Source organism: Oncorhynchus keta, chromosome 35 (genome assembly GCF_023373465.1).
Source record: "Oncorhynchus keta strain PuntledgeMale-10-30-2019 chromosome 35, Oket_V2, whole genome shotgun sequence".
In the NCBI taxonomy this organism is placed as follows: domain Eukaryota; kingdom Metazoa; phylum Chordata; class Actinopteri; order Salmoniformes; family Salmonidae; genus Oncorhynchus; species Oncorhynchus keta.
Genome location: NC_068455.1, coordinates 77,694,921 through 77,761,077, shown reverse-complemented (window position 1 = coordinate 77,761,077; position 66,157 = coordinate 77,694,921). Strand labels below are relative to the sequence as shown.

The window sequence follows — 66,157 nt, the reverse complement described above, 5'->3', positions numbered from 1 at the left end:
AAACCCAGACGACGCTGTGCCAATTGTGCGCCACCCTATGGGACTCCCAACCACGGCCGAATGTGATTCAGCCTGGATTTGAACCAGGTACTGCAGTGACGCCTCTTGCACTATGATGAAGTGTCTTAGACGACTACGCCACTCGGGTGCCCATCTCTGCAGCACTCCACCAATTATGGACGAGTGGCCAGATGGAAGCCACTCCTCAGTAAAAGGCACATGACATGACGGCCCACTTGGAGTTTTCCAAAAGGCACCTAAAGGACTCTCAGACCATGAGAAATAAGATTACCTGGTCTGATAAAACCAAGATTGATCTCTATGGCCTGAATGCCAAGGGTCACGCCTGGAGGAAACCTGGCACCATCCCTACAGTGAAGCATGGTGGTGGCAGCATCATGCTGTGGGGATGTTTTTCAGCAGCAGGGACAAGGAGATTTGATCGAGGGAAAGATGAACGGAGCAAAGTACAGAGATCCTTGATAAAAACCTGCTGCAGAGCGTTCAGGACCTCAGACTGAGGCGAAGGTTCACCTTCCGACAGGACAACGACCCTAAGCACACAGTCAAGACAGGAGTGGCTTCGGGAATGGCTCTGAATGTCCTTGAGTGGCCCAGCTAGAGCCTGGACTTGAACCCGATCGAACATCTCTGGAGAGACCTGAAAATAGCTGTGCAGCGACACTCCCCATCCAACCTGACAGAGCTCGAGATGATCTGCAGCAAAGAATGGGAGAAACTCCCCAAATACAGGTGTGCCAAGCTTGTAGCTTCATACCCAAGAAGACTCAAGGCTGTAATCGCTGTCAAAGGTGCTTCCACAAAGTACTGAGTAAAGGGTCTGAATACGGATGTAAATGTGATATAATTTTTACATTTTTTATAAATGAACCAAAACTACAAAAAAAAAAATATTTTTTTGCTTTGTCATTATGGGGTATTGTGTATAGGTTGTTGAGTTAAAACAACTATTTAATCAGTTTTAGAATAAATGTCTAATGCAACTAAATGTGTAAAAAGCTCTGAATACTTTCTGAATTGTAAGACACTTCTTGTGGAAACTCGGACACAACATTTTGGCTCGAAGTTAAACAAACAGCAAGTGTACATTCTGTATTTGTAAAGTCATTAAGGTTAGTGTTCAAGGTTTCCAAAATCTGTGGTAAAACAGCAAGTGTACATTCTGTATTTGTAAAGTCATTAAGGTTAGTGTTCAAGGTTTCCAAAATCTGTATAGCAATCAAGGACTAATTGTTTCTAAACTGACCAAAAATATAAACACAACATGTAAAGTGTTGGTCCCATGTTTCATGAGCTGAAACAAAAGATCCCAGAAATTGTCCATTACGCACAAAAAGGTGTTTTCTCTGAAAGTTTTCACACATTTGTTTACACCCCTGTTAGTGAGCATTTCTCCTTTGCCAAGATAATCCATCCATCTGACAGGTGTGGCATATCAAGAAGTTGATTACACAGCATGATCATTACACAGGTGCACCTTGTGCTGGGGACAATAAACGGCCACTATAAAAGGTGCAGTTTTGTCACACGAACCCAATGCCACAGATGTCTCAAGTTGAGGGAGCGTGCAAATGGCATGCTGACTGCAGGAATGTCCACCAGAGCTGTTGCCAGAGAATTAAATGTTTATTTCTCTGCCATAAGCCACATCCAACATCATTTTAGAGAATTTGACAGTATGTCCAACTGGCCTCACAACCGCAGACCACGTGTGTGGTGTTGTTGGGAGAGCGGTTTACTGATGTCAACATTGTGAACAGAGTGCCCGGAAACAGTTTATTAACTAAGTAGAACCGTAGCTTGCTAGGTATTAGATCTACATACGTACCTATTCTACATAGTTGTATCTCTGGTGTCCTCCGCAGCAGTCTCCGTAGCCGATCATTCTCCTCCTGGTACTCTGCTACTGTTTCCTCAATCGCACCGAAAATCTCCACAGCAGCCGATGCCGTTAAACATTCATTTAACAACACACTCAACAACTGTAGTTTAGACGTTTTCAGTGGACTGAGAGTTGGGTGTTCAGCGAGTACGGCTTCTTGACATGGGTTCTCCAGATCACATTCACTTTTCACACAGGAAGGAGTGAATATGGAGTCTTTGGTATCAAAGAGCCCTTGAAGCTGCTCTTCCTCCTGACTGGTCCTGACTTCCTCCTGTTCCTCTTTAATCTGTTTGGTCTCTGGGTCCTTCTGTCCCAGACTGGGGCTCCACTCCTGCTCACAGTCCTGCTGCTCAGGGGGAACCTCCTCTTCAGAGACAGAGAGCTGCAGGGAGTCTGGAGGGAAGGAGAGGAGGAGCAGAGGTTACCTATACAGACATGCCTGAGTAGAACTATAGCTAGCTATCAGTAGATATACATACAAACCTATTCTACCATAATTTACAAATAAATTCATAAAACAATCCTACAATGTGATTTTCTGGATTTTTTCTGACTAAATACCCTGTGTATATAGCTATACTGGTACCCCGTGTATATAGCTATACTGGTACCCTGTGTATACAGCTATACTGGTGCCCTGTGTATATAGCTATACCGGTACCCTGTGTATATAGCTATACCGGTACCCTGTGTATATAGCTATACCGGTACCCTGTGTATATAGCTATACTGGTACCCTGTGTATATAGCTATACCGGTACCCTGTGTGTATAGCTATACCGGTACCCTGTGTGTATAGCTATACTGGTACCCTGTGTGTATAGCTATACTGGTACCCTGTGTATATAGCTATACTGGTACCCTGTGTATTGAGCCATACTGGTACCCTGTGTATAGTGCTATACTGGTACCCTGTGTATATAGCTATACTGGTACCCTGTGTATTGAGCCATACTGGTACCCTGTGTATAGAGCTATACTGGTACCCTGTGTATATAGCTATACTGGTACCCTGTGTATAGAGCCATACTGGTACCCTGTGTATAGAGCCATACAGGTACCCTGTGTATATAGCTATACTGGTACCCGTGTGTATAGAGCTATACTGGTACCCCGTGTATATAGCTATACTGGTACCCTGTGTATATAGCTATACTGGTACCCTGTGTATACAGCCATAATGGTACCCTGTGTATATAGCTATACTGGTACCCTGTGTATAGAGCTATACTGGTACCCTGTGTATATAGCTATACTGGTACCCTGTGTATACAGCCATACTGGTACCCTGTGTATATAGCCATACTGGTACCCTGTGTATATAGCTATACTGGTACCCTGTGTATTGAGCCATACTGGTACCCTGTGTATATAGCTATACTGGTACCCTGTGTATTAAGCCATACTGGTACCCTGTGTATATAGCTATACTGGTACCCCGTGTATATAGCTATACTGGTACCCTGTGTATACAGCCATAATGGTACCCTGTGTATACAGCTATACTGGTGCCCTGTGTGTATAGCTATACCGGTACCCTGTGTATACAGCTATACCGGTACCCTGTGTATATAGCTATACCGGTACCCTGTGTATATAGCTATACTGGTACCCTGTGTATATAGCTATACTGGTACCCTGTGTATACAGCCATAATGGTACCCTGTGTATATAGAGCTATACTGGTACCCTGTGTATACAGCCATAATGGTACCCTGGTATATAGCTATACTGGTACCCCTGTGTATATAGCTATACTGGTACCCTGTGTATATAGCTATACTGGTACCCTGTGTATAGAGCCATACTGGTACCCTGTGTATAGAGCCATACTGGTACCCTGTGTATAGAGCCATACTGGTACCCCGTGTATAGAGCCATACTGGTACACTGTGTATAGAGCCATACTGGTACCCTGTGTATATAGCTATACTGGTACCCTGCGTATATAGCTATACTGGTACTCCGTGTATATAGCTATACTGGTACCTTGTGTATAGAGCTATACTGGTACCCTGTGTATATAGCTATACCGGTACCCTGTGTATAGAGCTATACTGGTACCCCGTGTATATAGCTATACTGGTACCCTGTGTATATAGCTATACTGGTACCCTGTGTATAGCCATACTGGTACCCCTATACTGGTACCCTGTGTATATAGCTATACTGGTACCCTGTGTATTGAGCCATACTGGTACCCTGTGTATATAGCTATACTGGTACCCTGTGTATTGAGCCATACTGGTACCCTGTGTATATATAGCTATACTGGTACCCTGTGTATTACAGCCATACTGGTACCCTGTGTATATAGCTATACTGGTACCCTGTGTATACAGCCATACTGGTACCCTGTGTATATAGCTATACTGGTACCCTGTGTACAGCCATAATGGTACCCTGTGTATATAGCTATACTGGTACCCTGTGTATAGAGCTATACTGGTACCCTGTGTATATAGCTATACTGGTACCCTGTGTATAGAGCCATAATGGTACCCTGTGTATATAGCTATACTGGTACCCTGTGTATATAGCTATACTGGTACCCTGTGTATATAGCTATACTGGTACCCCGTGTATATAGCTATACTGGTACCCTGTGTATAGAGCTATACTGGTACCCTGTGTATAGAGCCATACTGGTACCCTGTGTATAGAGCCATACTGGTACCCTGTGTATAGAGCCATACTGGTACCCCGTGTATAGAGCCATACTGGTACACTGTGTATAGAGCCATACTGGTACCCTGTGTATATAGCTATACTGGTACCCTGTGTATAGAGCTATACTGGTACCCTGTGTATAGAGCTATACTGGTACCCTGTGTATATAGCTATACTGGTACCCCGTGTATATAGCTATACTGGTACCTTGTGTATAGAGCTATACTGGTACCCTGTGTATATAGCTATACTGGTACCCTGTGTATATAGATACTGGTACCCCATACTGGTACCCTGTGTATATACTGGTACCCTGTGTATATAGCCATACTGGTACCCTGTGTATAGAGCTATACTGGTACCCTGTGTATATAGCTATACTGGTACCCTGTGTATGGAGCTATACTGGTACCCTGTGTATATAGCTATACTGGTACCCCGTGTATATAGCTATACTGGTACCCTGTGTATAGAGCTATACTGGTACCCTGTGTATATAGCTATACTGGTACCCTGTGTATAGAGCTATACTGGTACCCCGTGTATATAGCTATACTGGTACCCTGTGTATATAGAGCCATACTGGTACCCTGTGTATACAGCCATACTGGTACCCCGTGTATATAGAGCTATACTGGTACCCTGTGTATAGAGCCATACTGGTACCCTGTGTATATAGCTATACTGGTACCCTGTGTATATAGCTATACTGGTACCCTGTGTATAGAGCTATACTGGTACCCTGTGTATAGAGCCATACTGGTACCCTGTGTATATAGCTATACTGGTACCCTGTGTATTGAGCCATACTGGTACCCTGTGTATAGAGCTATACTGGTACCCTGTGTATATAGCTATACTGGTACCCTGTGTATAGAGCCATACTGGTACCCTGTGTATAGAGCTATACTGGTACCCTGTGTATATAGCTATACTGGTACCCTGTGTATATAGCTATACTGGTACCCTGTGTATAGAGCCATACTGGTACCCTGTGTATAGAGCTATACTGGTTCCCTGTGTATAGAGCCATACTGGTACCCTGTGTATATAGCTATACTGGTACCCTGTGTATAGAGCCATACTGGTACCCTGTGTATAGAGCCATACTGGTACCCTGTGTATAGAGTTATATTGGTTCCCTGTGTATAGAGCCATACTGGTACCCTGTGTATAGAGCCATACTGGTACCCTGTGTATAGAGCCATACTGGTACCCTGTGTATAGAGCCATACTGGTACCCTGTGTATATAGCTATACTGGTACCCGTTTTACTGCCAACACGGAGCCCCACCGGGCCTTCACAACTGGACTGCCGACGTTATCTACCCAAAGGAGTTATCCGGCTGGCTCCTCCGCCGCGACGTTACCTGAACGCCTATCTGCAGTCCGCTAATCGTTAACTGTTTTATCGGCTGCTACCTGAATAGACCTATCGGACAATTTATTTATTTGTATTTTATTTTTTCTTGGGCCTCTATAACTATATCTATTTTTATTTTTTGTAATTTTTTTGTGTGATTTGGATTCATCCCCTCGACCACACGGAACACCACTAATCCTACCGACGGAAACGCACGAGTTGGTTAATAACAGACATCCATCCTATGCTAGCTTGCTACCGATGGCCCGGCTAGCTGTCTAAATCGCCGTGACCCCAACCAACCTCTCTACTCACTGGACCCTTTTGATCACTCGACTAAGCATGCCTCTCCTTAATGTCAATATGTCTTGTCCATTGCTGTTTTGGTTAGTGTTTATTGGCTTATTTCACTGTAGAGCCTCTAGTCCTGCTCACTATACCTTATCCAACCTATTAGTTCCACCTCCCACACATGCGATGACATCTCCTGGTTTCAATGATGTTTCTAGAGACAATATATCTCTCTTCATCACTCAATACCTAGGTTTACCTCCACTGTATTCAGATCCTACCATACCTTTGTCTGTACATTATACCTTGAAGCTATTTTATCGCCCCCAGAAACCTCCTTTTACTCTCTGTTCCAGACGTTCTAGACGACCAATTCTTATTGCTTTTAGCCGTACCCTTAACCCACTCCTCATCTGTTCCTCTGGCGATGTAGAGGTGAATCCAGCCCTGCAGTGCCTAGCTCCACTCCTATTCCCCAGGCGCTCTCTTTTGATGACTTCTGTAACCGTAATAGCCTTGGTTCCATGCATGTTAACATTAGAAGCCTCCTCCCTAAGTTTGTTCTATTCACTGCTTTAGCACACTCTGCCAACCCGGATGTTCTAGCTGTGTCTGAATCCTGGTGTTGCAATCTACTGCAAAGATAGCCTGCAGAGTTCTGTCCTACTATCCAGGTCTGTACCCAAACAATTTGAACTTCTACTTTTAAAAATCCACCTCTCTAAAAACAAGTCTCTCACTCTGCTATAGACCACCCTCTGCCCCCAGCTGTGCTCTGGACACCATATGTGAACTGATTGCCCCCCATCTATCTTCAGAGCTCGTGCTGCTAGGCGACCTAAACTGGAAGATGCTTAACACCCCAGCCATCCTACAATCTAAGCTTGATGCCCTCAATCTCACACAAATTATCAATGAACCTACCAGGTACCTTCCCAAAGCCTTAAACACGGGCACCCTCATAGATATCATCCTAACCAACTTGCCCTCTAAATACACCTCTGCTGTCTTCAACCAAGATCTCAGCGATCACTGCCTCATTGCCTGCATCCGTAATGGGTCAGCGGTCAAACGCTCCCTGAAACACTTCAGTGAGCAGGCCTTTCTAATCGACCTGGCCAGGGTATCCTGGAACGATATTTTTTTTAAATGCCTTCCTAACCATCTTAAATAAGCATGCCCCATTCAATAAATTTCGAACCAGGAACAGATATAGCCCATGGTTCTCCCTAGACCTGACTGCCCTTAACCGACACCAAAACATTCTATGGCGTTCTGCATTAGCATCAAACAGCCCCCGTGATATGCAGCTGTTCAGGGAAGCTAGAAACCATTATACACAGGCAGTTAGAAAAGCCAAGTCTAGCTTTTTCAAGCAGAAATTTGCTTCCTGCAACACTAACTCAAAGAAGTTCTGGGACACTGTAACGTCCATGGAGAATAAGAACACCTCCTCCCAGCTGCCCACTGCACAGAAGATAGGAAACACTGTCACCACTGATATATCCACCATAATTGAGAATTTCAATAAGCATTTTTCTACGGCTGGCCATGCTTTCCACCTGGCTACTCCTACCCCGGTCAACAGCACTGCACCCCCCACAGCAACTCACCCAAGCCTTCCCCATTTCTCCTTCTCCCAAATCCAGTCAACTGATGTTCTGAAAGAGCTGCAAAATCTGGACCCCTACAAATCAGCCGGGCTAGACAATCTGTTCAACCTCTCTTTCGTGTCGTCTGAGATTCCCAAAGATTGGAAAGCAGCTGCGGTCATCCCCCTCTTCAAATGGGGGGACACTCTGGACCCAAACTGCTACAGACCTATATCTATCCTACCCTGCCTTTCTAAGGTCCTCGAAAGCCAAGTCAACAAACAGATTACCGACCATTTCGAATCTCACCATACCTTCTCTGCTATGCAATCTGGTTTCAGAGCTGGTCATGGGTGCACCTCAGCCACGCTCAAGGTCCTAAACGATATCTTAACCACCATCGATAAGAAATTCATTGAACATGTCACTGCCTCCTCCCTAAGTTTGTTTTTGCTTTAGCACACTCTGCTAACCCTGATGTCCTTGCCGTGTCTGAATCCTGGCTCAGGAAGGCCACCAAAAATTCAGAGATTTCCATACCCAACTATAACATCTTCCGTCAAGATAGAACTGCCAAAGGGGGCGGAGTCGCAGTCTACTGCAGAGATAGCCTGCAAAGTAATGTCATACTTTCCAGGTCCATACCCAAACAGTTTGAACTACTAATTTTGAAAATTACTCTCTCCAGAAACAAGTCTCTCACTATTGCCGCCTGCTACCGACCCCCTCAGCTCCCAGCTGTGCCCTGGACACCATTTGTGAATTGATCGCCCCCATCTAGCTTCAGAGTTTGTTCTGTTAGGTGACCTAAACTGGGATATGCTTAACACCCCGGCAGTCCTACAATCTAAGCTAGATGCCCTCAATCTCACTCAAATCATCAAGGAACCCACCAGGTACAACCCTAACTCTGTAAACAAGGGCACCCTCATAGACGTCATCCTGACCAACTGGCCCTCCAAATATACCTCCGCTGTCTTCAACCAGGATCTCAGCGATCACTGCCTCATCGCCTGTATCCGCCACGGAGCCGCAGTCAAACGACCACGCCTCATCATTGTCAAACGCTCCCTAAAACACTTCTGTGAGCAGGCCTTTCTAATCGACCTGGCCCGGGTATCCTGGAAGGACATTGACCTCATCCCGTCAGTTGAGGATGCATGGTCATTCTTTAAAAGTAACTTCCTCACCATTTTAGATAAGCATGCTCCGTTCAAAAAATGCAGAACCAAGAACAGATACAGCCCTTGGTTCACTCCAGACCTGACTGCCCTCGACCAGCACAAAAACATCCTGTGGCGGACTGCAATAGCATCGAATAGCCCCCGTGATATGCAACTGTTCAGGGAAGTCAGGAACCAATACACGCAGTCAGTCAGGAAAGCTAAGGCCAGCTTCTTCAGGCAGAAGTTTACATCCTGTAGCTCCAACTCCAAAAAGTTCTGGGACACTGTGAAGTCCATGGAGAACAAGAGCACCTCCTCCCAGCTGCCCACTGCACTGAGGCTAGGAAACACGGTCTCCACCGATAAATCCATGATTATCGAAAACTTCAATAAGCACTTCTCAACGGCTGGCCATGCCTTCCGCCTGGCTACTCCAACCTCGGCCAACAGCTCCGCCCCCCGTAGTTCCTCACCCAAGCCTCTCCAGGTTCTCCTTTACCCAAATCCAGATAGCAGATGTTCTGAAAGAGCTGCAAAACCTGGACCCGTACAAATCAGCTGGGCTTGACAATCTGGACCCGCTATTTCTGAAACTATCTGCCGCCATTGTCGCAACCCCTATTACCAGCCTGTTCAACCTCTCTTTCATATCATCTGAGATCCCCAAGGATTGGAAAGCTGCCGCAGTCATCCCCCTCTTCAAAGGGGGAGACACCCTGGACCCAAACTGTTATAGACCTATATCCATCCTGCCCTGCCTATCTAAGGTCTCCGAAAGCCAAGTCAACAAACAGGTCACTGACCATCTCGAATCCCACCGTACCCTCTCCGCTGTGCAATCTGGTTTCTGAGCCGGTCACGGGTGCACCTCAGCCACACTCAAGGTACTAAACGATATCATAACCGCCATCGATAAAAGACAGTACTGTGCAGCCATCTTCATCGACCTCGCCAAGGCTTTCGACTCTGTCAATCGCCATATTCTTATCGGCAGACTCAACAGCCTCGGTTTTTCGGATGACTGCCTTGCCTGGTTCACCAATTACTTTGCAGACAGAGTTCAGTGTGTCAAATCGGAGGGCATGCTGTCCGGTCCTCTGGCAGTCTCTATGGGGGTGCCACAGGGTTCAATTCTCGGGCCGACTCTTTTCTCTGTATATATCAATGATGTTGCTCTTGCTGCGGGCGATTCCCCGATCCACCTCTACGCAGACGACACCATTCTATATACTTTCGGCCCGTCATTGGACACTGTGCTATCTAACCTCCAAACGAGCTTCAATGCCATACAGCATTCCTTCCGTGGCCTCCAACTGCTCTTAAACGCGAGTAAAACCAAATGCATGCTTTTCAACCGATCGCTGCCTGCACCCGCATGCCCGACTAGCACCACCACCCTGGATGGTTCCGACCTTGAATATGTGGACATCTATAAGTACCTAGGTGTCTGGCTAGACTGCAAACTCTCCTTCCAGACTCACATCAAACATCTCCAATCGAAAATCAAATCAAGAGTCGGCTTTCTATTCCGCAACAAAGCCTCCTTCACTCACGCTGCCAAGCTTACCCTAGTAAAACTGACTATCCTACCAATCCTCGACTTCGGCGATGTCATCTACAAAATGGCTTCCAACACTCTACTCAGCAAACTGGATGCAGTCTATCACAGTGCCATCCGTTTTGTCACTAAAGCACCTTATACCACCCACCACTGCGACTTGTATGCTCTAGTCGGCTGGCCCTCACTACATTTACATTTACATTTAAGTCATTTAGCAGACGCTCTTATCCAGAGCGACTTACAAATTGGTGCATTCACCTTATGACATCCAGTGGAACAGCCACTTTACAATAGTGCATCTAAATCTTTTAAGGGGGGAAGGGGGGTGAGAAGGATTACTTTATCCTATCCTAGGTATTCCTACATATTCGTCGCCAGACCCACTGGCTCCAGGTCATCTACAAGTCCATGCTAGGTAAAGCTCCGCCTTATCTCAGTTCACTGGTCACGATTGCAACACCCATCCGTAGCACGCGCTCCAGCAGGTGTATCTCACTGATCATCCCTAAAGCCAACACCTCATTTGGCCGCCTTTCGTTCCAGTACTCTGCTGCCTGTGACTGGAACGAATTGCAAAAAATCGCTGAAGTTGGAGACTTTTATCTCCCTCACCAACTTCAAACATCAGCTATCCGAGCAGCTAACCGATCGCTGCAGCTGTACATAGTCTATAGGTAAATAGCCCACCCATTTTCACCTACCTCATTCCCATACTGTTTTTATACTGTTTTTATTTATTTACTTTTCTGCTCTTTTGCACACCAATATCTCTACCTGTACATGACCATCTGATCATTTATCACTCCAGTGTTAATCTGCAAAATGGTATTATTCGCCTACCTCCTCATGCCTTTTGCACACATTGTATATAGACTGCCCATTTTTTCTACTGTGTTATTGACTTGCTAATTGTTTACTCCATGTGTAACTCTGTGTTGTCTGTTCACACTGCTATGCTTTATCTTGGCCAGGTCGCAGTTGCAAATGACAACTTGTTCTCAACTAGCCTACCTGGTTAAATAAAGGTGAAATAAAAAAAATAAAAAATAAAAAATTGAGCTGGCTTTCGACTCTGTCAATCACCACATCCTCATCGGCAGACTCGACAGCTTTGGTTTCTCAAATGATTGCCTCGCCTGGTTCACCAACTACTTCTCTGATAGAGTTCAGTGTGTCAAATCGGAGGGTCTGCTGTCCGGACCTCTGGCAGTCTCTATGGGGGTGCCACAGGGTTCAATTCTTGGACCGACTCTCTTCTCTGTATACATCACTGATGTTGCTCTTGCTGCTGGTGAGTCTCTGATCCACCTCTACGCAGACAACACCATTCTGTATAAGTCTGGCCCTTCTTTGGACACTGTGTTAACAACCCTCCAGGCAAGCTTCAATGCCATACAACTCTCCTTCCGTGGCCTCCAATTGCTCTTAAATACAAATAAAATCTAAATGCATGCTCTTCAACCGATCGCTGCCTGCACCTGCCTGCCTGTCCAACATCACTACTCTAGACGGCTCTGACTTAGAATACCCCGTGTATACAGCTATACTGGTACCCTGTGTATATATAGTCATACTGGTACCCTGTGTATACAGCTATACTGGTACCCTGTGTATATATAGTCATACTGGTACCCCGTGTATACAGCTATACTGGTACCCTGTGTATATATAGTCATACTGGTACCCTGTGTATACAGCTATACTGGTACCCTGTGTATATATAGTCATACTGGTACCCCGTGTCCAGCTATACTGGTACCCCTTGTATACAACAGTATCGTTACTCATTGTCAGTGTTTCCCCAGGATGTTTTAACAAGGTGGTGCTACTGAGGAGGAGGGCAGAGCCCCACTCTGGGCTCAGAGATGTTTGTGTTTTCTTACACCTGCAACAGCCATGTCCTGCAATCTAAAGCAAAACATGTCCTAATATCATAACACGTTTTACATAGTGGAGCATTCAGTCCACAAGATGGCGCAGCGCCTCTCACATTCTTTGGGGAGAACCATGTGTTATCTTTATTATTTTTTCTCTCTGCATTGTTGGAGGGCCATAAGTAAGCTTATTGGTTAGTTTATGCCTGTTTACGAAGCATGTGACAAATACAATTAGATTTGAAGGCTTTAGATAAGTAATCAAATATGCAGACAACTATATAATCATAGGCCTACGTAATAATTGTTAATGGCTTTCATGGTTTATTTAATCTAGTAAATTATACAGATAAACGCTTGATTGCTTTAGGCCTGTAGACCAATACACACAGTAGTTAGGTAGAACATTTCATTCAAAACATTTGGTTGAAACAGTGATCTCTATTTACCTAAGCATTTGACTAATTGAGTAGAACTATATCTAACTATCAGTAGATCTACATACGAACCTATTCTACATAGTTGTATCTCCGGTGTGATCCCCAGCAGTCTCCGTAGCCGATCATTCTCCTCCTGGTACTCCACTACCGTTTTCTCAACTGCACCGAAAATCTCTACAACAGCCGAGGTTAAACGCTCATTTAAAAACACACGGAACAACTGTAGTTTAGACATATTTCAGACGAATGGGGGTTGGGTAGCCTATTTAGTTCAGTCAGTAGCTAACTAGGTCTTTCTTTACTCCACAACAATAACGTTCAAAATCAAAACAACGTAACCTCAGAGAGGATGAGGCGAAGCGAGAGGTTACACTCGCTAAAATCTGTCCAAAATAATCCCGATACGTTTCAATGGATTTTTTTCGGACCTAATCTTGTCGCCTACATTCCTACTTTTGGGACAATGATTTTTATTATCAGGATTGAGTGACATGAGCATCTCATCATTACATACAGATCTTTGTTCACCTCCAATCCTACTTCCGTGTTCTAGTCGAGGAATTTTCGAAAACTCCTTGGTTCTTCTGGAACCCGGAAACATACAACAGCGTCGCCAGATGGATGAGGGTTTATTATTGTGCAAGGCAGCCAGCCTACTGACCAGAGGTGTATTCCACAAAGCATGTCCCGGAGTTAGCTAGCAAACTAGCCTACAAAATATATATACGCTTGAAATGGGCTTGGTCAATTTGACTAAACCAAAAACCCATATCAAACTTTATCTGTCTCAATCCACCTGATTATCAGTCATTATTTTTGGTTGTTTATCAAAGTTATTGAACCCACTTTGTATTACAAACTGGGTGGTTCGAGCCCTGAATGATGATTGGCTAACAGCCGTGGTATATCTGACCGTATACCACCGGTATGACAAAACATTTATTTTTACTCCCGTAATTATATTGGTAACCAGTTTCTGATAGCAATAAGATACCTCAGGGGTTTGTGGTATATGGCCAATATCACACGCGATGAGTCGTCCCTAAGAACATCCCTTAGCCATGGTATATTGGCCATATACTACACCTCCTTGTGCCTTATTGCTTAATGATACCCCTCAGTCACTGGGGGTTGGTGGGAGGAGCTTTAGGAGGACGGGCTGGAATGGAATCAACTACTGCCCTCAGTAGTAAAGTAGTAAAGGGAAACGATAACTATATGTAGACAAACAGTGTTTATCATCAATATAGGATGATGTGGGATAATCAATTCATCATCAGGAGTCGACTGTATATCATTTCTCCATTTACGAGACTAAATCAATATCATCAATGAGCAGCATTTGGTCAAATTGATGAGAAATACATTTTCTGGAAAGTATCACTACCATTTTTAATGAATCAATAACATCAGTCAAAACATTATCTCAATACCCTGAGAGACATTCTGAATCAATAACATCAGTCAAAACATTATCTCAATACCCTAAGAGACATTCTGAATCAATAACATCAGTCAAACATTATCTCAATACCCTGAGAGACATTCTGAGTCAATAACATCGGTCAAAACATTATCTCAATACCCTGAGAGACATTCTGAGTCAATAACATCGGTCAAAACATTATCTCAATACCCTAAGAGACATTCTGAATCAATAACATCGGTCAAAACATTATCTCAATACCCTGAGAGACATTCTGAATCAATAACATCAGTCAAAACATTATCTCAATACCCTGAGAGACATTCTGAATCAATAACATCAGTCAAAACATTATCTCAATACCCTAAGAGACATTCTGAATCAATAACATCAGTCAAACATTATCTCAATACCCTGAGAGACATTCTGAGTCAATAACATCGGTCAAAACATTATCTCAATACCCTAAGAGACATTCTGAATCAATAACATCAGTCAAACATTATCTCAATACCCTGAGAGACATTCTGAGTCAATAACATCGGTCAAAACATTATCTCAATACCCTGAGAGACATTCTGAATCAAACGACCAGATATTCCCATTTCTAACAGCATGAAAAAAATCAACAGACTTTGAACAGCAGATCTGTGAGATTCTCATAAAACAGCGGGCTACTTTTTTGACCATTACCTTGACATTCAAATCAAATCAAACTTTATTTAAATAGAACGTTTTACAAAAAAATAAATCCATCACACATTTAATTATCTCGACCCAACAGCATGAATGATCCAGAGTTGCTTTGCTTTCCTAAGACTGTTGTCTACACCTTGCCTTCGTTTCAAGGTTCTTGACGTTCACATCACTGAGAACCTGACATGGAACCACACCACCACCACATGGTCAAGAAGGAGCAACAGCCACTCCAACTTCGGCATAATTGAGAACATCCTGATCGGCTGCATCACGGCCTTGTTATTATACTGTTCTATTGTTATTCTACTGTTATTCTACTGTTCTATTGTTATTCTACTGTTATTCTACTGTTCTACTGTTCTATTGTTATTCTACTGTTGTTCTACTGTTCTACTGTTGTTCTATTGTTATTCTACTGTTCTACTGTTATTCTACTGTTATTCTACTGTTCTACTGTTATTCTACTGTTCTACTGTTATTCTACTGTTCTATTGTTATTCTACTGTTGTTCTACTGTTCTACTGTTGTTCTACTGTTATTCTACTGTTCTACTGTTATTCTACTGTTATTCTACTGTTCTACTGTTATTCTACTGTTATTCTACTGTTATTCTACTGTTCTACTGTTATTCTACTGTTATTCTACTGTTCTACTGTTGTTCTATTGTTATTCTACTGTTCTACTGTTGTTCTACTGTTATTCTACTGTTCTACTGTTATTCTACTGTTCTATTGTTATTCTACTGTTGTTCTACTGTTCTACTGTTGTTCTATTGTTATTCTACTGTTCTACTGTTATTCTACTGTTATTCTACTGTTCTACTGTTCTACTGTTATTCTACTGTTCTATTGTTATTCTACTGTTCTATTGTTATTCTACTGTTCTACTGTTATTCTACTGTTCTATTGTTATTCTACTGTTCTATTGTTATTCTACTGTTGTTCTACTGTTCTACTGTTGTTCTATTGTTATTCTACTGTTCTACTGTTATTCTACTGTTATTCTACTGTTCTACTGTTATTCTACTGTTGTTCTACTGTTATTCTACTGTTCTATTGTTATTCTACTGTTGTTCTACTGTTCTACTGTTGTTCTATTGTTATTCTACTGTTCTACTGTTGTTCTATTGTTATTCTACTGTTCTACTGTTATTCTACTGTTCTACTGTTGTTCTATTGTTATTCTACTGTTCTACTGTTGTTCTATTGTTATTCTACTGTTCTACTGTTATTCTACTGTTCTACTGTTATTATACTGTTATTCTATTGTTATTATACTGTTCTATTGTTATTATACTGTTCTATTGTTATTCTACTGTTCTATTGTTATTATACTGTTCTACTGTTATTCTACTGTTATTCTATTGTTATTCTACTGTTCTACTGTTATTCTACTGTTCTACTGTTATTCTACTGTTCTACTGTTATTCTACTGTTGTTCTATTGTTATTCTACTGTTCTATTGTTATTCTACTGTTCTATTGTTATTCTACTGTTCTACTGTTATTCTATTGTTATTCTACTGTTCTATTGTTATTCTACTGTTCTATTGTTATTCTACTGTTCTATTGTTATTCTACTGTTCTATTGTTATTCTACTGTTCTATTGTTATTCTACTGTTATTCTACTGTTCTACTGTTATTCTATTGTTATTATACTGTTCTATTGTTATTATACTGTTCTATTGTTATTCTACTGTTCTATTGTTCTTCTACTGTTGTTCTACTGTTCTACTGTTATCAAATCAAATCAAATCAAATGTATTTATATAGCCCTTCGTACATCAGCTGATATCTCAAAGTGCTGTACAGAAACCCAGCCTAAAACCCCAAACAGCAAACAATGCAGGTGTAAAAGCACGGTGGCTAGGAAAAACTCCCTAGAAAGGCCAAAACCTAGGAAGAAACCTAGAGAGGAACCGGGCTATGTGGGGTGGCCAGTCCTCTTCTGGCTGTGCCGGGTAGAGATTATAACAGAACATGACCAAGATGTTCAAATGTTCATAAATGACCAGCATGGTCGAATAATAATAATAAGGCAGAACAGTTGAAACTGTAGCAGCAGCACAGTCAGGTGGACTGGGGAAAGCAAGGAGCCATCATGTCAGGTAGTCCTGGGGCACGGTCCTAGGGCTCAGGTCCTCCGAGAGAGAGAAAGAAAGAGAGAATTACTATTGCTACTATTCTATTGTTATTCTACTGTTCTATTGTTATTCTACTGTTCTATTGTTATTCTACTGTTCTACTGTTATTCTATTGTTATTCTACTGTTCTATTGTTATTCTACTGTTCTATTGTTATTCTATTGTTATTCTACTGTTCTATTGTTATTCTACTGTTCTCATTATTCCATGTGCTTCTAGATCACTTTGCTTTGAGCTTCGCCCGTGGGCTTTGATCGGGGCACCTGGGTCACACAGGGGAGGCAAGCCCGGTTACAAAACCAATACAGTCAACTTTCACTCGGTGTAAAACACCTACACGGGCACCCGGGCCAGATTAATAGAACCGCTTGTGTCCGTCCTGGAGGGCCGAAACACTTCTGGTTTCTAATCAAAGACTAATTCAAACAGGCGACACCCATCTTCTGACAAAATATGGATTTGTCCTGATTTCTTTCTTTCTGGACTTAATTTACATTCTTTAACAGATGAGCCTTACAATTGAATATTTTACCACAGACTGAGCAACCATGTTGCTTATCTCCTATGTGATTCAGTTTATGCTTCCCCTAGCGACTGAAGCTTTTCAGGGTTTCCCACTTTTCAGATACAGGGTTTCCCACTGTGACAGATACGGACATAGACATTCAGTTTACAGGTGGAGTTGTAGCGTTTCTTGCAGAAGCTGCATCCACTGAGTCTCTTCTTGGGGAGAGTCACATGTCTCTGCAGGTCAGCTTTCAGAGGAAATATATATATATATATTTTAAAAACATAGATGCTGTTGTGCCCTTGAGCAAGGCACTTAACCACCCCACAACAACTGCTCCAAGGGTGGTGTCCAACCTCATATAATATATATATATATATCTTTTCGGATGAGTTTGCATAAAAGTGGAAGTCGAATTTCCTTTGGACTTTGTGTGGAATTACTTACTGCAAAAGTCAATCGATCGCACATATATATTTCTGTAACCCAAAGCATGAATGATCCAGAGTTAAGAGCTTTAAAATAATCAGACGAGACAAACTTTATTTTCCATTAAGTTGAAACTGAATGCAAATGTGTCGCTGGCACTCTGAGTTATAATAAAAGTATGAAAACAGACATAAAACATACACAAACACATTAAACATTTACATGTCAAAATTAAACAAAAAAATTAAACATCACTGAGAGGTACCAGAACTGTAATTAAGAACACTCAATCTGGTATTTGTGGACCACGATCCGTGTGAGTTTGCGTGAGTTTGCTTGCATTAAAATGTCATACTACTAAGTAGGGAAAGAAACGGCCTTGCCTTTTTGTAGATGAGGTCAGTTTGTGGTCTAAAATTGTCCCAAAGTATTTAAAATGTGTGCTCCACATCGTTCCATAGTGACAAGCTCGAGAGAAGGGCTTCCATTTCCCAGCTTTTTTTCCTCCAAGGCACAGTTTTTTTATTCTTGGTGACGTTGAGGTCAAGAAAGCTACTGTCAAACCACATCAAGAGGCAGTCAATGGACTGGGAGTATCTGGAGATGGACTTGACCTCCAGGCAAGCAACCAGAGCCATGTCGTCTGCATATTTGATGAGGGCCACATCACTGTTGCTTCCTAAGAGATTTGTCCACATCCTGCCTTTTTATTCACTAACCTGACAGATAATCTCTTTGTCCGAATGTTCTTTACTCTTTCAGTTTCTGTCCTGTTTTCTTCCTTTGTGGATTTTATCCACATGCCTCAGCAGATGAGATTTATGAGTGAATCCTTTACCACAGACGGAGCAGCCATGTGGTTTCTCTCCTGTGTGAGTCAGGATATGCCTCCTTAGGTCCGCCTTCTGAATGAAGCTTTTCCCACAGTCACCACATCTGTATGGTTTCTCTCCTGTGTGAGTCCGTATATGTTCAGTTAGGTGCCCCTTCTCATCGAAGTTTTCCCCACAGTCACCACAGCGAAAGGAATTATCTCTGCTGTGAGTCCGTATATGCGTGGTTAAGTTCCCTCTCTGATTGAAGCTTTTCCCACAGTCTCCACAGCTAAATGGTTTCTCTCCTGTGTGAGTCCGTAAATGCATGTTTAGGTTCCCCCTCTTATTGAAGCTTTTCCCACAGTCACCGCAGGTAAAGAGTTTTTCTCCTGTGTGAGAAAATATATGTATCTTAAGGGACCCTTTATGCCTGTAGCTTTTCCCACAGTCACCACAGATAAATGGTTTCTCTCCTGTGTGAGTCCGTATATGCATGGTTAAGACCTCCTTGCGATTAAAGCTTTTTCCACAGTCTCCACAGCTAAACGGTTTCTCTCCTGTGTGAGTCAGTTTATGCATGGTTAGGTGTCGCTTGAGCCCAAAGTTTTTCCCGCAGTCTCCACAGGTAAAAGGTTTCTCTCCTGTGTGTGTCAGTTTATGAATGCTTAGGTTCCCCTTCTGACTAAAACTTTTCCCACAGTCACCACAGCTAAAAGGTTTCTCACCTGTGTGAGTCAGTTTATGAACAGTAAGGTGTCCCCTCTGACTGAAGCTTTTGCCACAGTCACCACAGCTAAAAGGTTTCTCTCCTGTGTGAATCAGTACATGTTCAGTTAGGTTCCCCTTCTGACTGAATCTTTTCCCACAGTCACCACAGATAAAGGGTTTCTCTCCTTTGTGAATCCTCATGTGCCTGGATAGATCTCCTTTGTATTTGAAGGTCTTTCCACAAACAGGGCAGGTGCAGGGTTTACCACCATGACAGAGCCTGACATGGGCCTTCAGTTTACAGGTGGAGTTGTAGTGTTTATTGCCGAAGCTGCATTCACTGAGTCTCTTCTTGGTGAGAGTCACATGCCTCTGCAGATCAGCTTTCAGAGCAAACATTTCACCACAGTCACGGCAGTGGCTAGTTTTTCTAGATGTGGTGCTGAGTTTGGAACAGTGTTTCTCCAATGGGCTGGGATCCAATGGTGGGCTGCTGTCAAGTCCTACTGGGTCATTGCTTACGGCTGTACTGTGGCTGCAGGCAATGTTTTGATTATCTGGAGGGTCACAGGGAATGTTGAGACCCTTAATGTGGGTCACAGTGACAAAATGTGTGAGATCCACTGGTTTAGAGTCACTCTCTCTGTTCTCCACAGTCTGGGTTTGGGGAAGAGTCAAGGACCAAAGTGGGTCCTCCTGATCACATTCACTTTTCACACAGGAAGGAGTGAATATGGAGTCTTTGGTATCAACGAGCCCTTGAAGCTGCTCTTCCTCCTGACTGGTCCTGACTTCCTCCTGTTCCTCTTTAATCTGTTTGGTCTCTGGGTCCTTCTGTCCCAGACTGGGGCTCCACTCCTGCTCACATTGCTGCTGCTCAGGGGGAACCTCCTCTTCAGAGACAGAGAGCTGCAGGGAGTCTGGAGGGAAGGAGAGGAGGAGCAGAGGTTATTTATAACAGAATTTGGAATCACTCATGAATTATAGATCTCTATGACATTCAATTTCAATCTTCTTCCTTAGCATGGATCTCTATGATCTATACAGCCTGAGTGCAGACAGCTAGCTAGGTATTTGCTTCCTTAGCATGGATCTCTATGATCTATACAGCCTGAGTGCAGACAGCTAGCTAGGTATTTGCTTCCTTAGCATGGATCTCTATGATCTATACAGCCTGAGTGCAGATAGCTCGCTAGGTATTTGCTTCCTTAGCATGGATCTCTATGATCTATACAGCCTGAGTGCAGACAGCTAGCTAGGTATTTGCTTCCTTAGCATGGATCTCTATGATCTATACAGCCTGAGTGCAGACAGCTAGCTAGGTATTTGCTTCCTTAGCATGGATCTCTATGATCTATACAGCCTGAGTGCAGACAGCTAGCTAGGTATTTGCTTCCTTAGCATGGATCTCTATGATCTATACAGCCTGAGTGCAGACAGCTAGCTAGGTATTTGCTTCCTTAGCATGGATCTCTATGATCTATATAGCCTGAGTGCAGACAGCTCGCTAGGTATTTGCTTCCTTAGCATAGATCTCTATGATCTATACAGCCTGAGTGGAGACAGCTAGCTAGGTATTTGCTTCCTTAGCATGGATCTCTATGATCTATACAGCCTGAGTGCAGACAGCTAGCTAGGTATTTGCTTCCTTAGCATGGATCTCTATGATCTATACAGCCTGAGTGCAGACAGCTCGCTAGGTATTTGCTTCCTTAGCATGGATCTCTATGATCTATACAGCCTGAATGCAGACAGCTAGCTAGGTATTTGCTTCCTTAGCATGGATTTCTATGATCTATACAGCCTGAGTGCAGACAGCTCGCTAGGTATTTGCTTTCCTTCACACAAGCCATATAGGTGGTGGGTTAACATGTCTACTATTGAACACACTGTTGCTAATGAGAACAAAAGTTCCACCGACACCGTCTAACCCTTAACAATCCTTGCACATCTGAAAAATGTTTTAGAGGATCGAAAAACCATGATTGGCATAAGAACCTCAGGTTAAGCTTAGCATCCACTACAGCATGTCTAAACCCCCACTTCTCCTTATATTGCTCCTTTCTAAACCCCCACTTCTCCTTATATGGTAACTTTCAAAACCCCCACCTCTCCTTATATGGTAACTTTCTAAACCCCCACTTCTCCTTATATGGTAACTTTCTAAACCCCCACTTCTCCTTATATGGTAACTTTCAAAACCCCCACTTCTCCTTATATGGTAACTTTCAAAACCCCCACTTCTCCTTATATGGTAACTTTCTAAACCCCCACTTTTCCAGAGAGATATACTGGTAGCAGCATAGAGACCAGGAAGGATGAGTATTCAGACCCCTTCACTTTTTCCACATATTGTTACGTTACAGGCGTATTCTAAAATTGATTACATTTTCAACAACAATCTACACATAACATCCCATAATGACAAAGCTGTTTGTTTTTGTAAAGTCATTTTGGATGATAGTTAAGTTTAGTGTTCAAAGTTTCCAAATCTGTATGGCAATCAAGGATAAATTGTTCCTACACTGAACAAAAATATAAACGCAACATGTAAAGTGTTGGTCCCATGTTTCATGAGCTGAAACAAAAGATCCCAGAAATGGTCCATTACGCACAAAAAGCTTATTTCTCTCAAAATGTTTTCACAAATTTGTTTACATTCCTGTTAGTGAGCATTTCTCCTTTGCCAAGATAATCCATCCATCCGACAGGTGTGCTATATCAAGATGCTGATTAAATAGCACAATCATTACACAGGTGCACCTTGTGTTGGGGACAATAAAAGGCCACTATAAAATGTGCAGTTTTGTCACACGAACCCAATGCCACAGATGTCTCAAGTTGAGGGAGCGTGCAAATGGCATGCTGACTGCAGGAATGTCCACCAGAGCTGTTGCCAGAGAATTTAATGTTTATTTCTCTGCCATAAGCCACATCCAACATCATTTTAGAGAATTTGACAGTATGTCCAACTGGCCTCACAATCGCAGACCACGTGTGTGGTGTTGTTGCGAGAGCGGTTTGCTGATGTCAACGTTGTGAACAGAGTGCCCGGAAACAGTTTATTAACTAAGTAGAACCGTAGCTAGCTAGGTATTAGATCTACATACGTACCTATTCTACATAGTTGTATCTCTGGTGTCCTCCGCAGCAGTCTCCGTAGCCGATCATTCTCCTCCTGGTACTCTGCTACTGTTTCCTCAACCGCACGAAAAATCTCCACAGCAGCCGATGCCGTTAAACATTCATTTAACAACACACTCAACAACTGTAGTTTAGACGTTTTCAGTGGACTGAGAGTTGGGTGTTCAGCGAGTACGGCTTCTTGACATGGGTTCTCCAGATCACATTCACTTTTCACACAGGAAGGAGTGAATATGGAGTCTTTGGTATCAAAGAGCCCTTGAAGCTGCTCTTCCTCCTGACTGGTCCTGATTCCTGTTCCTGATTCCTGTTCCTCTTTAATCCGTTTGGTCTCTGGGTCCTTCTGTCCCAGACTGGGGCTCCACTCCTGCTCACAGTCCTGCTGCTCAGGGGGAACCTCCTCTTCAGAGACAGAGAGCTGCAGGGAGTCTGGAGGGAAGGAGAGGAGGGTCAGATGTCACCTATACAGACATGCCTGAATGCACAATGCCATTTCTAAAGGCTTTTGTTGACGCCGACAAAAAAACATTTTTATATTTTCTTTAAATGATCTGTTTATGATGTTCCAATACATTCACTGCAATGTTGAATGGAAACACACATGTAGACGACAAAACAAAACTTAACACAGATATTAGGAAAAAACTCAAATGTCCCTCTCATAGATCAAGGTGGTCCATATTATGAACATTCAGCTCAGAGTCACAAGCCACATCGACTCGGTACTGGTACCCTGTGTATATATAGTCATACTGGTACCCTGTGTATATATATATAATACTGGTACCCTGTGTATATATATATATAGTCATACTGGTACCCTGTATATATATATATAGTCATACTGGTACCCTGTGTATATATATAGTCATACTGGTACCCTGTGTATATATATAGTCATACTGGTACCCTGTGTATATATATAGTCATACTGGTACCCTGTGTATATATATATAGTCATACTGGTACCCTGTGTATATATATAGTCATACTGGTACCCTGTGTATATATATAGTCATACTGGTACACTGTGTATATATATATATATATAGTCATACTGGTACCCTGTATATATATATATAGTCATACTGGTACCCTGTGTATATATATAGTCATACTGGTACCCTGTGTATATATATAGTCATACTGGTACCCTGTGTATATATATAGTCATACTGGTACCCTGTGTATATATATAGTCATACTGGTACCCTGTGTATATATATAGTCATACTGGTACCCTGTGTATATATATAGTCATACTGGTACCCTGTGTATATATATAGTCATACTGGTACCCTGTGTTTATATATAGTCATACTGGTACCCTGTGTATATATATAGTCATACTGGTACCCTGTGTATATATATAGTCATACTGGTACCCTGTGTGTATATATATATAGTCATACTGGTACCCTGTGTGTATATATATATAGTCATACTGGTACCCTGTGTATATATATATATATATAGTCATACTGGCACCCTGTGTATATATATAGTCATAATGGTACACTGTATATATATAGTCATACTGGTACGCTGTATATATATAGTCATACTGGTACCCTGTATATATATATTCATACTGGTACCCTGTATATATATAGTCATACTGGTACCCTGTATATATATAGTCATACTGGTACCCTGTGTATATATATAGTCATACTGGTACCCTGTATATATATAGTCATACTGGTACCCTGTGTATATATATAGTCATACTGGTACCCTGTGTATATATATAGTCATACTGGTACCCTGTGTATATATATAGTCATACTGGTACCCTGTGTATATATATAGTCATACTGGTACCCTGTGTATATATATAGTCATACTGGTACCCTGTGTATATATAGTCATACTGGTACCCTGTGTATATATATATTCATACTGGTACCCTGTATATATAGTCATACTGGTACCCTGTATATATAGTCATACCGGTACCCTGTATATATATATTATATATATATACAGATATATATATATATATATATATATATATAGTCATACTGGTACCCTGTGTATATATATATAGTCATACTGGTACCCTGTGTATATATATATAGTCATACTGGTACACTGTATATATATATATATATATATATATAGTCATACTGGTACCCTGTATATATATATATAGTCATACTGGTACCATGTATATATATAGTCATACTGGTACCCTGTGTGTATATATATATAGTCATACTGGTACCCTGTGTATATATATATTCATACTGGTACCCTGTGTATATATAGTCATACTGGTACCCTGTATATATTGTCATACCGGTACCCTGTATATATATATATATAGTCATACTGGTACCCTGTGTATACAGCCATACTGGTACCCTGTGTATAGAGCTATACTGGTACCCTGTGTATATAGCTATTCTGGTACCCTGTGTATACAGCCATACTGGTACCCCGTGTCCAGCTATACTTGTACCCCAGTATAGCTGTAGCGTTACTCATTGTCAGGGTTCTCCCCAGGATTTATACTGGTACCCCTTGTATACAACAGTATCGTTACTCATTGTCAGGGTTCTCCCCAGGATTTATACTTGTACCCCTTGTATACAACAGTATCGTTACTCATTGTCAGGGTTCTCCCCAGGATTTATACTGGTACCCCTTGTATACAACAGTATCGTTACTCATTGTCAGGGTTCTCCCCAGGATTTATACTGGTACCCCTTGTATACAACAGTATCGTTACTCATTGTCAGGGTTCTCCCCAGGATTTATACTGGTACCCCGTGTCCAGCTATACTGGTACCCCGTGTATACAACAGTATCGTTACTCATTGTCAGTGTTTCCCCAGGATGTTTTAACAAGGTAGTGCTACTGAGGAGGAGGGCAGAGCCCCACTCTGGGCTCAGAGATGTTTGTGTTTTCTTACACCTGCAACTGCCATGTCCTGCAATCTGAAGCAAAACATGTCCTAACATGTCCTAACGAATTGCAAAAATCGCTGAAGTTGGAGACTTTTATCTCCCTCACCAATCTGCTATCTGAGCAGCTGACCGATCGCTGCAGCTGTACATAGTCTATCGGCAAATAGCCCACCCATTTTTACCTACCTCATCCCCATACTGTTTTTATTTATTTACTTTTCTGCTCTTTTGCACACCAATATCTCTACCTGTACATGACCATCTGATCATTTATCACTCCAGTGTTAATCTGCAAAATTGTAATTATTCGCCTACCTCCTCATGCCTTTTGCACACATTTACATTTAAGTCATTTAGCAGACGCTCTTATCCAGAGCGACTTACAAATTGGTGCATTCACCTTATGACATCCAGTGGAACAGCCACTTTACAATAGTGCATCTAAATCTTTTAAGGGGGGTGAGAAGGATTACTTTATCCTATCCTAGGTATTCCTTAAAGAGGTGGGGTTTCAGGTGTCTCCGGAAGGTGGTGATTGACTCCGCTGTCCTGGCGTCGTGAGGGAGCTTGTTCCACCATTGGGGGGCCAGAGCAGCGAACAGTTTTGACTGGGCTGAGCGGGAACTGTACTTCCTCAGTGGTAGGGAGGCGAGCAGGCCAGAGGTGGATGAACGCAGTGCCCTTGTTTGGGTGTAGGGCCTGATCAGAGCCTGGAGGTACTGAGGTGCCGTTCCCCTCACAGCTCCGTAGGCAAGCACCATGGTCTTGTAGCGGATGCGAGCTTCAACTGGAAGCCAGTGGAGAGAGCGGAGGAGCGGGGTGACGTGAGAGAACTTGGGAAGGTTGAACACCAGACGGGCTGCGGCGTTCTGGATGAGTTGTAGGGGTTTAATGGCACAGGCAGGAAGCCCAGCCAACAGCGAGTTGCAGTAATCCAGACGGGAGATGACAAGTGCCTGGATTAGGACCTGCGCCGCTTCCTGTGTGAGGCAGGGTCGTACTCTGCGGATGTTGTAGAGCATGAACCTACAGGAACTGGCCACCGCCTTGATGTTAGTTGAGAACGACAGGGTGTTGTCCAGGATCACGCCAAGGTTCTTAGCGCTCTGGGAGGAGGACACAATGGAGTTGTCAACCGTGATGGCGAGATCATGGAACGGGCAGTCCTTCCCCGGAAGGAAGAGCAGCTCCGTCTATATGTATATAGACTCCCTTTTTCCCTACTTTGTTATTGACTTGTTAATTGTTTACTCCATGTGTAACTCTGTGTTGTCTGCTCACACTGCTATGCTTTATCTTGGCCAGGTCGCAGTTGCAAATGAGAACTTGTTCTCAACTAGCCTACCTGGTTAAATAAAGGTGTTCTCAATTGGCCTACCTGGTTAAATAAAGGTGTTCTCAACTGGCCTACCTGGTTAAATAAAGGTGTTCTCAACTGGCCTACCTGGTTAAATAAAGGTGTTCTCAACTAGCCTACCTGGTTAAATAAAGGTGTTCTCAACTGGCCTACCTGGTTAAATAAATGTGTTCTCAACTGGCCTACCAGGTTAAATAAAGGTGTTCTCAACTATCCTACCTGGATAAATAAAGGTGTTCTCAACTAGCCTACCTGGTTAAATAAAGGTGTTCTCAACTAGCCTACCTGGTTAAATAAAGGTGTTCTCAACTAGCCTACCTGGTTAAATAAAGGTGTTCTCAACTAGCCTACCTGGTTAAATAAAGGTGTTCTCAACTGGCCTACCTGGTTAAATAAAGGTGTTCTCAACTAGCCTACCTGGTTAAATAAAGGTGTTCTCAACTAGCCTACCTGGTTAAACCTAGCCTACCTGGTTAAAAAGGTGTTCTCAACTAGCCTACCTGGTTAAATAAAGGTGTTCTCAACTGGCCTACCTGGTTAAATAAAGGTGTTCTCAACTAGCCTACCTGGATAAATAAAGGTGTTCTCAACTAGCCTACCTGGTTAAATAAAGGTGTTCTCAACTAGCCTACCTGGTTAAATAAAGGTGTTCTCAACTAGCCTACCTGGTTAAATAAAGGTGTTCTCAACTAGCCTACCTGGTTAAATAAAGGTGTTCTCAACTAGCCTACCTGGATAAATAAAGGTGAAATAAAAAATATATATAAAAAAAATATCATAACACGTTTTACATAGTGGAGCATTCAGTCCACAAGATGGCGCAGCGCCTCTCACATTCTTTGGGGAGAACCATGTGTTATCTTTATTATTTTTTCTCTCTGCATTGTTGGAGGGCCATAAGTAAGCTTATTAGTTAGTTTATGCCTGTTTACGAAGCATGTGACAAATACAATGAGATTTGAAGGCTTTAGATAAGTAATCAAATATGCAGACAACTATATAATCATAGGCCTACGTAATAATTGTTAATGGCTTTCATAGTTTATTTAATCTAGTAAATTACACATTCGCAGATAAAAGCTTGATTGCTTTAGGCCAGTAGACCAATATATACAGTAGTTATGTTGAACATCTCATTAAAAACATTTGGTTGAAACTGTGATCTCTATTTACCTAAGCAGTTTGCTAATTGAGTAGAACTATATCTAACTATCAGTAGATCTACATACGAACCTATTCTACATAGTTGTATCTCCGGTTTGATCCCCAGCAGTCTCCGTAGCCGATCATTCTCCTCCTGGTACTCCACTACCGTTTTCTCAACTGCACCGAAAATCTCCACAGCAGCCGTAGTTAAACGCTCATTTAAAAACACACGAGAAAACTGTAGTTTAGACATATTTCAGACGAATGGGGGTTGGGTAGTCTATTTAGTTCAGTCAGTAGCTAACTAGGTCTTTCTTTACTCCACAACAATAACGTTCAAAATCAAAACAAAGTAACCTCAGAGAGGATGAGGCGAAGCGAGAGGTTACACTCGCTAAAATCTGTCCAAAATAATCCCGATACGTTTCAATGGATTTATTTCGGACCTAATCTTGTCGCCTGCATTCCTATTTTTGGGACAACGATTTCTATTGTCAGGATTGAGTGACGTGAGCATCTCATCATTACATACAGATCTTTGTTCACCTCCAATCCTACTTCCGTGTTCTAGTCGAGGAATTTTCGAAAACTCCTTGGTTCTTCTGGAACCCGGAAACATACAACAGCGCCGCCAGATGGATGGGGGTTTATTATTGTGCAAGGCAGCCAGCCTACTGACCAGAGGTGTATTCCACAAAGCATGTCCCGGAGTTAGCTAGCAAACTAGCCTAAATATTCTTAACCTACAAAAATATATTCAAGCATATATTCAATCTTGAAATGGGCATTGGGCGGGGTAGCCTAGTGGTTAGAGTGTTGGACTAGTAACCGGAAGGTTGCAAACTAAAATCCCCGACCTGACAAGGTACAAAACTGTCGTTCTGCCCCTGAACAGGCAGTTAACCCACTGTTCCTAGGCCGTCATTGAAAATAAGAACTTGTTCTTAACTGACTTACCTAGTAAAATAAAGGATAAAATAAAAAAATGGTCAGTTTGACCCAACCAAAAACACATATCAAAGTTTAGCCTTCTCAATCAACCTGCAAATCTGTTGTTATTCAAATCTATTTTGTAGTATCCCCCGAGTCAGTGGAGGCTGGTGGTTGGAGCTATAGGAGGACTGTAATGGCTGGTATGGAATGAATGGTCAAACTGAAGCTGGACACTGTTGTTCAGAGGAGCTAGCCAACAACACAGCTAACACAATCACTTCAAACTGAAGCTGGACACTGTTGTTCAGAGGAGCTAGCCAACAACACAGCTAACACAATCACTTCAAACTGAAGCTGGACACTGTTGTTCAGAGGAGCTAGCCAACAACACAGCTAACACAATCACTTCAAACTGAAGCTGGACACTGTTGTTCAGAGGAGCTAGCCAACAACACAGCTAACACAATCACTTCAAACTGAAGCTGGACACTGTTGTTCAGAGGAGCTAGCCAACAACACAGCTAACACAATCACTTCAAACTGAAGCTGGACACTGTTGTTCAGAGGAGCTAGCCAACAACACAGCTAACACAATCACTTCAAACTGAAGCTGGGCACTGTTGTTCAGAGGAGCTAGCCAACAACACAGCTAACACAATCACTTCAAACTGAAGCTGGACACTGTTGTTCAGAGGAGCTAGCCAACAACACAGCTAACACAATCACTTCAAACTGAAGCTGGACACTGTTGTTCAGAGGAGCTAGCCAACAACACAGCTAATACAATCACTTCAAACTGAAGCTGGACACTGTTGTTCAGAGGAGCTAGCCAACAACACAGCTAACACAATCACTTCAAACTGAAGCTGGACACTGTTGTTCAGAGGAGCTAGCCAACAACACAGCTAACACAATCACTTCAAACTGAAGCTGGGCACTGTTGTTCAGAGGAGCTAGCCAACAACACAGCTAACACAATCACTTCAAACTGAAGCTGGAAAGGCTGCAAAGAAGCTACACTTCGTTTTGTTTGACCTTTTTTTAAATGTACATTTCTTTGTATATCCATAAAAATTATGTCATAAAAATGATGTCTACTGGCTGAGAAACCACTGTCTGTCCCTCCTGACACGTTCATTACCATGGGACAGCTGCAGCAAGGTTTATACAAATCTCTGCTGTTGAAAACTAAATGTTAGACTAAAAGTCATGTGAGGTAATGTCTAGATGCTTTTTATAGTGAATATCAAGTTCATAAATTGTTTAGTTGGGTTGCTCAGTGGATTGGATGGAACAGAGTAAACTGGCATTTTAATATCATAGATTAAGGTGGTGGTAACTTGTGGAATAGACACAGACTTGTGGAATAGGGCAGAATTCAGCTATTTTTTAACAACATCTGGGTCACACAGGGGAGGCAGCCGGTTACAAAACCAATACAGTCAACTTTCACTCGGTGTAAAACACCTACACGGGTGCTGTCGTTCAATCTCCTCGTGTAACAGTTTAGATAATGGGACAATCTCCTCGTGTAACAGTTTAGATAATGGGACAATCTCCTCGTGTAACAGTTTAGATAATGGGACAATCTCCTCGTGTAACAGTTTAGATAATGGGACAATCTCCTCGTGTAACAGTTTAGATAATGGGACAATCTCCTCGTGTAACAGTTTAGATAATGGGACAATCTCCTCGTGTAACAGTTTAGATAATGGGACAATCTCCTCGTGTAACAGTTTAGATAATGGGACAATCTCCTCGTGTAACAGTTTAGATAATGGGACAATCTCCTCGTGTAACAGTTTAGATAATGGGACAATCTCCTGTAACGTGTAACAGTTTAGATAATGGGACAATCTCCTCGTGTAACAGTTTAGATAATGGGACAATCTCCTCGTGTAACAGTTTAGATAATGGGACAATCTCCTCGTGTAACAGTTTAGATAATGGGACAATCTCCTCGTGTAACAGTTTAGATAATGGGACAATCTCCTCGTGTAACAGTTTAGATAATGGGACAATCTCCTCGTGTAACAGTTTAGATAATGGGACAATCTCCTCGTGTAACAGTTTAGATAATGGGACAATCTCCTCGTGTAACAGTTTAGATAATGGGACAATCTCCTCGTGTAACAGTTTAGATAATGGGACAATCTCCTCGTGTAACAGTTTAGATAATGGGACAATCTCCTCGTGTAACAGTTTAGATAATGGGACAATCTCCTCGTGTAACAGTTTAGATAATGGGACAATCTCCTCGTGTAACAGTTTAGATAATGGGACAATCTCCTCGTGTAACAGTTTAGATAATGGGACAATCTCCTCGTGTAACAGTTTAGATAATGGGACAATCTCCTCGTGTAACAGTTTAGATAATGGGACAATCTCCTCGTGTAACAGTTTAGATAATGGGACAATCTCCTCGTGTAACAGTTTAGATAATGGGACAATCTCCTCGTGTAACAGTTTAGATAATGGGACAATCTCCTCGTGTAACAGTTTAGATAATGGGACAATCTCCTCGTGTAACAGTTTAGATAATGGGACAATCTCCTCGTGTAACAGTTTAGATAATGGGACAATCTCCTCGTGTAACAGTTTAGATAATGGGACAATCTCCTCGTGTAACAGTTTAGATAATGGGACAATCTCCTCGTGTAACAGTTTAGATAATGGGACAATCTCCTCGTGTAACAGTTTAGATAATGGGACAATCTCCTCGTGTAACAGTTTAGATAATGGGACAATCTCCTAACAGTGTAACAGTTTAGATAATGGGACAATCTCCTCGTGTAACAGTTTAGATAATGGGACAATCTCCTCGTGTAACAGTTTAGATAATGGGACAATCTCCTCGTGTAACAGTTTAGATAATGGGACAATCTCCTCGTGTAACAGTTTAGATAATGGGACAATCTCCTCGTGTAACAGTTTAGATAATGGGACAATCTCCTCGTGTAACAGTTTAGATAATGGGACAATCTCCTCGTGTAACAGTTTAGATAATGGGACAATCTCCTCGTGTAACAGTTTAGATAATGGGACAATCTCCTCGTGTAACAGTTTAGATAATGGGACAATCTCCTCGTGTAACAGTTTAGATAATGGGACAATCTCCTCGTGTAACAGTTTAGATAATGGGACAATCTCCTCGTGTAACAGTTTAGATAATGGGACAATCTCCTCGTGTAACAGTTTAGATAATGGGACAATCTCTCCAGTTTAGATAATCGTGTAACAGTTTAGATAATGGGACAATCTCCTCGTGTAACAGTTTAGATAATGGGACAATCTCCTCGTGTAACAGTTTAGATAATGGGACAATCTCCTCGTGTAACAGTTTAGATAATGGGACAATCTCCTCGTGTAACAGTTTAGATAATGGGACAATCTCCTCGTGTAACAGTTTAGATAATGGGACAATCTCCCGTGTAACAGTTTAGATAATGGGACAATCTCCTCGTGTAACAGTTTAGATAATGGGACAATCTCCTCGTGTAACAGTTTAGATAATGGGACAATCTCCTCGTGTAACAGTTTAGATAATGGGACAATCTCCTCGTGTAACAGTTTAGATAATGGGACAATCTCCTCGTGTAACAGTTTAGATAATGGGACAATCTCCTCGTGTAACAGTTTAGATAATGGGACAATCTCCTCGTGTAACAGTTTAGATAATGGGACAATCTCCTCGTGTAACAGTTTAGATAATGGGACAATCTCCTCGTGTAACAGTTTAGATAATGGGACAATCTCCTCGTGTAACAGTTTAGATAATGGGACAATCTCCTCGTGTAACAGTTTAGATAATGGGACAATCTCCTCGTGTAACAGTTTAGATAATGGGACAATCTCCTCGTGTAACAGTTTAGATAATGGGACAATCTCCTCGTGTAACAGTTTAGATAATGGGACAATCTCCTCGTGTAACAGTTTAGATAATGGGACAATCTCCTCGTGTAACAGTTTAGATAATGGGACAATCTCCTCGTGTAACAGTTTAGATAATGGGACAATCTCCTCGTGTAACAGTTTAGATAATGGGACAATCTCCTCGTGTAACAGTTTAGATAATGGGACAATCTCCTCGTGTAACAGTTTAGATAATGGGACAATCTCCTCGTGTAACAGTTTAGATAATGGGACAATCTCCTCGTGTAACAGTTTAGATAATGGGACAATCTCCTCGTGTAACAGTTTAGATAATGGGACAATCTCCTCGTGTAACAGTTTAGATAATGGGACAATCTCCTCGTGTAACAGTTTAGATAATGGGACAATCTCCTCGTGTAACAGTTTAGATAATGGGACAATCTCCTCGTGTAACAGTTTAGATAATGGGACAATCTCCTCGTGTAACAGTTTAGATAATGGGACAATCTCCTCGTGTAACAGTTTAGATAATGGGACAATCTCCTCGTGTAACAGTTTAGATAATGGGACAATCTCCTCGTGTAACAGTTTAGATAATGGGACAATCTCCTCGTGTAACAGTTTAGATAATGGGACAATCTCCTCGTGTAACAGTTAAGATAATGGGACAATCTCCTCGTGTAACAGTTAAGATAATGGGACAATCTCCTCGTGTAACAGTTAAGATAATGGGACAATCTCCTCGTGTAACAGTTAAGATAATGGGACAATCTCCTCGTGTAACAGTTTAGATAATGGGACAATCTCCTCGTGTAACAGTTTAGATAATGGGACAATCTCCTCGTGTAACAGTTTAGATAATGGGACAATCTCCTCGTGTAACAGTTTAGATAATGGGACAATCTCCTCGTGTAACAGTTAAGATAATGGGACAATCTCCTCGTGTAACAGTTAAGATAATGGGACAATCTCCTCGTGTAACAGTTAAGATAATGGGACAATCTCCTCGTGTAACAGTTTAGATAATGGGACAATCTCCTCGTGTAACAGTTTAGATAATGGGACAATCTCCTTGTGTAACAGTTTAGATAATGGGACAATCTCCTTGTGTAACAGTTTAGATAATGGGACATTCCAGAGCACCAGGCAGTTTCCAACCCTGGAATGGAGGCTACGTTGAGGTAAACATGGGAGTACGATACCTGTGAGTATGATGCTTGTATGGATATCAACCCCAATACATATTAACGTCATCAACACCAATCAATTGCATTACAGCAGAGAACTGTACGTAATGATGTCATGCTAATGTCCCTCCGCCCCCTAACAACGGGAGTCGTTGTCGCAAAGGCGAGAGGGCAAGCGACAAGTTTTAGGTCCGAAAAAAGCCCATTGCTACGGAAGTCCAGGGAGGATTTAGGAATAATATATAGGAATAATATCACGACCTCTTTATGTCATGATCACGACAGAACAAAAGTTATGTCAATATCACAACCTCTATCTCATGATCACGACAGAACAAAAGTTATGTCAATATCACGACCTCTTTATCTCATGATCACGACAGAACAAAAGTTATGTCAATATCACAACCTCTTTATCTCATGATCACGACAGAACAAAAGTTATGTCAATATCACAACCTCTTTATCTCATGATCACGACAGAACAAAAGTTATGTCAATATCACAACCTCTATCTCATGATCACGACAGAACAAAAGTTATGTCAATATCACGACCTCTTTATCTCATGATCACGACAGAACAAAAGTTATGTCAATATCACAACCTCTTTATCTCATGATCACGACAGAACAAAAGTTATGTCAATATCACAACCTCTTTATCTCATGATCACGACAGAACAAAAGTTATGTCAATATCACGACCTCTTTATCTCATGATCACGACAGAACAAAAGTTATGTCAATATCACGACCTCTTTATCTCATGGTCTCAGTTCACCTGTTAGTTTTCTACATATCTGCCCATCAAATTCAGGAACAGTAAACACCTGCTCCTTTCCGCCCACAATCTGGGTCCTTGGACCCATCTGTGAAAAGCAGTAAAGGGTGACTGTTGTCTGTGTGCAGAGGGTCCCTGGTTCGAGCACGGGTCGGGGCGAGGAGAGGGAGGCGAGGGGACAGACGCCACCAATATAATCTAAACTTGTGTAAGATAAGTCAGATGTGGATGTTAAACAAGACAGAATTGAGACAGAAAGATAATGGTGGCGCAAGGCCAAGGGGTGTTAATCATTTACATAGAAAGGAGTGGCTATGTACGTCATGCAAGAGTGGACATAAACGCTAAGTACTGAGCCTGGAGAGACCAATCTTCCATGGAATTGTTCGGCTTCTGTTACTTTTGTAATAAAGTCTCATTGAATTTACACGTTCTGAGAAATATTTGATTCAATATTTCCACGACACTGTCCAACCAAAAAACGACTGCCTTGTCTACTAGTATATCCACAACAGGCATCTATAACAATAGCAGTGGGATGCTCAACCTCTCAGCCTTTCAACTCAATAAGTTAATGACCATTTTTTACGCCATATATCCAAAGGCATCTCATCTGCCTCTACTAGTATGGCACATACTTACACAGTGCCTTGCGAAAGTATTCGGCCCCCTTGAACTTTGCAACCTTTTGCCACATTTCAGGCTTCAAACATAAAGATAATAATAATAATAATACCCTACTCGCCCGCAATCCCAATAATACAAAAACCCCAATACGAAATACAACAACATAAACCCATGTCACACCCTGGCCTGAACAAATAATTAAAGAAAACACAAAATACTAAGACCAAGGCGTGACAGTCAGCACCCAATTCATAACCAGAGACCGAACGCATAAGATTCCCCACCTTCTTACACCATGTTTCAACATTTTATGACATTATCTTTTCATTTATATCGCTCATTGAACCATAGAACCAAATATTTGTAGTTAGAAACCTTCCCAATAAGCGATCCATACAGAAACAACTATATATTATCAGCAATTTATTTCTTCGAGAAGAAGAACATACAAGACATCACCACTGACAATCCAGAGTCAATCAACCATCCCGTGTTCTTCTCAAGGAATTGAAGAAAACTCCTTGGTTCTAGAATAGATGTTGACGAAGTTTACTGTGCAAGGCAGCCAGTAGTAAAGTAGAACGATGACTACATGTAGACAAAACAGTGGTTATCATAAGAATAGGAGGATCTGGGAGAATCAATTATTAAATCAGGAATAGACTCTATATGAGATTAAATCAATATCATGAATGAGCAGCATAAGGTTAGAGTTGATAGGAATTACTCTCAGATAAACGCAAGGCGATTTCTTGAAAGCATATTTAAAAAATATCAATATATTTATATAATCAGGGGTTTTACTACAAGGTCCAGACCAGTAATAATGGAATAGATAACTACATGAGGGGAAACAATTACAGCAAGTAATAGGGGGGATCTAGGATTTAATCATTTCGTTGTCGTTTCCCTGATGTGTTAGACACCGATTCCTCCCTGTGGCTAAATATGGAAGGCAGGTTCACAATAAATTCCTCTCTGTGGCTAAATATGGAAGGCAGGTTCACAATAAATTCCTCTCTGTGGCTAAATATGGAAGGCAGGTTCACAATAAAATCCTCTCTGTGGCTAAATATGGAAGGCAGGTTCACAATAAATTCCTCTCTGTGGCTAAATATGGAAGGCAGGTTCACAATAAATTCCTGTCTGTGGCTAAATATGGAAGGCAGGTTCACAATAAATTCCTCTCTGTGTCTAAATATGGAAGGCAGGTTCACAATAAATTCCTCTCTGTGGCTAAATATGGAAGGCAGGTTCACAATAAATTCCTCTCTGTGGCTAAATATGGAAGGCAGGTTCACAATAAATTCCTCTCTGTGGCTAAATATGGAAGGCAGGTTCATAATACATTCCTCTCTGTGGCTAAATATGGAAGGCAAGTTCACAATAAATTCCTCTCTGTGTCTAAATATGGAAGGCAGGTTCACAATAAATTCCCCTCTTTCCAGCCATGCTTTTCTCCAAAGCAGAGTGTCCAAACAAACTGACAGACAATAACTTTGTTTTGAGACATTCTTTATTTATCTGTTATTTTACCAGGTAAGTTGACTGAGAACACATCCTCATTTACAGCAACGACCTGGGGAATAGTTACAGAGGAGGGGGATGAATGAGCCAATTGTAAACTGGGGATTATTAGGTGACAGTGATGGTTTGAGGGCCAGATTGGGAATTTAGCCAGGACACCAGGGTTAACACCCATACTCTTACGATAAGTCCCATGGGATCTTTAGTGACCACAGATAGTCAGGACACCTGTTCAACGTCCCATCCGAAAGACAGCACCCTATACAGGGCAATGTCCCCAATCACTGCCCTGGGGGATTGGGATATTTTTTTAGACCAGAGGAAAGGGTGCCTCCTACTGGCCCTCCATCATCACTTCCTGCAGCACCTGGTCTCCCATCCAGGAACCAACCAGGACATACCCTACTTAGCTTCAGAGGCAAGCCAGTAGTAGGATGCCAGTAGTAGGATGCCAGTAGTAGGATGCCAACAGTGGGATGCCAACAGTGGGATGCCAGTAGTGGGATGCCAGTAGTGGGATGCCAGTAGTGGGATGCCAACAGTAAGATGCCAGTAGTGGGATGCCAACAGTAAGATGCCAGTAGTGGGATGACAACAGTAAGATGCCAGTAGTGGGATGCCAACAGTAAGATGCCAGTAGTGGGATGCCAACAGTAAGATGCCAGTAGTGGGATGACAACAGTAAGATGCCAGTAGTGGGATGCCAACAGTAAGATGCCAACAGTGGGATGCCAACAGTGGGATGCCAACAGTGGGATGCCAACAGTGGGATGCCAACAGTGGGATGCCAACAGTGGGATGCCAACAGTGGGATGCCAACAGTGGGATGCCAACAGTGGGATGCCAACAGTGGGATGCCAACAGTGGGATGCCAACAGTGGGATGCCAACAGTGGGATGCCAACAGTAAGATGCCAACAGTAAGATGCCAACAGTAGGATGCCAACAGTGGGATGCCAACAGTGGGATGCCAACAGTGGGATGCCAACAGTAAGATGCCAACAGTGGGATGCCAACAGTGGGATGCCAACAGTAGGATGCCAACAGTGGGATGCCAACAGTGGGATGCCAACAGTAGGATGCCAACAGTGGGATGCCAACAGTGGGATGCCAACAGTGGGATGCCAACAGTGGGATGCCAACAGTGGGATGCCAACAGTGGGATGCCAACAGTGGGATGCCAACAGTAGGATGCCAACAGTGGGATGCCAACAGTGGGATGCCAACAGTGGGATGCCAACAGTGGGATGCCAAAAGTGGGATGCCAACAGTAGGATGCCAACAGTGGGATGCCAACAGTGGGATGCCAACAGTGGGATGCCAACAGTGGGATGCCAACAGTGGGATGCCAACAGTAGGATGCCAACAGTAGGATGCCAACAGTGGGATGCCAACAGTAGGATGCCAACAGTGGGATGCCAACAGTGGGATGCCAACAGTGGGATGCCAACAGTGGGATGCCAACAGTGGGATGCCAACAGTGGGATGCCAACAGTAGGATGCCAACAGTGGGATGCCAACAGTGGGATGCCAACAGTGGGATGCCAACAGTAGGATGCCAACAGTAGGATGCCAACAGTGGGATGCCAACAGTGGGATGCCAACAGTAGGATGCCAACAGTGGGATGCCAAAAGTAGGATGCCAACAGTGGGATGCCAACAGTAGGATGCCAACAGTGGGATGCCAACAGTAGGATGTCTAAATAACAGTCAGACCATTCTCTCATCACCTGGGAGACATTCTTAAAACAAAGGACCAGGAATTCCTGTTTCTAATAAGGTGAAAACATCAACAGACTGAACAGCAGACCGGCGAGCTTCCTACAATACTGTGCAATGTTCAATCATTACATCATCATTCGAATCAAATCAAACTTTATTGACATAGAATGTTGAAAAACATAACTTGATCACGCATCTATTTATCTGAAACCCTGAAATGATCCAGAGTATTGATTTGCTTTCCTAAGAGTGTTGTCCACATCCTGCCTGTTATTCCCATCGTCTGACAAGAGATCTTTGTCCTAATTAGTTTCCATCCAGTTTTCTTTCTTTATGGACGTTATCCACATGCTTCAGCAGATGAGCCTTACGAATGAACGTTCTACCACAGACGGAGCAGCCATGTGGTTTCTCTCCTGTGTGAGTCAGGATATGCCTCCTTAGGTCCCCCTTTTGACTGAAGCTTTTACAGCAAAAATTACAGCTGAATGGTTTCTCTCCTGTGTGAGTCAGGATATGCCTCCTTAGGTCCCCCTTCTGAATAAAGCTCTTCCCACAGTCACCACAGCTAAATGGTTTCTCTCCTGTGTGAATCCTCATGTGCATGGACAGGTGTCCTTTTTGTTTGAAGTTCTTGCCACAAAAGGGGCAGGTGCAGAGTTCCCCCATTGGTGTGTTCAGATCCAATGGTGGGCTGCTGTCAAGTCCTACTGGGTTTCTGCTTACAGCTGAGCTGTGGCTGAATGCAATGTTCTGATTATCTGGAGGGTCACAGGGAATGTTGAGACCCTTAATGTGGGTCACAATTCCAAAAGGTGTGAGATCCACTGGTTTTGAGTCTCTCTCTCTGTTCTCCACAGTCTGGGTTTGGGGAAGAGTCAAGGTCTGAAGTGGGTCCTCCTGATCACATTCACTTTTCACACAGGAAGGAGTGAATATGGAGTCTTTGGTATCAAAGAGCCCTTGAAGCTGCTCTTCCTCCTGACTGGTCCTGAGATCCTCATCTTCCTCTTTAATATGTGTGGTCTCTGGGTCCTTCTGTCCCAGATTGGGGCTCCACTCCTGCTCACAGTGCTGCTGCTCAGGGGGAACCTCCTCTTCAGAGACAGAGAGCTGCAGGGAGTCTGGAGGGAAGGAGAGGAGGAGCAGAGGTTACCTATACAGCCTGGATACAGAGGTTACCCTGCTATACAGCCTGGATACAGAGGTTACCCTGCTATACAGCCTGGATACAGAGGTTACCCTGCTATACAGCCTGGATACAGAGGTTACCCTGCTATACAGCCTGGATACAGAGGTTACCCTGCTATACAGCCTGGATACAGAGGTTACCCTGCTATACAGCCTGGATACAGAGGTTACCCTGCTATACAGCCTGGATACAGAGTTTACCCTGCTATACAGCCTGGATACAGAGTTTACCCTGCTATACAGCCTGGATACAGAGTTTACCCTGCTATACAGCCTGGATACAGAGGTTACCCAGCTATACAGCCTGGATACAGAGGTTACCCTGCTATACAGCCTGGATACAGAGTTTACCCAGCTATACAGCCTGGATACAGAGGTTACCCTGCTATACAGCCTGGATACAGAGTTTACCTATACAGCCTGGATACAGAGTTTACCTATACAGCCTGGATACAGAGACATTAGACATTTAGACATCATCAGCAATTCGAATTTAAAATCAATGATTGAAAGACTAGAATGATTTTTCAATAACTTCCTGATAACATGAAGAGAAGAAGCCATTTTGTTCAGTCGTATTTTTGAATTGTTCGTCGGTGCGAGTCACACTTCCTATGACACTGTATTGGTTCAATAACGTGTGTTATTGTGGGTTTATAACCCGCTGTGTCCAGTCTGTTTGTGACTTGAATACCCAGTTATATAATGGTCAAATGATTGTGGCTCTGCATTACGGTGGATAATATCCCATTGTTCTGGAGCTACAGCACCTGCCTGTACAACCAAGAGTGAACAATAAACTAGATGCTCCAGACGTTGTCACTGCCAAAAATGTGTTTCCACTTTGGATATTGGTTTCATAATTGATAATATCCCATTGTGCTGGAGCTACAGCACCTGCCTGTATTTTATTTCATTTAGTCTATTTGATTTTATTTATTAACGAGGCAAGTCAGTACAAATTCGTATTTACAATGACGGCCTACCAAAAGGCAAAAGGACTCCTGTGGGGACGGGAGCTGGGATTAAAAATAAATTTAAATAATAATTAAATATAAATATAGGACAAAGCACACATCACAACAAGAGAGAAAATACAACCCCACATAAAGACCTAAAGAAACAACATAGCAAGGCAGCAACACATGGCAACACAATAATATATCCATCGGGACAATTGGTTTTTCAGTAGGACCGATTGGAGTAATGGCTACCTCTGTATTTTACGCGAGAATCTCTCTGGGAGCATCAGGTGTCCACTTGCGCAATGTAGCCGCACAAAACAGGGTTTTGTGACTGCTATGATTTCACATTGTAGCCAATTGAATTGCACAAGTTCTGTGACCAATTTGTCTGAAATTCGGGGTTCAAGTAATAAATAATAAAGGAATTCCCCTCGAGCACAATCGCTAATTGGGGAAAACAAACATTATTTCCAATTGACCCCCGGTGCCAACTTGATTTTTTGTAATACAGAAACAAAACATGGCGAAAGGCTGCTGTGTTGTTTAATGTCCAGTACACATAACCAGGTCAAAAACCCCAACCTAATGCTACCGCGCATGTAAATGTAGCCTGTGAGAAAAGCACTGTGGCTTCAGGCTATTCTGCATGAGAGAGTGGGAAATTGTGGGGAGCCAAGTAGGCTTCACAAGTAGGTTACACATAGCTAGCTATGCATGTGGAAAACATTTCATCACAGTTAACACATTTAACTTGTTTAGTTTAGACCATGTGTAACGCCATTCTCTGTTTGTAGCTGTATCCAGTCGTCTGTTTGTTTGTGTTGTTGGTCTTGGTCATCTAAATGTTCCGGTCGGTTGCTAGCTAGCACCCACTCTGCTGCTAGCCCCATCACCCACTCTGCTGCTAGCCCCATCACCCACTCTGCTGCTAGCCCCATCACCCACTCTGCTGCTAGCCCCATCACCCACTCTGCTGCTAGCCCCATCACCCACTCTGCTGCTAGCCCCATCACCCACTCTGCTGCTAGCCCCATCACCCACTCTGCTGCTAGCCCCATCACCCACTCTGCTGCTAGCCCCATCACCCACTCTGCTGCTAGCCCCATCACCCACTCTGCTGCTAGCCCCATCACCCACTCTGCTGCTAGCCCCATCACCCACTCTGCTGCTAGCCCCATCATGAAAAAGGGGCATGAGGGAAGCCCTACAATATTTTGATTTTCTAAGTAGTGAGAACGCTCTGGAGCAATACTGAAAAGTATCATTTTTAGACATATTTCTCTTAAAATGTAATTTTGTAATTGACTTAAACAAGCAGACAAGACAATTGTGTTTGAAAAAGTTTTTTACATTTTTATTGTGAGACAACGGGGTAACCTAGGTAACCACGGGTGGGGCGCAACGTTCTATCTAATAGTGATGGGTCGTTCGCCAATGAGTCGGTTCTAAGAGCCGGCTCTTGTAGGTTAACGTTGGGAGCCCGGCTCTTGTCGGTTAACGTTGGGAGCCCGGCTCTTGTCGGTTAACGTTGGGAGCCCGGCTCTTGTCGGTTAACGTTGGGAGCCCGGCTCTTGTCGGTTAACGTTGGGAGCCCGGCTCTTGTCGGTTAACGTTGGGAGCCCGGCTCTTGTCGGTTAACGTTGGGAGCCCGGCTCTTGTCGGTTAACGTTGGGAGCCCGGCTCTTGTCGGTTAACGTTGGGAGCCCGGCTCTTGTCGGTTAACGTTGGGAGCCCGGCTCTTGTCGGTTAACGCTGGGAGCCCGGCTCTTGTCGGTTAACGCTGGGAGCCCGGCTCTTGTAGGTTAACGTTGGGAGCCCGGCTCTTGTAGGTTAACGTTGGGAGCCGGCTCTTGTAGGTTAACGTTGGGAGCCCGGCTCTTGTAGGTTAACGTTGGGAGCCGGCTCTTGTAGGTTAACGTTGGGAGCCGGCTCTTGTAGGTGAACGTTGGGAGCCGGCTCTTGTAGGTTAACGTTGGGAGCCGGCTCTTGTAGGTTAACGTTGGGAGCCGGCTCTTGTAGGTTAACGTTGGGAGCCCGGCTCTTGTCGGTTAACGTTGGGAGCCCGGCTCTTGTAGGTTACCGTTGGGAGCCCGGCTCTTGTAGGTTAACGTTGGGAGCCGGCTCTTGTAGGTTAACGTTGGGGGCCCGGCTCTTGTAGGTTAACGTTGGGGGCCCGGCTCTTGTAGGTTAACGTTGGGAGCCCGGCTCTTGTAGGTTAACGTTGGGAGCCCGGCTCTTGTAGGTTAACGTTGGGAGCCCGGCTCTTGTAGGTTAACGTTGGGAGCCCGGCTCTTGTAGGTTAACGTTGGGAGCCCGGCTCTTGTCGGTTAACGTTGGGAGCCCGGCTCTTGTCGGTTAACGTTGGGAGCCCGGCTCTTGTCGGTTAACGTTGGGAGCCCGGCTCTTGTCGGTTAACGTTGGGAGCCCGGCTCTTGTCGGTTAACGTTGGGAGCCCGGCTCTTGTCGGTTAACGTTGGGAGCCCGGCTCTTGTCGGTTAACGTTGGGAGCCCGGCTCTTGTCGGTTAACGTTGGGAGCCCGGCTCTTGTAGGTTAACGTTGGGAGCCCGGCTCTTGTAGGTTAACGTTGGGAGCCCGGCTCTTGTAGGTTAACGTTGGGAGCCCGGCTCTTGTCGGTTAACGCTGGGAGCCCGGCTCTTGTCGGTTAACGCTGGGAGCCCGGCTCTTGTAGGTTAACGTTGGGAGCCCGGCCTTGTAGGTTAACGTTGGGAGCCGGCTCTGTAGGTTGCTCTTGTCGGTTAACGTAGGGAGCCCGGCTCTTGTAGGTTAGCGTTGGGAGCCCGGCTCTGTAGGTAGCGTTGGGAGCTGGCTCTTAACGTTGGGAGCCGGCTCTTGTAGGTTAACGTTGGGAGCCCGGCTTGTAGGTTAACTTGTCTGTAGGTTAACGTTGGGAGCCCGGCTCTTGTCGGTTAACGTTGGGAGCCCGGCTCTTGTCGGTTAACGTTGGGAGCCCGGCTCTTGTCGGTTAACGTTGGGAGCCCGGCTCTTGTCGGTTAACGTTGGGAGCTGGCAAGCAATATCAGAAAAGCCTATTTAAGAATCTATTTATAAAAAATATTTAAAAAATAAAGATATGAATAATCAAAAGATTTAAATTCATAGAATTAACAAATTATGTGTGCACGCACATTCGTTTCTGACTGTCTGCTCAGACTAACAGCCTCACTTGTTGTTCCTGTCAATCAGACACGCAGTGTCAACCAATGAACCAAAGGTGTGTGCAGGAGGGCCGAGTCAACTCGCTCACAGTCACACACTTAGCAGGGTGCATTATTTATTAAGTTCGACAATGAGGACGAAAAATAGCATAGTTACTTAAAACGACGTTTGCGTGAACCTGAATCAAGAAAATTCATGGTGAAGTCTCTCCCAGACACGGTACACTATTCCTCCTCGCCACTATATACTCACCTCTTCTACATAGTTGTATCTCTGATGTCCTCCGCAGCAGTCTCCGTAGCCGATCATTCTCCTCCTGGTACTCCACTACCGTTTTCTCAACTGCCCCGAAAATCTCTACAGCAGCCGCCGTTAAACGCTCATTCAAAAACACACGCAACATCTGTAGTTTAGACATTTTCAGTTGAGTAACTTATTCAGCTCAGTCAGTATGCCTTGAACCCCACACAAGAAGTGTCGTCTTCAAATGTACTTCCGTGTTCTAGTCAAGGAATGTGAGAAAAATCCTTGGTTCTACTTGCGGGTAGCAAACTCGGAAACGCAAAACAGCGCCGCTAGTTGGATGGGGGTTTAAATTAGAACAATTTAATAGGATTTCTATTGTTTGCATTCATACAAAGTGCGCTTATTAGGCAGTGGTGGTAAAAGTACCCAATTTTCATACTTGAGTCAAAGTAAAGATACCTTAATAGAAAGTTACTCAAGTAAAAGTGAAAGTCAGCCAATCTTATTTGAGGACGGGCTGGTGGTAATGGCTGGACCCGAATACGTTAGTAGAATGGTATCAAACAGATCATGCCATTCAATTCGCTCTGGTACGGCCACAGCAGCCTCTTGTGTTGGAGATGATTAACCCCCCGAATTGTAGAGCAGAGGGTGTCAACAAACTGTAGCCTACCTGTGTTTTGTTTCAATCAAAGCACATATTTAGCCTTGTGGCACATGCTACAACATGGTTTAATATATTGAAAACATCAAGTCAGACCATTCTCTCAGTACATTTAGAGACATTCTAAAATGCAAAACTTCATAAAAGATATCTGTCAGGAGTAAATTTATCCACAAAAACAAAGATAATTGTATACACATCTTAAATGACCACATGTTCACAAAATGTGCTGATATAACCATCAGGCCGAAGCAAAAGATTAGGGGAGGACCACCTCACTTGAAAATAGTAAACTCTGAACTGTTGGATTATTACATCATCATTGAAATCAAATCAAACTTTATTTACACAGAAAGCTTTACAAAAGTACGTTCACCACACAGGTATTTATCTGAATCCCACATCATGAATGATCCAGAGTTGCTGTGCTTTAGTTGTCCACATCCAACCTTTTAATTCCCATCTTCTGACAGAAGATCTTTGTCCTAATTTTCATCCTGTTTTCCTCCTTTGTGGATGTTTTTGACATGTGTCAGCAGGTTAGACTTTTGAGTGAAGCTTTTCTCACAGTCTCCACAGCTAAATGGTTTCTCTCCTGTGTGAGTCAGTTTATGCTTCCTTAGGTTCCCTTCAAATTGAAGCTTTTCCCACAGTCACCACAGCTAAATGGTTTCTCTCCTGTGTGAGTCCTATATGATCTGTAAGGTTCCCCTTATGATAGAAGCTTTTTCCACAGATACCACAGCTAAATGTTTTCTGTTGTGTGTGAGTCAATATATGTTTCCCTAGATCTCCCTTCTGATTGAAGCTTTTCCCACAGTCACCACAGCTAAATGGTTTCTCTCCTGTGTGAGTCAGTTTGTGCAAGTTCAGGTTTCCCTTCTGACTGAAGCTTTTCCCACAGTCACCGCAGACAAATGGTTTCTCTCCTGTGTGAATACTCATGTGCCTGGACAGATCTCCTTTGTGTTTGATGATCTTTCCACAAACTGGACAGATACAGGGTTGGACATGGGCCTTCAGTTTACAGGTGGAGTTGTAGTGTTTATTGCCGAAGCTGCATTCACTGGGTCTCTTCTTGGTGAGAGTCACATGTTTCTGCAGGTCAGATTTCAGAGGAAACATTTCACCACAGTCACGGCAGTGGTGTTCCCCCATTGGTGGGTTGGGATCCAATGGTGGACTGGGATCTAATGGTGGACTACTGTCAAGTCCTACTGTGTCGCTGCTTACGGCTGAACTGTGGCTGGAGGCATTGTTTTGATTATCTGGAGGGACACAGGGAATGTTGAGACCCTTAATGTGGGTCACAGTGACAAAAGGTGTGAGATCCACTGGTTTAGAGTCTCTCTCTCTGTTCTCCACAGTCTGGGTTTGGTCCTCCTGATCACATTCACTTTTCACACAGGAAGGAGAGAATATGAACTTCATGATATCAGGCTCCACCCCTTGAAGCTGCTCTTCCTCCTGACTGGTCCTGACTTCCTCCTGTTCCTCTTTAATCTGTTTGGTCTCTGGGTCCTTCTGTCCCAGACTGGGGCTCCACTCCTGCTCACAGTGCTGCTGCTCAGGGGGAACCTCCTCTTCAGAGACAGAGAGCTGTAGGGAGTCTGGAGGGAAGGAGAGGAGGAGCAGAGGTTATTTATAACAGAATTTGGAATCACTCATGAATTATAGATCTCTATGACATTCAATTCCAATGTTCTTCCTTAGCATGGATCTCTATGATCTATACAGCCTGAGTGCAGATAGCTCGCTAGGTATTTGCTTCCTTAGCATGGATCTCTATGATCTATACAGCCTGAGTGCAGACAGCTCGCTAGGTATTTGCTTTCCTTCACACAAGCCATATAGGTGGTGGGTTAACATGTCTACCATTGAACACACTGTTGCTAATGAGAACAAAGTTCCACCGACACCGTCTAACCCTTAACAATCCTTGCACATCTGAAAAATAGTGTATATTTTAGAGGATCGAAGGACCATGATTGGCATAAGAACCTTAGGTTAAGGTTAAGCTTAGCATCCACTACAGCATGTCTGATCAGAACAGGGATGAGGCGGATGTCCGGGTTAAGGGGGGTTTAATGGGAAGAGATGTCCGGGTTAAGGGGGGTTTAATGGGAAGAGATGTCCGGGTTAAGGGGGGTTTAATGGGAAGAGATGTCCGGGTTAAGGGGGGTTTAATGGGAAGAGATGTCCGGGTTAAGGGGGGTTTAATGGGAAGAGATGTCCGGGTTAAGGGGGGTTTAATGGGAAGAGATGTCCGGGTTAAGGGGGGTACAATGGGAAGAGATGTCCGGGTTAAGAGGGAGTACAATGGGAAGAGATGTCCGGGTTAAGAGGGAGTACAATGGGAAGAGATGTCCGGGTTAAGGGGGGTACAATGGGAAGAGATGTCCGGGTTAAGGGGGGTACAATGGGAAGAGATGTCCGGGTTAAGGGGGTACAATGGGAAGAGATGTCCGGGTTAAGGGGGTACAATGGGAAGAGATGTCCGGGTTAAGGGGGGTTTAATGGATGGGAACAGGGATGAGGCTGTCCCCGTCCACAGTCCACCTGGTCGTGCTGCTGATCCAATTTCTGTTGTTTTGTCTGTGTCTATAAACCCTGATGTGTTACCTTGCCCCTCTACCTTTTCGACCCTCTTCTCTTCCTCTCTACCGCGCCTGCTGTCTCGACCTCTGAATGCTCGGCTATGAAAAGCCAACTGACTCCTGTGGTGACCTGTTTCACCCTCTACAACCACTGTGCTTATTATTTGACCCTGCTGGTAATCTATGAACGTTTTAACATATTGAAGAACAGCCAGATGGACTGGCCACCTCTCCGAGCCTGGTTCCTCTCTTGGTTTCTTCCTCGGTTCCTGCCTTTCTAGGGAGTTTTTCCTAGCCACCGTGCTTCTACATCTGCATTGCTTGCTGTTTTGGGGGTTTTAGGCTGGGTTTCTGTACAGCACTTTGTGATATCTTGTGATGTAGAAAGTGCTTTATAAATAAATTTGATTGATTGATTTAATGGAAAGAGATGTCCACATTCAAAACACACATCTGACCACTCTTGGTTCAGATAACTGAGAATCCTATCCAGTGAAAAGTCATAATAAAAAGTAGATTATAGTATTGGTACATTTTATGCCCCCGTTAAAAACACTGTACATGCTATACAATACAACAGGCATTTGTCCAGCCACAATCCAATGAACCAAACAGGCTAATTGGTTCGTAGACATGCTAAACGTGGGTAAATGTACTAAATGAACAGTACAAGAGTGTAGGTACATCTACATTACATAAACAGAATATACAAGAGCGATTTACACCAATTGAAATAGCCAACCAGCACCACAAAATGACTAATGCTAACAAGGCTAACATCGTTAGCGAGCATGCTAAATACCCATTCATTCTTAATGCAAATGCTAACGCTAACACTAGCGGGACGCGTATGAGCTAGCGAACAAGCTCAACACAATTATTTACAACAGACGCTACTTGACAAATTCACAAGACAAAGATCTCTTAGAACTATAATTTAGCTGCATGCCCAATAAACCATCAGAACAGCATGGTACACTACATGACCAAACGTATGTGAATACCAGCTGAGTACACTACATGACCAAACGTATGTGGAAACCAGTTGAGTACCCTACATGACCAAATGTATGTGGACACCTGCTTGTCATTAATATGTAGTTGGTCTCCCCTTTGCTGCTGTAACAGCTTCCACTTTTCTGGGAAGGCTTTCCACTAGATGTTGGAACATCGATGGTGGGATTTGCCTCCACTCAGCCACAGGTGCATTAGTGAGGTTGGGCACTGATGTTGGGCGATTAGGCCTGGCTCGCAGTTGGCGTCCCAATTCATCCCAAAGTTGTTCGATGGGGTTGAGGTCAGGGCTCTGTGCAGGCCAGTGAAGTTCTTCCAAACTGATCTTGACAAACCATTTCTGTACGGACCTCACTTGTGCTCTAGGGAATTGTCCTGCAGAAGCACGAAACGGCCGTCCACAAACTGTTGCCACAAACTGGAAGCACAGAATCATCTAGAACAGTGGTCACCAACCTTTTCTGAGTCAAGACCACTTTCGCAGTCAAAAAGAAAGCTGAGATCTACCGCACAGATTTGTTTTTTTAAACATTAACCTCACACAAACAGTTGTAGGAGTGAGGTCTGGGCACTAGGCCTAATAAATTATCACAGCATATTGGCTATACGATTGGCCTGCCAATATTATTAATCTGACCATATTATATTTCAAAACTCGAGCTTTCAAAATAGATCAGTCGGTTTAGCACTTGTGATGCACTGTGGAGCATGAATTGAAATAATTAGCTTTTTAAAATTTTACTGGACTGATGGTACCTGCATCTGATGGTCAGCGAGGTCAAATCACGACCTCAGATCTTCAGGTCGAAAAGTCGGAGCTCTGGAAAGATGCCCGAGTTTCCGACTCGGATGCCCGTTCAAAATCATTTTTGTTTTGTAAAAAAAGTGTTGAATAAAAACAGTGACAGTGCTGAATATAAACTTAAACTCACTCATTAAAAACAGTGACAGTGCTGAATATAAACTTAAACTCACTCATTAAAAACAGTGACAGTGCTGAATATAAACTTAAACTCACTCATTAAAAACAGTGACAGTGCTGAATATAAACTTAAACTCACTCATTAAAAACAGTGACAGTGCTGAATATAAACTTAAACTCACCTCATTAAAAACAGTGACAGTGCTGAATATAAACTTAAACTCACCTCATTAAAAACAGTAACTCTTTGCTGTATTCGTTGACAGTCTCTCTGTGGTCATATTTTAAAAGATATTAAATCTGACGTAAACTAGTAGCTTAAACTTGGCTGTGGCCAGGGTCATGGAAGCTCTGTCGCCACGGTGATTTAACCTATCCGATTGGGCAGCGCAGTAGGTGCACTTGATTTAGTCACAGATTTGCCGGTCCGCCAGGTAGGCGTAGTTTCTCTCATGGGAACACTTTGCTTACCCGGTGGGCAGGACTTTTGAATCAAGTGCACCTACCAGCAACAGTGGTACAGTAGGGCTGCTGAATCAAGTGCACCTACCAGCAACAGTGGTACAGTAGGGCTGCTGAATCAAGTGCACCTACCAGGAACAGTGGTACAGTAGGGCTGCTGAATCAAGTGCACCTACCAGCAACAGCTCAACACAATAAAAAAAGAAAGAAAGTAGCACAAGCCTTTATCGTTTGTTGGCTTTTCTACAGAAATATTTGGTGATCGACTAGAGTCTAGAATGTCATTATATGCTGAATAGCTACCAGCAACAGTTAAGATTTACCAGCCAGTTTACTGGAACTAAGTGGTACAGTAGGGCTGCTGAATAGCCCGAACAGTGGTACAGTAGGGCTGCTGAATGACCTAAAACAGCCCCAGACCATTATTCTGCCTCCACCTGAAAAACTTTACTGCTTGGCATTAGTGCATAGGGCTGCTGAATCAAGTGCACCTACCAGCATACAGTAGGGCAGAGAACGTGTTTCCACTTCTCCAGAGTCCTGAATCAAGTGCATGGCAACAGTGGTACAGTAGGGCTGCTTTACACCATTCCAGCAGACGCTTGGCATTGCACATACCAGGAACAGTGGTGATCTGAATCAAGTGGCAGTGGTACAGTAGGGTGCTGCTGCTCGGCCATGGTAGTGAGTGTTGCAACAGAGGACATAACATTTTTAAGCAAAACAGTAGGGCTCTGAATCAAGTTCAGCACAGTGGTACGGGGTGCACCCCGCTCTGGTGAGCTGCTGAGTGGCCTACCACCAGGCTGGTACGTTGTTGCTCCTAGAACCTTTTCACCTTCAACACAATCACAACTTTACTTTTTACAGTTGATCGACTAGAGTCTAGGTCAGCTTTCCCTTTACTGGAACAGGGGCGAACCATGAAAAAATTTTGACAAACTGCATTATGCATTGGAAAGTTTGCATCCTATGACGGTGCCACGTTGAAAGTCAATGAGCTCTTCAGTAAAAGGCCATTCTACTGCCAATGTTTGTCTATGGAGATTGCATGGGGGTGTGCTCGATTTTATACACCTGTCAGCAACAGGTGTGGCTGACATAGCCAAATCCACTACTTTGAAGGGGTGTCCACATACTGCTGAATACATACTGTATGTGACATCAGGAGGACAAGTAGCAAGAGGGAAAATGTAGTGCTCGTCAGGATAGGGAAACTACCTAGAGAATGACAGAGGCCTCTACTGACCAAAAGGCAGTATTACCCTGGGCAGCGCCATTAAGGGCTTCCACCATTTTAATGTCGTCAAGTGGGAGGGACTTCCAACTTCATTGGCTGATCCCTCCTGGTGACCCTGTTGGGAGTCTTAACCTGGACCAGAGACATTATGCCCATAAGGGGCACACAGTGTCCAGCTGTGACGTCCTCCCCCAGAGCAGTCCTCCCCCAGAGCAGTCCTCCCCAGAGCAGTCCTCCCCCAGAGCAGTCCTCCCCCAGAGCAGCAGTCCTCCCCCAGAGCAGTCCTCCCCCAGAGCAGTCCTCCCCAGAGCAGTCCTCCCCCAGAGCAGTCCTCCCCCAGAGCAGTCCTCCCTCAGAGCAGTCCTCCCTCAGAGCAGTCCTCCCCCAGAGCAGTCCTCCCCCAGAGCAGTCCTCCCCCAGAGCAGTCCTCCCCCAGAGCAGTCCTCCCTCAGAGCAGTCCTCCCTCAGGGTCTCAATGCTGCCACCTACTGTATGTCATCTCTCAGGAAAAGTGGACATTTCGAAAGGAACCATATAAGGAGAAGTGGGTGTTTCAAAAGGAACCATATAAGGAGAAGTGGGCGTTTCAAAAGGAACCATATAAGGAGAAGTGGGTGTTTCAAAAGGAACCATATAAGGAGAAGTGGGTGTTTCAAAAGGAACCATATAAGGAGAAGTGGGCGTTTCAAAAGGAACCATATAAGGAGTTTCAAAAGAACCATATAAGGAGAAGGGCGTTTCAAAAGGAACCATATAAGGAGAAGTGGGTGTTTCAAAGGAACCATATAAGGAGAAGTCAAAAGGAACCATATAAGGAGAAGTGGGCGTTTCAAAAGGAACCATATAAGGAGAAGTGGGCGTTTCAAAAGGAACCATATAAGGAGAAGTGGGTGTTTCAAAAGGAACCATATAAGGAGAAGTGGGCGTTTCAAAAGGAACCATATAAGGAGAAGTGGGCGTTTCAAAAGGAACCATATAAGGAGAAGTGGGCGTTTCAAAAGGAACCATATAAGGAGAAGTGGGCGTTTCAAAAGGAACCATATAAGGAGAAGTGGGTGTTTCAAAAGGAACCATATAAGGAGAAGTGGGCGTTTCAAAAGGAACCATATAAGGAGAAGTGGGTGTTTCAAAAGGAACCATATAAGGAGAAGTGGGTGTTTAGAAATGAATCACATCACCAATGTGGCGCTGGAGTCAGAATGGAAACATAAATGTGTAGAGCTGCTGTCCAAGCAAAGGGAAATCACTGCCACGTTGGGGCTAAAACCACTTCTACAAAATGTTGAAATGGTGACCACTGAAAGCCTAAACAGTTTATTCATTTACTAGAACTATTGCTAACTATCAGTAGATCTACATACGTACCTATTCTACATAGTTGTATCTCTGGTGTCCTCCGCAGCAGTCTCCGTAGCCGATCATTCTCCTCCTGGTACTCTGCTACTGTTTCCTCAATCGCACCGAAAATCTCCACAGCAGCCGATGCCGTTAAACATTCATTTAAAAAGACACTCAACAACTGTAGTTTAGACGTTTTCAGTGGACTGAGAGTTGGGTGTTCAGCGAGTATGGCTTCTTGACATGGGTTCTCCAGATCACATTCACTTTTCACACAGGAAGGAGTGAATATGGAGTCTTTGGTATCAAAGAGCCCTTGAAGCTGCTCTTCCTCCTGACTGGTCCTGACTCCCTCCTGTTCCTCTTTAATCTGTTTGGTCTCTGGGTCCTTCTGTCCCAGATTGGGGCTCCACTCCTGCTCACAGTGCTGCTGCTCAGGGGGAACCTCCTCTTCAGAGACAGAGAGCTGCAGGGAGTCTGGAGGGAAGGAGAGGAGGAGCAGAGGTTACCTATACAGCCTGGATACAGAGGTTACCTATACAGCCTGGATACAGAGGTTACCCTGCTATACAGCCTGGATACAGAGGTTACCCTGCTATACAGCCTGGATACAGAGGTTACCCTGCTATACAGCCTGGATACAGAGGTTACCCTGCTATACAGCCTGGATACAGAGGTTACCCTGCTATACAGCCTGGATACAGAGGTTACCCTGCTATACAGCCTGGATACAGAGGTTACCCTGCTATACAGCCTGGATACAGAGGTTACCCTGCTATACAGCCTGGATACAGAGGTTACCCAGCTATACAGCCTGGATACAGAGGTTACCCTACTATACAGCCTGGATACAGAGGTTACCCTGTGTGTGTGTATGTATATATATATAGTCATACTGGTACCCTGTATGATACACTGCGCAAAGAAATAAAGGGAACACTTAAACAACACAATGTAACTCCAAGTCAATCACACTTCTGTGAAATCAAACTGTCCACTTAGGAAGCAACACTGATTGACAATACATTTCACATGCTGTTGTGCAAATGGAATAGACAACAGGTGGAAATTATAGGCAATTAGCAAGACACCTCAAATAAAGGAGTGGTTCTGCAGGTGGTGACCAGAGACCAATTTTCAGTTCCTATGCTTCCTGGCTGATGTTTTGGTCACTTTTGAATGCTGGCGGTGCTTTCACACTAGTGGTGGCATGAGACGGAGTCTACAACCCACACAAGTGGCTCAGGTAGTGCAGCTCATCCAGGATGGCACATCAATGCCAGCTGTGGCAAGAAGGTTTGCTGTGTTTGTCAGCGTAGTGTCCAGAGCATGGAGGCGCTACCAGGAGACAGGCCAGTACATCAGGAGACGTGGAGGAGGCCGTAGGAGGGCAACAACCCAGCAGCAGGACCGCTACCTCCGCCTTTGTGCAAGGAGGAGCAGGAGGAGCACTGCCAGAGCCCTGCAAAATGACCTCCAGCAGGCCACAAATGTGCATGTGTCTGCTCAAACGGTCAGAAACAGACTCCATGAGGGTGGTATGAGGGCCCGACGTCCACAGGTGGGGGTTGTGCTTACAGCCCAAAATCGTGCAGGACGTTTGGCATTTGCCAGAGAACACCAAGATTGGCAAATTTGCCACTGGCGCCCTGTGCTCTTCACAGATGAAATCAGGTTCACACTGAGCACATGACAGACGTGACAGTCTGGAGACGCCGTGGAGAACGTTCTGCTGCCTGCAACATCCTCCAGCATGACCGGTTTGGCGGTGGGTCAGTCATGGTGTGGGGTGGCATTTCTTTGGGGGGCCGCACAGCCCTCCATTTGCTCGCCAGAGGTAGCCTGACTGCCATTAGCTACTGAGATGAGAACCTCAGACCCCTTGTGAGACCACATGCTAAACCTCATGTGGCTGGAGTGTGTCAGCAGTTCCTGCAAGAGGAAAGCATTGATGCTATGGACTGGCCCACCTGTTCTCCAGACCTGAATCTAATTGAGCACATCTGGGACATCATGTCTCGCTCCATCCACCAACAGACTGTTGCACCACAGACTGTCCAGGAGTTGGCGGATGCTTTAGTCCAGGTCTGGGAGGAGATCCCTCAGGAGACCATACGCCACCTCATCAGGAGCATGCCCAGGCGTTGTAGGGAGGTCATACAGGCACGTGGACGCCACACACTGAGCCTCATTTTGACTTGTTTTAAGAACATTACATCAAAGTTGGATCAGCCTGTAGTGTGGTTTTCCACTTTAATTTTGAGTGTGACTCCAAATCCAGACCTCCATGGGTTGATACATTTGATTTTCATTGATAATTTGTGTGATTTTGTTGTCAGCACATTCAACTATGTAAAGAAAAAAGTATTTGATAAGAATATTTCATTCATTCAGATCTAGGATGTGTTATTTTAGTGTTCCCTTTATTTTTTTGAGCACTGTATATATAGTCATACCTTGTGTGTGTATATATATATATATATATATATATATATATATATATATATATACATATATACACACACACACACAGTGGGGCAAAAAAATATTTAGTCAGCCACCAATTGTGAGAGTTCTCCCACTTAAAAAGATGAGAGAGGCCTGTAATTTTCATCATAGATACACTTCAACTATGACAGACAAAATGAGAAAAAAAATCCAGAAAATCACATTGTAGGATTTTACTTATTTTCCACCATAATTTGCAAATAAATTCATTAAAAATCCTACAATGTGATTTTTTTTCTCATTTTGTCTGTCATAGTTGAAGTGTACCTATGATGAAAATTGTGCACAACTGGCTATAGGCTACACAAGCCTCCCCACAATAGACCATTCCTCTTCTCGTGAAATCCCAGGAAAAGCTGTAGGACATTTATTTAGTTAAAAAATAAATAATACTAAGCCTAATAGCCTATTAGGGGAAAGCAGCAGGTTCTTGCTAATTGCTGGATGTAAAACAGGCCCACGGCATAGAAAATGCATGTTGGGGAAAGTTGAGGAGATTAAAGTGCATTGTTGTGATCACTTTTGTTCGGTTCTGACAACATTGTTCCACTGATGCAATGCAAATAGTTGCACAGGACAGACAGAGAAAAGGAAAACCCAAAGGAATTCACAACCATTAGAAACATTGAAAGAAACAACAACTTGCAAACCACTTGAGCAAGGAGACAGTGACATACTTTAAAATATGCTCAGCCTAAACAGGGATTGTTGTTGAATTGGTACATTTAAAAGTACTATGTTATTTTTCATGAGGCCTACATGTACATTGAAGTATTATTTGCAGTTGTCACTATGACAACAAACAGTATCTGTGTGTTTTATAGACCTCATGACTGGTCTGAACCAGTATCTGTGTGTTTTATAGACCTCATGACTGGTCTGGACCAGTATCAGTGTGTTTTATAGACCTCATGAATGGTCTGGACCTGTATCAGTGTGTTTTATAGACCTCATGAATGGTCTGGACCTGTATCAGTGTGTTTTATAGACCTCATGAATGGTCTGGACCTGTATCTGTGTGTTTTAGAGACCTCATGACTGGTCTGAACCTGTATCTGTGTGTTTTATAGACCTCATGACTGGTCTGGACCAGTATCTGTGTTTTATAGACCTCATGACTGGTCTGAACCAGTATTTGTGTGTTTTATAGACCTCATGACTGGTCTGGACCAGTATCTGTGTTTTATAGACCTCATGACTGGTCTGAACCTGTATCTGTGTGTTTTATAGACCTCATGACTGGTCTGGACCAGTATCTGTGTTTTATAGACCTCATGAATGGTCTGAACCTGTATCTGTGTTTTATAGCCCTCATGTCTGGTCTGAACCACTATCTGTTTGTTAGAAACCTCATGACTGGTCGCGTGTGTGAACTTAACTTGGATCCGGGTTAATTTGCAATGATAACCTTCGCCACCGTTTCCTTACAACATAATAAATATAGTTAGTTTCCTTCCAGCTAATTTCTTAGTTACACGATTGTATAACTAGTAAAATTAGTTTAATTGAGGGTGCAATATTTATTAAGTTCGACAATGAGGACGAAAAACAGCATAATTACTTAAAACGACGTTTGCGTGAACCTGAATCAAGAAAATTCATGGTGAAGTCTCTCCCAGACACGGTACACTATTCCTCCTCGCCACTATATACTCACCTCTTCTACATAGTTGTATCTCCGGTTTGATCCCCAGCAGTCTCCGTAGCCGATCATTCTCCTCCTGGTACTCCACTACCGTTTTCTCAACTGCCCCGAAAATCTCCACAGCAGCCGCCGTTAAACGCTCATTCAAAAACAGACGCAACATCTGTAGTTTAGACATTTTCAGTTGAGTAACTTATTCAGCTCAGTCAGTATGCCTTGACCCCCACACAAGAAGTGTCGTATTCAAATCTACTTCCGTGTTCTAGTCAAGGAATGTGAGAAAAATCCTTGGTTCTACTTGCGGGTAGCAAACTCGGAAACGCAAAACAGCGCCGCTAGTTGGATGGGGGTTTAAATTAGAACAATTTAATAGGATTTCTATTGTTTGCATTCATACAAAGTGCGCTTATTAGGCAGTTTTGGTAAAAGTACCCAATTTTCATACTTGAGTCAAAGTAAAGATACCTTAATAGAAAGTTACTCAAGTAAAAGTGAAAGTCAGCCAGTAAAATACTTTGAGTAAAAGTATACAATTATTTGGTTTTAAATATACTTAAGTATCAAAAGTAAATGTAATTGATAAAATATACTTAAGTGGCAAAAGTAAAAGTATAAATCGTTTCAAATGTATTATATTAAGCAAACCAGGCAGTATAATTTAAGACAAAACAGATAGCCAGGAGCACACTCCAACACTCTGGCATCATTTACAAATGAAGCATGTGTTTAGTGAGTTCTCTAGATCAGAGGCAGTAGGGATGTTCAGGCTCTCTCATGCCGTCCCTGGGGGGGGTGCGTCACCTGGGTGGGTTGATTCACTGTTGTGGTCGGCTTGTCTGGGTTGGCGCCCCCCCCCTTGGGTTGTACCGTGGCGGAGATCTTTGTGGGCTATATTCGGCCTTGTCTCAGGATGGTAAGTTGGTGGTTGAAGATATCCCTCTAGTGGTGTGGGGGCTGTGCTTTGGCAAAGTGGGTGGGGTTATATCCTTCCTGTTTGGCCCTGTCCGGGGGTGTCCTCGGATGGGGCCACAGTGTCTCCTGACCCCTCCTGTCTCAGCCTCCAGTATTTATGCTGCAGTAGTTTATGTGTCGGGGGGCTAGGGTCAGTTTGTTATATCTGGAGTACTTCTCCTGTCCTATTCGGTGTCCTGTGTGAATCTAAGTATGCGTTCTCTAATTCTCTCCTTCTCTCTTTCTTTCTCTCTCTCGGAGGACCTGAGCCCTAGGACCATGCCCCAGGACTACCTGACATGATGACTCCTTGCTGTCCCCAGTCCACCTGGCCATGCTGCTGCTCCAGTTTCAACTGGCCTGGGCCCTAGGACCATGTCCCAGGACTATCTGACATGATGACTCCTTGCTGTCCCCAGTCCACCTGGCCATGCTGCTGCTCCAGTTTCAACTGTTCTGCCTTACTATTATTCAACCATGCTGGTCATTTATGAACATTTAAACATCTTGGCCACGTTCTGTTATAATCTCCACCCGGCACAGCCAGAAGAGGACTGGCCACCCCACATATGCTCTCTCTAATTCTCTCTTTCTTTCTCTCTCTCGGAGGACTGAGCCCTAGGACCGTGCTGAGCCCTAGGACCATGTGCCCCAGGACTACCTGACATGACGGCTCTGACCTTGCAGTCCCCAGTCCACCTGACTGTGCTGCTGCTCCAGTTTCAACTGTTCTGCCTTATTATTATTCGACCATGCTGGTCATTTATGAACATTTGAACATCTTGGTCATGTTCTGTTATAATCTCTACCCTGGGCACAGCCAGAAGGAGGACTGGCCAGTCCCCCCACATAGCCCGGTTCCTCTCTCGACCAGGTTTCTTCCTAGGTTTTGTTATTTCTAGGGAGGCCACCCCACATAGCCCGGTTTTCCTAGCCACTAGGTTTTGCTTTTACACCTGCATTTTTGCTGTTTGGGGTTTTAGGCTGGGTTTCTGTACAGCACTTTGAGATATCAGCTGATGTACGAAGGGCTATATAAATACATTTGATTTGATTTGAGGTATGTTCTCTTGATAAGTGTGTATAGTGAGTTCACTAGATCAGAGGTAGTAGGGATGTTCAGGTATGTTCACTTGATAAGTGTGTATAGTGAGTTCACTAGGTCAGAGGCAGTAGGGATGACCAGGTATGTTCTCTTGATAAGTGTGTATAGTGAGTTCACTAGATCAGAGGCAGTAGGGATGACCAGGTATGTTCTCTTGATAAGTGTGTATAGTGAGTTCACTAGATCAGAGGCAGTAGGGATGACCAGGTATGTTCTCTTGATAAGTGTGTATAGTGAGTTCACTAGATCAGAGGCAGTAGGGATGACCAGGTATGTTCTCTTGATAAGTGTGTATAGTGAGTTCACTAGATCAGAGGCAGTAGGGATGACCAGGTATGTTCTCTTGATAAGTGTGTGAATTAGACCATTTTCCTGCTAAGCATTCAAAATGTAACGAGTACTTCCGGTGTCAGGGAAAATATATTAAGCTTTAAAAAAATACATTATTTTCTTTAGGAATGTAGTTAAGTAAAAGTAAAAATTGTCAAAAATAGAAATAGTAAAGTACAGATACCCCCCAAAACGACTTAAGTAGTACTTTAAAGTATTTTCACTTAAGTACTTTACAACACTGTTATTTTGAGTCCACTGTAAAATCATTATTTCCCAAAACATTCAAATGATATCATGAATCGTGAAAATGGATGAGAAATAGCCTTGGACAGATGGAAGGAGCTATTTTTTTTATTTTATGTATTTCGTTCTTCTAACCACTTTCCATCTCTGTACAACAGGGTTGGCACCCAAACCCTTAGAGGCCATGTCATCTGATGCGACATTCCATCGCTCTCCTTTGTCACACAGCCCTTTTGGACAAATTCATCTTGGTCCCTCCCCGTTTCGTTCCGTTTGCGCTGTTTGCTTCTGATTGGTTCTCAAACGGTAAACGGTTTCCGTAATGAAAACACCCACCTTTTTGCACACAGACAGACGCGCAGACGGATTGGCAGCCAGGAGGAGCCAATATATTATTAACCGTTAAGACATGCATTTGTCAGCTAAATAATACTTGTATTCGGTGTCCCTCAACTCTTATTTATAATGGGTTTCGTTTGTAATGAGCGGGATATAGCTAGATATACTTGTATGTATTGTTGATGTGAGTATTGCTGTGGTCGTGGATGAATCGGGAACAGATGGAACGTGCACAAGAGTAATTACCAGGATAAATCTGACCTGCAATTTGTAACCAAAGCTGCTGTCGCCTACTTGTAATTCGTAAAACCTTCATTATAACTTTGAAGTGACAGAAATAGCGAATGAATCTTTCATCTATGTATGCATTTTGAGAAATTTCACAGGAGGTTGGCGGCACCTTCTTTGAGAAGGACGGGCTTGTGGTAATGGCTGGACCGGAATAAGTTAGTAGAATGGTATCAAACAGATCATGCCATTCAATTCGCTCTGGTACGGCCACAGCAGCCTCTTGTGTTGGAGATGTTTAACCCCCTCCCCCCAAAAAAGTGACATTTTATTTGGGACTTACTGAGTCTGCCTTTAAAATCAGATTTTAAACCTAACCTTAACCACACTGCTAAATTATGCCTAACCTTAAATTAAGGGCACATATTATTATATTTCCATGAATTGTTATGTTATAGCCCAATTTGACTTTATTGCTGTGGTAACTACTGACAACCATAGTAAAGGGAAACGATGACTACAGGTAGACATTAGACGAACTGCGGTTACGTGTCTAAGGCTGCGGATCCGTAGGTAACCGTCACTTTCCGCCCCCATGGAAAGATTTGTATCATGTTCTGTTTCTTTATCTCTACTTTGAACACACGTTTTTTTTTGTGGTCACCGTCCCTTCACTTTTCTCATAACCAGGATTTATTCCATCCTTTTTATGCGAGTAAAGTACATGTCGGATAAACAAATGTAATGGCAGGCACAGGCCCGATGGAAACGACACATTTGTTGGTAAACTTTCCAAATGTCGACAAAACTAAATGCGATAGAACAAGGCGGGATTTTTGTTGTTGTCGGTAAATGAATTATGCCAGAAATAGCGGTGGAAACACTCTTATGCGCACATTTGTATTTAATAACCATCATATCAAGCGATAAGAGCCTATGTTTGGTCCTCCCATGCCCCAGTATCTGTGCGTTAGAGATGTTCACGATGAGCATGACGTGTCTCCTCTCTAAAGTCCAGGAAGCTCCGATTCAAACTCCCATTAGACAGTTATTTTAAATGTTTTATATATATTTTTTTATTAACAAGAAATCAATACATAGAGTACATGAGGGAACACAAGTATATGTAGATTATATACAATGGACAATTGAGCTAGGGGGGCCATTCGACAGTTCTGTAAGCGTTATTATGATGTTAAAGTACGTTCGTTTACTCACCAAATATGGACTTCCGTTGAGCAACTATCTTTGTTTATGTTTATGTATCTGCGAGCTGTGGGCTAGAGCGCATGCGCAAAGACCACTGTGGGCACACTCATGTTTCGTGACAAAACCAACCAGTCGAGTAGAAAATGCGATGGAATCCCATTTACTTGTATTTTTTTTTTCGTTACATGGGAATTTAACGACACATACATTTTTATGAGCACTACGTCATCACGCAGTTTTATTCATTTTTTTAAATCGGTAAGTCATTTTGATGAAAACGCACCCCTGCTGGGAAAACGCGCATATCGTTTTTATGTAGATATTTTTGAATAATTACATGACAATTCCTCGCCAATTGGATGGAAACCTAGGTCGTGTCAATTTAGAATTATAATTGTTCCCAGTTTTACCGGTAAACGTCCATGAAGCATCTGCATGCCAACCATTTGATCTCAATAAGTTTCATGGGATTCATACATTTCCATTTTCTTAGTTATCTAGAGTTGTTTCTAATGATGTACAGTGTGCTAATTGTAGAGCAGAGGGTGTTAACAAACTGTAGCCTACCTGTGTATTGTTTCAATCAAAGCACATATTTAGCCTTGTGGCGCATGCTACACTATGCTGTTATATTCCGTTCCGTTATGTCGAATACTGTGATCGTTATGCAATCTGGCAGACATTGATTCAGCTTTGATCTAACTGAAACGAGCACCATTCACCAGAGTAGCATGTTTTCTGTAAGTTGTAGAGAAGATCATACATGTGCAGAAGCTTCAGGGCCTTTAGCTGTTGGGAAGAGGGGTCCAGTAAAATTAGGATCCACATCTATTCCGTATCAAAATATAGGACAATCTGTAACAATAAATGATTTCTCAGAAGTAAACTGAATATAATAACTCGATACAATATTAAATCAATATCATGAATGAGCAGTATTTAGTGAAAATGGATGAGAGAAACATTTTCTGTAAAGTAAACATGTTTTAATATATTGAAAACATCAAGTCAGACCATTCTCTCAGTACATTTAGAGACATTCTAAAATGCAAAACTTCATAAAAGATATCTGTCATGAGTAAATTTATCCACAAAAACAAAGATCATTGTATACACATTTTAAATGACCACATGTTCACAAAATGTGCTGATATAACCATCAGGCCGAAGCTAAAGATTAGGGGAGGACCACCTCACTTGAAAATAGTAAACTCTGAACTGTTGGATTGTTACATCATCATTGAAATCAAATCAAACTTTATTTACATAGAAAGCTTTACAAAAGTACGTTCACCACACAGGTATTTATCTGAATCCCACATCATGAATGATCCAGAGTTGCTGTGCTTTATAATAATAATAATATATGCCATTTAGCAGACGCTTTTATCCAAAACGACTTACAGTCATGTGTGCATACATTCTTCGTATGGGTGGTCCCGGGGATCGAACCCACTACCCTGGCGTTACAAGCGCCATGCTCTACCAAGTTGTCCACATCCGACCTTTTAATTCCCATCTTCTGACAGAAGATCTTTGTCCTAATTTTCATCCTGTTTTCCTCCTTTGTGGATGTTTTTGACATGTGTCAGCAGGTTAGACTTCTGAGTGAAGCTTTTCTCACAGTCACCACAGCTAAATGGTTTCTCTCCTGTGTGAGTCAGTTTATGCTTCCTTAGGTTCCCCTTCAAATTGAAGCTTTTCCCACAGTCACCACAGCTAAATGGTTTCTCTCCTGTGTGAGTCCTTATATGATCTGTAAGGTTCCCCTTCTGATAGAAGCTTTTTCCACAGATACCACAGCTAAATGGTTTCTGTTGTGTGTGAGTCAATATATGTTTTCTTAGGTCTCCCTTCTGATAGAAGCTTTTCCCACAGTCACCACAGCTAAATGGTTTCTCTCCTGTGTGAGTCAGTTTGTGCAAGTTCAGGTTTCCCTTCTGACTGAAGCTTTTCCCACAGTCACCACAGCTAAATGGTTTCTCTCCTGTGTGAAGACTCATGTGCCTGGACAGATCTCCTTTGTGTTTGATGGTCTTTCCACAAACAGGGCAGGTGCAGGGTTTCCCACTGTGACAGAGTTGGACATGGGCCTTCAGTTTACAGGTGGAGTTGTAGTGTTTATTGCCGAAGCTGCATTCACTGAGTCTCTTCTTGGTGAGAGTCATATGCCTCTGCAGGTCAGCTTTCAGAGGAAATGTTTCTCCACAGTCACAAAAGTGGCTAGTTTTTCTAGGCGTGGTGCTGGATTTGGAACAGTGTTCCCCCATTGGTGGGTTGGGATCCAATAGTGGACTGGGATCTAATGGTGGACTGCTGTCAAGTCCTACTGGGTCGCTGCCTACAGCTGAGCTGTGGCTGGAGGCATTGTTTTGATTACCTGGAGGGTCACAGGGAATGTAGAGACCCTTAATGTGGTTCATAGTGCCAAAAGGTTTGAGATCCACTGGGTCTCTCTCTCTGTTCTCCACAGTCTGGGTTTGGGGATGAGTCAATGACTGAAGTGGGTCCTCCTGATCACATTCTCCTTTCAAACAGGAAGGAGAGAATATGAACTCTATGATATCAGGCTCCACCCCTTGAAGCTGCTCTTCCTCCTGACTGGTCCTGACTTCCTCCTGTTCCTCTTTAATCTGTTTGGTCTCTGGGTCCTTCTGCCCCAGACTGGGGCTCCACTCCTGCTCACAGTGCTGCTGCTCAGGGGGAACCTCCTCTTCAGAGACAGAGGGCTGCAGGGAGTCTAGAGGGAAGGAGAGGAGGGTGGAGGTTATCTGCCAGAGAATTACATTTACATTTGGAATCACTCATGAATTATAGATCTCTATTATTTTAAAATATCAAATGGCTTTATTGGCATGTATGTCTACACAGCCTTTAAACACAGCTTTTAAACACAGCCTTTAAACACAGCCTTTAAGCACAGCCTTTAAGCACAGCCATTAAACACAGCCTTTAAACACAGCCTTTAAGCACAGCCTTTAAGCACAGCCTTTAAGCACAGCCTTTAAACACAGCCTTTAAACACAGCCTTTAAACACAGCCTTTAAACACAGCCTTTAAACACAGCCTTTAAACACGTCTGAGTGAAGTTATCTGGGTATTTTCTCTCATTCACTTGGGTATTCAATCCTATGATGGAACACACTGCGGCCAACATGTACAAAAGTCACGCAGACACCATCTAATCTCGCACAATCCTTGTGTGCACAATGGTTTTGTGAACCTTAGAAACTATACTTTCATATCACCCAAAAATAATTGTATAAACACAAAATACTATGCAGTATTTTAAAACACAGATTAACACAGAGGTGTTATGCATTTCACATTTGCCTGAACTATGACGCTTCCTAAGATAATGGGAACAGGCAGACGTCACAGAGGACGTAATGGTGACGTGTGACGCTCCTGTCCAAGCAACGGAAAGCATTGGCACGTCGGGACTATTTTTTTTTATATCACCGAAGGTCTAACCACTTTAATAATTTAGTATAACTATATCTAACGATCAGTATATCTAAATACGAACCTATTCTACATAGTTGTATCACCGGTGTCCTCCGCAGCAGTCTCCGTAGCCGATCATTCTCCTCCTGGTACTCCACTACCGTTTTCTCAACTGCCCCGAATATCTCTACAACAGCCGCCGTTAAACGCTCATTTAAAAACACACGCAACGACTGTAGTTTAGACATTTTCAGTGGATTCAGTATTTGGTTATTTAGATGGGTCCTCCTGATCACATTCACTTTTCACACAGCAAGGAGTGAATATGGAGTCTTTGGTATCAAAGAGCCCCGACACGTCCTAAATTCAGTGGTCTTTCTTTTACTCCACAAAAAAATAATGTTCCAAATCAAAACAAACTCATTCCCAATCCTACTTCCGTGTTCAAGTCAAGGAATCTTACAAAACTCATTGGTTCTAGTGGCGACGAACCCAGAAACACAGAACAGCGTCACCAGCTGGATGGGGGTGTGTGTTTACTGCTGTGTAAGTTAGTTCCCTGACCAGCAAGGAAGGAAATAATGACGACATGTGGACAAAACAGTGGCTATCAGAAGTATGACATGATCTGGGATAATCCATTCGACTGTATCAATAACATCAGGGACACCATTCTCCCGTCACCGTGCCAGACATTCCAAAATAAACGAATTTATAATCCAGTTTATAAAGCGTTTTTTTTAAACGAATTTTTGTAAAATATTTTTTCAATATATATTCCTACAAAGCAGAACCAATGATTTCGCTATTTAGATAAGCAACCAGAATGAACTATTGGTTTTAAGGTTCATAAAAACAAGAAGCTAAACATATATGTGTTTTTGTTTGTTGAATCCTTTAAAATATGCCCATTTCAAACATTTTTTGTTGTTGTTGAAAAATCTAAAAGCTATTTCAGACTATTTAGACAAATTAGCTGGCTTAGTAGTATATCCCTCAGATCTGTGAGATTCCTGTAATGTGATCATTACGTCATCATTCAAATAAAATCAAACTTTATTTACAGTGGGGTTGGAAAATATTGACACCCTTGATAAAAATGACCGTATAAAATAAATAATTAAAATATTGAGCTATATTGTATACTAAAAAAACCCGACAGGTTTTCAATGGGGTTTCAAGTCCAGAGACTGATTCTGATTCCTTGGCTAATTAACCATTTCTTTGTGGATTTTGACATTTGTTTGGGGTTTTTGTGTTGTTGGAAAATCCACTTGTGGCCAAATTTTAGCTTTCTGGCAGAAACAACCAGGTTTTTGGCTAAAATGTCCTGGTACTGGATAAAGCTCCTGATGCTGTTGACCTTAACAAGGGCCCCATGACAAGTGGAAGCAAAACAGCCCCATAACATCAAAACATCCACCACCACATTTTACAGTAGGTTTTGGGGTTATTTTCGCCTCATGAATTCTCATTTCACATACCTACTACAAGATTCCATGACTACCATACATACCTGTATTCCCTTGA

At 43.1% G+C, this 66,157-nt stretch overlaps 1 protein-coding gene, 2 long non-coding RNA genes and 1 pseudogene across 18 annotated transcripts; 3 read left to right on the top strand and 1 right to left on the bottom strand.

Annotated features, from left to right (window-relative positions):
- Positions 1-1,898, top strand: part of LOC127915535 (gastrula zinc finger protein XlCGF7.1-like) — a 2,830-nt pseudogene extending 932 nt beyond the window's left edge.
- A 16,264-nt stretch (positions 1,899-18,162) lies between these two features.
- On the bottom strand, positions 18,163-65,377 carry LOC118382002 (gastrula zinc finger protein XlCGF57.1-like). Of its 15 annotated transcripts, none has more exons than XM_052497891.1 (4): positions 64,710-65,374; positions 52,647-53,096; positions 22,706-23,164; positions 18,163-20,511 (listed from the first exon to the last, which is right to left on the bottom strand). In XM_052497891.1, exons 1-4 carry the CDS (start codon positions 64,873-64,875, stop codon positions 18,827-18,829), a joined length of 2,760 nt encoding a protein of 919 aa, XP_052353851.1. In that variant the 5' UTR covers positions 64,876-65,374; the 3' UTR covers positions 18,163-18,826. The 15 variants fall into 15 exon arrangements, 12 of the variants coding, with proteins under 12 accessions (XP_052353851.1, XP_052353850.1, XP_052353855.1 ...); XM_052497890.1 differs by lacking the exon at positions 64,710-65,374 and adding an exon at positions 56,785-57,078; XM_052497895.1 differs by lacking the exon at positions 52,647-53,096 and having other exon boundaries at positions 64,710-65,373.
- On the top strand, positions 20,612-21,528 carry LOC127916295 (uncharacterized). The gene is made up of 3 exons (XR_008094286.1): positions 20,612-21,039; positions 21,166-21,291; positions 21,418-21,528. It is a non-coding gene; the product is annotated as an uncharacterized LOC127916295 (long non-coding RNA).
- On the top strand, positions 42,363-43,977 carry LOC127916296 (uncharacterized). 2 transcript variants are annotated; one of them, XR_008094287.1, is made up of 4 exons: positions 42,363-42,703; positions 42,978-43,005; positions 43,257-43,480; positions 43,858-43,977. It is a non-coding gene; the product is annotated as an uncharacterized LOC127916296 (long non-coding RNA). The 2 variants fall into 2 exon arrangements; XR_008094288.1 differs by lacking the exon at positions 42,978-43,005.
- Positions 65,378-66,157: the final 780 nt, after the last annotated feature.

What these genes read in the sequence shown, in the direction of transcription:
- LOC118382002 (XM_052497891.1), bottom strand. Translation starts at nt 64,875, where the DNA reads ATGTCTAAACTACAGTCGTTGCGTGTGTTTTTAAATGAGCGTTTAACG. An exon ending in GATACAACTATGTAGAATAG is followed by an intron (nt 23,165 to 52,646) that starts GTACGTATGTAG and finishes CCTTCCCTCCAG; the next exon opens with ACTCCCTGCAGCTCTCTGTC. An exon ending in GATACAACTATGTAGAATAG is followed by an intron (nt 20,512 to 22,705) that starts GTACGTATGTAG and finishes CCTTCCCTCCAG; the next exon opens with ACTCCCTGCAGCTCTCTGTC.